Below are 70990 nucleotides of genomic sequence, written 5' to 3' on the forward strand. Positions count from 1 at the left end.
GTGCAAAATTCAGTAAATTAAAAAAAACCACACACGGTCCTTGGGGAAAACCTGGAATTGTACTTCCATAATACAGGCCTTTCCCAGAAAAGCCAGGCATGGGTCATCATGAAATGCAACACCACACATCTGTGAAGGAGTCTGCCTGGTTCCTTCCAGCCTTTCCCATTTCCATCATTTGCCATTACTTGAAACCTTCTGCCCTAGCAACTTGAAACCACAGCCAAGCTCTTGCTGGGTGGGAGCTCTGGGAAACTGGGGCTGCCTAGAGGGAGGAGGAGGAAGGCCCAAGTAATGCATCATGTCCTGAAGGCCCAGTGGGAGAAGTTACCTCACCTCTGCTCGTGGGGAAGGGTGAAAGCATGAAACTGGCTGTAATGAAACCTCATTTTTCCCTTCCATTTGTTCCAAGAGGCAAAACTAGTGCCTCTTGGCAGTGCCTCAGGCTCTAAACACTGACCTGTCTTCATGGTCTTTAGCCAGCGGTGACACTGACTCATTGTCTTCACCAGCTTCAAGTGACATCACTTGATCTTCTTCCCAAGGGCTGGTAGCCAAGCAAGGTGACACCTTTGTGGCACGGGCATGATTTGACGTGACCACTGCTTCACCCTGGAAGAGTGAAGCAGTGCATGTGTGAACGCCTTTCTGCAGCCCTTTTCAAAATATTTGTGCAGGAACAGCCATAAACCAGGCTGTATTGACCCAAAGATGCAATCCAAGTTGTTTGAGTCTAGGCCTTATCTACATCATATTATCAGGACCGAGAGCACAGATGCACCCCGGGAAGGGAGGGGACTGAGCGCGAGAGAAGGAAAGGCTTCGTCCCTTCTCTCCTGGCACGGGGAGGGGACTGCGGGCAGAGCTGGGTAATGATTTGTCAGTGCAAAGGCTGGGGTGTCTCTTTGCGGAGGAAAAACTTGGCCGTGATTGACAGCAGGGCTGTTTTTGCCGCTTCCCTTGCAGTTGACAAGTAATAATGAAGCTTTGTCAGTCCATCATGGACATGGATATGCCAGATTACGTCGACTCCTTGGACTCCTCTTATACCATGCTAGAATTTGAAAACCTTCGGGTGCTTCCGAACAACACTGGTGAGATTTCTGTTTGCTTCCTCTTGAATAACCTCTATTACCTTTGTTAAAAAGCTGTACACCTAGGAAAGACAGGTAGGAAGTGTGGGGCAAAGGGTGGAAGGGGTAATATTTAAGCAGCTGATCTGCCAACCTCTGTTGCATCTGCAGTTAGATTTGGGCTGAAATGGGTCCCCTTCACTTCCTGGTCCTTTTTAGGTTATTCCTTTCCTTGGTGTGCGGAGCATCATGTCCTGAAGAGCCAACAAGGTATTGCAAATGTTGGCGGAGCTCTCAATGGCACACCACGCATTTGTCTCCCTGTATGAGTTATGTGAGGAGCTATTATTAATATTTCTGTCTTAAAATTTATATTTTTTTCCCCTATATAACTTAGGTTCATATTTAATCCTTGGAAAAAAACGCCTCCTGCATTGTTACTCACACAATGCACCATGTGTCTAATGTAAGTTCTTCCTAGGTACATAGATAGAGAAGTGATATACAAGTGATCACTTGCCTTTTTATTATTATTATTATTATTATTATTCCTTGCTACCAAGATTGTTCATCAGCCCTTAGGCCATATAAAGAACTTGGCTAGGAGTCATGAAGTTTTATATAGAAAGACTTCCGCTTGTTCACAGAAATAAAGCGTGTTGTGTGATATTCGGAATTTGAATAGTCAAAGGTATTCTAACTTAAAGCAAACACTTTTATGGGACATTAACTGTTCACTGCCTGAAATATAAAGGACACTTTAGCCATATAACATAGAACCAATCATATAACTGAACGAAATCCCAATGTTAGCAATGCCTCTGAAGAGTTTTGGCAACATTTCATTTAATTTGTTAAGAAGCTTAGTGAAATTGAGATGGGATTTTCAGTTTCACATTTTCTGATTAGATGTCTCATCAAAACAAATCGGAGTTTCAGAAGGGCTATAGCCTGTAACATAAAATGTTTAGACTTATTATTGTTGGATATGGACTATGTCAGGAGACAAGTAAAGTTATAAAAGGCCTGAGGAAATTAAAATTTAAAGTTGACTTCAGGAAAAGCTCTCTCTGCCCTTAAATAAAGGATTTTTTTTTTTTCTCCAGATCCAGATAGGCTTGATCTTATTTCTTATTTTTGAAGAAAGTTTTCCATCCACCACTCTACTCCAGAAATGTTATTTAACACAAATATTTCACTCACTGCTGAAAAACTAGATACTTTTTACTTTTTGGAGTGGTACAGATTTTCTCCAAATTCAATACAATTTTTCAAATTCAGTACCAAAACCTGTTTGGAGCTCTTTACGTATTTTTTTTTTTCATTCAGTGGAACTGACAGGTTGAGTTTTTCTGAAGTTTATCTAGATCAGTCTTGGGTTATTTGTCTAACTGTTAATGAGTAACTGGTTCTCTCAGGAACTAGCTGTTTTGAAATTAGCTTGTTTGTCTTGGGTAAGTGTCCTACAGTTTGTAAAAATAACTTTAAAAAAGACCTCAAATGTCCATGCATTGAAATACATTTCTAACCAGCCAAGTCATCTCCTGTAGGTAACCTTAAATAGCAGTTCACAGAAACTCTGTAGTTTCAGAAATATTTTTAAATTGTTTGAAAACAATTTTAGTCATATTTTTAAAAAATATATTGGTTTGTTTTAAACCATATCTTTCCTCTGAAAGATATCTTTATTTGTGAGAGATTATTCTATATTTCCCTGTTTAAATCTAGTGGTAGTTTTGCTGTGTACGTAAAAACGAACAGGATGTATTTTAATAGTATTGAAACTGTTTCTTACATGCTAAGCAATGTTAAAGTGAACATATTTTCAAATAAGGAAATACTTCATTAAAAACAACTCTTTCCTTCTTTGGAACATTATTTCATCAAAATTTTGAGGTTGATTAATGATGTGGAACAATTCTGGTGCTAAATTTTCTGCTTCAGGAAGCTGCTATAGTTTTGAGATTTGCCTAGGTATATATTTTGTATTTTCCACCTCTAATGTACTCATAATTTGCCAAACATTTTGAGCCTAACTAATTCAAAATGAAGAATAGAGTCTTTTGTGAGAGCAGAGGGGGAGTTTAAAAAGCTGTTTTATATAGAAAGAAGGCAAAAGGAAATGAATGAAAATCAATGCTAATCCTTTTTTTTTTTTTTTTTTTTTTTTTTTTTTCTTTTATAAAACATGTGTTGTAACTGCAGAAATTTTCCCATTTTGTACAAAGTTGTTTCCTTTACCTTGGCTGGCATTACAAGCTGTATTCTCACTTTGTTTTTATGTGCTGTTAATACCCATTTCCTTGCGCTCTTGTCAGAGTTGTCATCTTGCTTAAAATATGAAGCAATATTAAAATATTGCACTAATTCTTTAGTCAAGTGTCAGCGAACACTTTCTCCCATGGTTGTGCACGTTTTCCTTTCTCAGCACTCAAGCACCATGCTAATCCCTGAGAATTTGGCACAAAGTTGGCAAAAAAAAACATTCCCAACTCCACTGCAACCTGGCTCAGCTCAAACTGTGAAAAAAAAAAAGTCAAAGGTATTTTGCCCATTGGAGTGTGCAAATTATGTGCATCCAAGACTTGAGCCAAGACTCGCTTGGATTTCTGTGTGCATATAAGCAAAATCTGGAAAGTACAGCAAGGTAATTCTCCTTCACAGTGTGCATTCAGAAGAGATAGGCATTTCCTTGAAGAGCTTAATAGCCAGTAACATAACTGAAAGGAAAAGCAGCAAACAGCTCTGAGGAGTCAGGTATCATGCAGAGCTCCAACTCTGAATTAAAGCCAGATATCATTCCCCAGCAGCATGAGACCATCCTCACTGTTATTTCTTATCGTTCTGAACCTTGGCATCATCATTTCAACCCTGGTTTGGTAATGACCTACATACTGAGGCAGTATGTAACAAAAAATTTTATATATTCTGTTTGCAAGCTTGGTTGCCCCCGAAGGTGATGAAGCCACTGGGATACTCTCATCATGTCTAGAATGATAGGTAGAATCACAGAATGGTTTAGGTTGGAAAGGACCCTTAAGATCATCAAGTCTAACCATCCAGGCAGGCTGTGGTTCCTGCACTGCACATTGTTTATATGTAGCTCACAAAAGACATGTACTTGAAACCCCAAGTTTTAATGCCAGCAAACATCAGGGAAATTCCAAGTGAGGAGTCTGGCCACAACCACAGGTCTTTATCTCAGCTCAGGATTCAAACCATGTTGAGATGAGCATCTGCTGGGGGAACATCATCAGTTGCGCCTCTCCAGCAGAAATTTCAGAGATACTGTGTTGGCATGGATTAGTTGTTGTTCTGTAATGCCACGGTGATGAACAGCTGTAACTGATATGTCTCTGAGCATCTCTCTCCTGGGTGGCAAGGACAGTCATGAGCTTGTTTCATTTGTGAGCCAGCTGTACTCTGACCAGATTCATCTGAATATCTCAGTGTGATGCTGAGCTCCAGGCAGCAACCCCTCTAGAGAGGCACAATGTGTTAAATAACATTGAGCAGGTTATTGGCTTGTGTCAGGCAGGGCTGAAATAAATGGTCTGCAGTTTTCAGCTGATTTCACAGGCACACAACAGTGCCAGCAGGGGTCTTGGCTTTCCTCTGCCTTTCTTAGTAGTGATCAGTCCAGGAAAAAGCCAGACATTCCCCAAATACTGGGTAGGTTTGAAAGCCCCACCAAAAATCAACCGATGCATACAATCTTGTTTGTGCCTTTTCTTCAGAGCTAATTCTCATTTGGAACTCATCATTAGCTGGTGACAGGATTTTGTAATTAACATTAATCATCATAAATAACATGTGCATGCTGGCTTAAGGCTTTCCTTTATCTTTAAAAATTTTTATTCTTGTCCAATTCAGCTGAACAGCACATGTGGCTACCTAACACAGACTGAACTATTATTATGGGCCTGTTTGTTATTTCATGGGTAAAAGTGAGGGCAAAATCTGGTTTGATAACTTCCATGGGCCCTCACGTGCTCAGATCCGATGGTCTTGCCTCCTGTAATACTTGGTTTAAAGCTAGAGTATGAATGTCTTACTTGCATTAACAAATAGTTCCTCTCATGTCTTACGTAAGGGGGAAAAAAACAAAACAAAACAAAAAAACTCTTCTCTGCTGAGTAAATGCTTTCCAGCATCAGGGAACATTTTGCAATCTGGACCCAGCTGAAGAATGAAGAGTCCATTGGAGACCCAAATTGTGTGACCTTGGCTTGATTCTGAAGTCAGAAGAGAAAGCATGGGTGGAGCAAGGATACAATTGGCTTTCTTATCATCATTTTTGTTGTGCAATTTTTTAACGGAATCCAGCACATTCAGTGCATTTGTTTGTGTTCGTATGTTCCTTCAAAAAAATAGATGGAGCAACAGATGCAAAAATGTTTAGCAGCACAGTTACCCTTGAAGGAGTATCCTAGTACAGTCTATTTAATAAAAAGTTATCAAATCGACATAAAAATTAAAATCAATAAAAAAAATCAATTTGAATTGCCAATAAGCATCTCTGACACAGACTATTTTTGCAAAGGACCCAAGTGCCACTTACCTACTGACAAAAGTCAGAGCTGGAGCATCTTACAAGGATTTTGGGAGCAGGTGAATCACAACTTCTGTCATTACAACCTAAGAATTATTTCGGTACTGTCATTTTTTATTCTCATGATGCTCCCATCGCACTACAACCTACTTACTTACTCATCCCTATGTTAGAAGGTGAAATATAGATGAGAAGTGTCTTTTTGAGGGAGCAAAAGGAGACTTGACCTTCACATTTGTCAAGTCTTAGCTAAAAATATCTCCATCTTAGCCATAGCTAACAAACTTTGCAGTTTTTAAAAAGCTAAAGCTTTATTGGCTTTTTTTTTTTTTTTTTTTTTTTTGGCTTTTGATTACAATTTTCATTGCATAGCAAATATTTTCCCTATAAATTGTTTGATGTGTGTTCACATACAAAAATAACGTTCTCTCTGTGTGTATATAGAAGTGTTGTGTGAGGATGACCCAAAGCTATTTTTATGCATTATGCAGTAGAAAACCTTCCTGAGACTACCCAGATTAGGTGCCAGTTCCTCCCGTTTGAGCAATTTTCTCATTTTCTCATTGCTCAATACAACACCAGCTGAGCTGTTCCCATTTCTACCCAGCTCTCCTGTGAGACGGGACATGTCTCATCCTTTGCCTAGGTCACTGTAGCACGAGATTGGCCCCTCCGGAGTGAAGAACATGCTCCCAGAGGAGCGATAAATTCATAAATCATCCTGCAGCGAATGCCCAGGTCAGGACAGACTCCACAAACATTCCTTCTCTCAGCAAGATGTAAACACTGTCATCTGCGCCTTCTCATGTGTCCTTTTTTTTTTTTTTTTTTTTTTTCCCCAAGCTGTGCCTCAAATTAGGAGGATTAAGAGAGCAGCAAGGCTGGTGGTTAAGGCCAAGGGAGAAGTTTAAAGGGGAGTTTTCAGCGGTGTATACACGTGGCCCAGGCAGAGCTATTCCTGCCCCAAATGAGTTGCTGCAAACAGGGGACATGACAGTGGGCATTCATGCGACCTAATTTTAGGTGCCTAATTTAGAAGGCAGATCTTCCTGCACCCCTCTGTAACCAGAGAAAAGCAATGGCACCCTTCAGAGGGCAAATCAGAGAAGGAACCAAACTCAGGAGAACCCAAGTGCCCCTTGTAGGAGCTGCTGTCTCTCTTGAGGTGGTCTCAAGAGGAGGTTTCAAGGTGTTTTTCATCTCTGTCACTTGTGTGTATGAAGTTGTTCATCCTTTCTGTCTCTTCTCTGCTTTCTATTTATTCAAGTTAATGATTTTTTTTTTTTTCACTATATTTTATGATACTCTGCACTTGTCAAGAAAAAAGTAGTAGTAATCGTTCAGTTCTTGTGAGTGAGCTGGGTTAGGTGCATTAAAATCTCTCTGTTCACAGAGGTGAAGGAAAACACTAGTGTAAGAAGCAAAGCCAAGGGAGCTGTGCTCAGTTGAGGCAGAGAACAGCAGGACTGTGATCTGGAGGCTTTACCAGCAGCACAACATGTGCACATATGTGGGGAGGGCAGGCTCAGTGCATGATCTGCTTGAAAAAAACAACCTGCTATCACCTCCTTCTGGTCTCCACCACAGAGACGTCTAATGGGCCCTGTTCTCTGCCCGCAGAGACCATCCCGGCCGAATCAGCAAACACCAACGTGCTCGCCAATGGCATTGGCTCCCTCTGCTCCATCTGCGGGGACCGGGCGACTGGCAAACACTACGGGGCGTCCAGCTGCGATGGCTGCAAAGGCTTCTTCAGGAGGAGCGTCCGCAAGAACCACGTCTATTCCTGCAGGTACCTGCCCCTTCTGTGATAAATAACAGCAATTTATTGACACCGTAAAGAAATTGGGGTGAAGATCAGGTTGTACAATGGGGCTCCTGTCTCAGAAGCTGAATCACCATGGCATGAATGCAAACAATAATACTGCAGCTTAGCCTTTGGCCAGAAGACAGGGAGCTAAGCCCGGTCACATTGTGAATGCTGACACCTTTTGTGACTCTGTACTATACATTTTGTGAGCTCACATTCACTGCTTTTCTCGTGCTATGAATCAGAGGAAACATAGTCCTGAGGTTTAACTGGTGTGTGTAAAACCCAGATACAGCTTCCAGGTGTGGAGTGACACCGCAACCTCGTCACAGCCCAGCAAGGGAAAGACATCCTGGCAAAGGACCAAAACTTGGGAGATTTCTTCTCAAAATGGTTTTGATTTTCCTAGTGATGCTCAAAATGAAAGCAAGAAATATCTTAGAACGTGTCACTCCCAGAGCCGCTACCACCCCCACAGCTTCTCCATTTTTTATTTCAAACACATTAAACTATGTACACCGACATATCACTGATTAATTTACAATCATTCTGAGAATGTAGCAGGGACCAGAGATGATACACAGCCACTTTGGCACACAGGTATACATTTGAGTGACTTCTTTTTTTATACAGAGGACATGATAAATTATAATTTTTTAAATCTAAAATTTTATCTTGGTTGACCTTAGAAAAATGATGTTTATTTTAACAGAGGATAAGGGAAAAAAAAAATCCACCCTCAACCTTTTCATCTCTAATTAAAACCTGGAAGTTTTCTTTCTGTTCCAGAGTTCTTCCTCCCAGGCATTCCAAATTTTTGCAATGCGAGTCACCCTCCTTGTTCTAAATGCTCCTGGGGTACTTATCACTCTTGGACACACCAGCCACAAAAGACACCCAGTCTGATATCAGTGTCCACCTGCACAGTGCCCATCCCAGGCTCTGTGGGATCCCAGCAGGAGGAGGCAACAGCTACTACCGATTTCTTTGAAATTTTGGCTCTTATTCTCCTGGGAGCAGAGTTGTTGTCCCTCCCCAGGAATTGATGAATCACTGTGATATTTGGCAGTTTTGGGAGGATATGCAGGGTCGAAGCCAAGCGAACGGTAAATGCTTGCCTGTCTGTAAATCCTTATTTGGTGAGCTGCGCTCTATTTAGCGCAGCTCAGAGCTCTGTTGTTTATCGCAGACATGAATTCCTTGGAAAGTCTTCGGGCCTTTCTACCTTTGGCTTTTTACCAGCCTGGGGAAGTGCCTCAGCTTTTACAGCCTACCAATGGTCCCAGAGCAACCTGCATTGTCTCCTCTCTGCCTAGGAGATTCCTCTTTTATCCTTTCACCCGCTGTCATGAGAGCTGCCCAATCTACATGGGCCAGCCCTTGAACAGCAAGTAGGTTCCTAAATTTCCTGTTGAAATTAATAGGAATTGGGAAGCCACTTGCTTCAAAATTAGGCTATAGACACAAAAGGGCTTGTGGGCCATAGTGCAGTTATTCTACACAAAGTAAGACTGTTAACAAGAGGGACTGACCAGCCTCAACAGAAAACACCCCAAAATAATCTGAAAGTAGGAGATGTCATCCTTGCACCACCAGGCTCCAGCACAACTTGAGTCACAGTCACGCTTTCACAGCCAAGATCCTCACAGTCCTCACGGGGTGGGTGGTCTGAGATTGCTGCTCTCCCAGATGGAGGTGGGGAGGATGAGGAAGTGGGCCAAGCCAACGCTGATTCAATTCATTCTTTGCAAACCCTTTGGCTCTGCCCTGGGATTGAGCATTGTATAGCCTAGTGAGGACTGGGAAGGTATTTGGGGCTGCTCGGGGGGAGCAGGGTTCCAGCCAGCCTGGTTGCTCCATCTTTTCTCATCTCTCCCCAGGTTCAGCCGACAGTGTGTGATAGACAAAGACAAGAGGAACCAGTGCAGGTACTGCAGGCTGAAGAAGTGCTTCAGAGCTGGGATGAAGAAGGAAGGTAGGTGCAAAGAGGCCATTCAAAACTGCCTGCTGCTGTTTCTGGCCCTACGCCCACTGCGGAGGATAGCAGCAGCAGCCCTGGCCCACAGTGGTGCTTGTGTGTCTTAGTGAGAGATATCTTCGTGTTGCAGCTGAAAACCCCATTTCCCATCTCTTCAGATTGGAATTTCAGCTACGGCTCTGTGCCAATATTCACACATCCTGGGAGGCTTCAGGATATTTTAATTCTGGGAAAGGGATTGTCTTCTTCAGGGAATACTTCAGGGCACCTAAAAACAGATTCTGGCTCTGAACTCCCTGTAGGAGGCATTTCTCAACTAGATGAATCTAGAGATCTAGCTCGGTGCAACCACTAGAATGAGGTTTAGCCCAAACATGATGCTTTGCAGCTCCAGAGCTGCTCCTCCATGGCACAGGGCACGCAGGCAGCACTCCTGGAGGCAGCTGACTCCTGTGTCCACCCGAGATGGGACCTGAGCCAGAGTCAACCCCTTCGGTAGCTCTGTCCTCATGGTGTCTATGGCATGACTACAGGGCCAAGTAGTGCCGGTACAGATGGTCCAGCCCAGTATTGTCTGGTGCCTTTTGGTGAAATTCACACTGGCTGTAGTAAGAGTTAGGTGGAGTGTTGTTGAACATCTGGATATACCAGTGACCATCAGGAAATGTCTTTCCAATGCACTAAAGGAAATACTAGATGTTATAGTGCCTAATGCTTAAGTGAGGGGAAAAACCTTTCAGTTAACCTATTCCTTAGCTCTCTGCAGCCAACTTTCCTGGAAAAGTTTGGGACATGTCATAGCACTTCTGATTTCTGGTCATATGGTGTTTGCACAGAGGGAGAGAATGGGTGATACTATTTTATTTACTCCAAGCTTCCTAGGCAGAGACTCACGTACTATTGCAGATGGGATATCCCCCCACCAACATGCAGGTAGTTGAGTTATGATTACAATTCACTCTTCACTTGAGCAGTTTTCCAGCCCATCAACAGTGTAAGAATTAGGGAGCTAGGAAGAAACTAGACAGTAAAAATCCATACCACCTAGTTAAATAACCCTCGCCTAAGGGGTGAAATCACAATTCCACTGAAATCAGGGAGAAATTTGTCACTTATTTCTGGTAATTCATAAGATTTCATGAATGATGAAAAGAATCTCTTTCCAAACCTCTGAACATATGTTTTTCTGGAGAACAGGGTGTCTTGCAGTTTGGCATAGGTCACGAATGTAGCAAAAATGTCTGTTGGTTTAATTTAGGAGAAATGGAGTAAATTCAATATCAGGGAAAAAACGTAACCGTCACAGTAAAATTAACAAACCAAAGCCGATCTGTTCAGTTCCAGGTGGAGACAAAACCAATTGCCAATGCGGTAAGCTTGGAAAAGCTGAAATCTGGTTATCAGCTCCTTTCTTTCAGCTGAAGCATGATTTTTATTGGTTTTATGGTAAAAGTTATAAAACCTTGGCTCGTTCCTTCATTATTGATTGCAGCTTGATGGAAGATGACTCATTTCAAGTTCCACATAGCCACATTCTTTGCAACGTTTTTATGAGTGCATGGTCAGGTTGTGTGCTCCCAAACTGCTCATGTGTTTGGTACAGAAGATTTTAAGGCACCTTGAGCAACTGCTTTGCAGAAATTAGCTTAGCTGACCGAAGCTGTATCCAAAACATATGTGCAGAACTGTGAAAAAAAAATATTTCTTGCACAATTGTGTGCACAAAAAGAACACAGTTATTTGCTTTAGGGTGGTTCTAGATTAATATTAAACAGTATTGCAAAGCACTGGGGGAAAAAAAGAGAAGCCACGTCTTAGGATAGAGCAGAATAAGGATGATACAAATGTTTGTACATAATCTTTTTTCAGTGCTGTTCACCGATTTATGTCAGAGTTGTGACATCCACACTCAGGTTGTTATGTCAGGTTGTCCCAGCACTGGCACACAGCACCTTGAAACTTTTTCTCTGTCGCATCGTTTTTCAACCAGCCCATATAATAGCAATCAGACTTTCCAGGGTGTGGTAACAACAGTGTTTATTCACCGTAGAGGGGAAGAAGCTGGAAATGATCATTTTCCTGGCCTATGCGTGACAATACACCTGGGGTGGGGCCAGTGGGGTTGTGTCACCCTCACCCCTTCCCACCACCAGCACCCTGCTGACCCACTGTTCAATGGTTTTATGTGCAATGTTGGAAAACTTGCTGCTCCCCAGATGTTCTCATCCTGGAAAAAATAACTGATAAGATGGAGATCTGGATTCAGAGATTTTTATTTTTTATTTTTTCCCAATTTTCCTGTGTTGTAAGACATGATGTGACACATTTGGATCTTTCTTTCTCTTTGTTCCCCTGCTGGAAACTTCTCTTCTGGATATGAGAAGGAGAGGGACTATATTAACCAGCCTGGCAGAATGGAAATTTCTGCCTAAAGAAAAAGCTGTGTGATGCAAAAACATGAACTAGCTTTAGACTGGCTGTCTGTAGGGGCAATTGTGTAGGTGCATGGCTAAGGGTATCACTGTGGGCTGGTACTGGCAGCATGGTATTTCCAGGCTGTATGTTCAGCATAAGTTTGGGGCAGCTGGGCAGAGTTCACTGAGAAAAGCATCAGTAGAGTTCTTTAGATTGTCTTGGTTGTATGCTCTGGATTTGATTCTGCTTTTGGAAAGGACCAGGAATGTCCCACATGAACCCTATGCCTCCAGAGAGAAATCTTGGAGAAGGAATGTCCAAAGCATCCAGCTACTGCTTGGGCCAGAAGGGATCCAGGTCCCATTGGAGCCAGCAGGAACAAAAAGGGCCAAAATTTGAGACTTGTGGAAAATCCCGTCTCTAGATTTCCTAGAAATTATGTTATTCAGAAACACTCCTATCGCAATTACATTTTTGATATCAATAATTCAGTTTAATAAATAACCAATCATTAAAATTGAAACAAATGAGGAGGAAAAGACTTATGACTATGACTACGGTTAAGGGTTTCTGCAGGAGATTCATTCCCTTCATCTCATTTTGTGATTAGGGCTGGGACAGTTCCACAGGATGGTCCATGTGTAACAATGGCATAGCTGTTTTTGTTTGTTTGTTTGTTTGTTTGTTTTCTTCTTTTTTTTTTTTTTTTTTTTTTTCCTTTTTTGTCTGTTCTCTCTACTTTTCTCTCTTTGCACAGGAGAGAGTTTGATTTCTGTTGATTTGCACAACGATACTGGACAGGTTTCTGGTCACTACAGTGTCAGTGAATGAGGAGTGCATCTGATATCTAACCACTCCTCAAAAAAAAAAAAAAAATACAGTAAGAGACTATTTTTAACATCTTATTGAGATCATGTTTAACCTTGAATAAATTAGCAGGGTGTGAGTTTTCCAATGATCCAGGCTACCAGCTCACATGGAGCTGGACACCTAATAACCTTGAAGCCTTTTGAAATGTCCAACACTGTACTGTCAGGACTCAGTTTACTGGTGAAGAAAGACAGGTTAATATTTAAGCTCTCAGCCCTTTAAAGTAATTTATGAATGTACATGAAATCCTTTAGATCTATGCAGAAGTCAAAAGAATTATTGTATCACTGCCACATCACAGTAGGAGGACTCGAGGCTATTATTCATTTATTCTTGTTAAATTGGATAGGTTTATAGGATGGTTTTATTAGTGTTTCACAGGGCCTCTATCTTGTTTCATCCCTTTTGTTTGCGAATCTCTTCTGTCAGCTTGCAGCAGTGTGGGACCACAGTTTATTGCAAAGGGAGATGGACGAGTTGAAGGATCTTCCCCAGTTTGCGATAGTCATAAATCAGCCCACTGCACGTGAAAGGATTAAATGTGCATGTACCATTGGGTTTTACGTGCAAATAAAATGTACCACACCTACAAAATCAAAGATAGCCTAGGGAAAGAAAATATACTTGTGCATATAAATTAACTCAGCAGCAAGAAGGAGTAAATCTGTCAGTGGAGATGGAAGCACTGTGAGTGCCAGCACCACACTGGGGCACTGCACCTTCCTCCTCCTGCTCTCCATTTGTGCACACACACATCCACATCTCATTTAATACACTTCCAATCCCATCAACATTGAATGAGGATTTTTTTTAGTGGATTTATAATAGAAATAGTACCTCCCATGTAGGCAGGTGGCAAAGGAGGGTTTTAACCTCAGCAGTTACCATGGAAAGTTACTGGTTTGGTGCTGTTCCCATCAAATCAATGCCTCTGTTCGTATTTATTGGATTCCCCGGAGGTTCCTTGTCACATGCTCTGCACCGATGTGCCAAGGTAACAAGGACAAAATGTTTGGGAAACGCGGGCTTGTTGCAATCCCACAAACATACCGCTGTTTACTCAAGAGCTGCAGCGAGCTCCACAGCCCACCCGCTGTCACCCTTGATGCGCTCATGGCAAAAGGGCCTGGACTTGATCTGAATATTAAAATGTCAGATGGAGGAGATGTTTGTTTTCCCGTTTGCTTCCCACAGCCGAGACGTGTCAAATTCCCTGGAGGGAGATGTGGGCATCGTCCTGCCTTCCCTACAAATTCCCTGGGGGAAAAGTCTGGGCTGGGGACATGCTGTCTCTGGCCAGCAGTATCACAAAGACATTTTTCTGCTGACGTCCCCTTGCATGGGGCTGCAGTGGCCCTTCCCATCCCTGGCACCCATCTGCATGGCTCTGGGCTCCTTGCAGGGCCTCCGAGCTATTTTGGGTTGGGGCCCAGAGCCACACACACCACAGACATCACTGCCCCTCCGCTGGGAGCCTGACCGTGACCCTCGGATGTGCTGGCTTGGGAAACCAGGGCACTGGGCAAAGGATGGGAAGAGAGAAAAAAGATGAGGGAGCAAAGCTTCTTCTGGAAACAGTGGGAGACAGCACTGGGATTTTAGTCCTTCCTGCATGTTTGCTTAAAGTTATTCACTGAACAGCCACGATCACGTCTGAGCCTGAGCGCCCTCAGCACCAGTGATACCTCACCATGGATGACCTACTCCTTCCTTTTTACAAGCACAATAAATATAGCAATATAATTACCCCACAGCAACAGATTAATTTTTGTGGCAGGTAAAATATTAACTCCCTCTTGTATCTAATTCCACAGCACCTTGGGTACTTTCAGTGATAACACCCAAATCACCTTGAGAAAGTCGGCCGGTGCCATCCACTTACACTTGAAGATTGGGCTTATCAGGGCATGAGGGAAGCATTCAAATACGTGCCATAAAAGCACCCAGGAGAAAAACAGGCTGCAGGCTCTTAAAGGAGTCTGCCATCAGGGCCCAGGGCTGGTCTGGGGGACCCATGTAATGTGCGTTGCTTGATTAGAAAGGCAGAATTGGTAACTTTTCTTGGAATTACATAAAAGAGCCCATTTGCCCCAGAGAGCATCTGCTACTAAGCCAGCCGTGAAAGGCTGGGCAGGGACTTTCCAAGGATGGCAGCGATGCCATATGTGCGGGCGGGCCGGCTTCTGGTCAAGGCTGGATGCTTTCTGGTGGACAGAGAAAAGCAGTGAAGGATTAATCTGTGCTGAATATTAATCATAGGTAATGTGTGTATTTCCTATAACCACCCTCAGACTTGGGGGGAGCCCTGCCCGAGTGCCTTCTTCCACCACCCCCATGCACAGGGTAACACATGCCGATATCTCAGGTCAGTTAGTGGAGTCTCCTACCTTAACCTACGTTTTTTTTTGTTTGTTTAAATCAATATTTCATTGCCTCCAGAAAGTATCTTTAGACTGAAAAGGCTCCATTGCTACACAATTGTGCATCGCACCTCTTCCAAATCGATGTACCGATCATTCAGGCTTTCATGGAGGGGGTGAAAAAAACAAAAGTGGCTTTGGTTTTTGATCCCGGCAGCCCCGTGCCCAGCACGCTCTGTTCAGCTGCCAGAAGGCCCTGGCTGCCAGCAAGGCTGTGTCCCAAATCCTGGAAAACAAACACCACACTTCTGCCAATAATGGGAAATATTGATCTCGTCGCTGTTGCCTGTTTTCTGCCCTTTCACTTTGTTGGCCTCTCATCAGAGGCCAGTTGGGAAAAGAGATAAGAGGTTTGACCTGAGCTGGCAAAAGAAGCCCATAAAACCAGCCACTTTCCCACCCTGTGTGAGAAATGGTGCCCACATCTCCTTTGAGAACTCTGAGAAATGAAGGGTTCTCGCTCTGCAGCAAGGCCCAGCATCGAGACAAATTCTTGAAAAAAGAGTGGGCAAACGGGACAGATTTTGCTGAATCTGAAAACAAATAAACAAAACAAAATCTTTGCTGGAAAAATCTGCAGCCATGTTGAGACAAATGCTGCACTGGTTAGTTTCCGAGGAGTTAAAGCCCTGTAAGGAGTGCTGTGACAGCTCAGCCTGAGTCATTCCCCCAGAAAAAAAAAAAAAAAAAAAAAAAAAAAAAAAAAAAAAAAAGCAGCCTGGAACTGCTGGAGGAAGAAGGAGGGCTGTGCTCTATTAGCACCACATGCTCAATCTTCCTGCTCCCTCTGCCCTGATGGCAGTTGCCTTTTGGAGCTGTACGTGGCTGAGATGGAGGAGCTGTCAGGAAAACACCAAGCCCAGGTCCTGGCTCCATTCTCCAGCCCCTGGGGGCTTGTTTGCTGCTGGACGGAGGCAATAGGGCTCAGGAGAGAAACTAACACTGAAGCCATGGCTGCTTTAAGTCTAAACCCTGCATTTTCCCTTGCTGCTGCTTTACTCGGTGGCTGCAGCCGAGGTGAAGCAGTTGCATGGTGCAAAAAGAAGCTGCTGACGTGCAGTGCATCCCTGATATCCCCCATGTAGGGCTGAGAGCAAGACTCTGGATGTAGCTTGTGTTTATGGGAAAGGGTGGTTTAAAGGGTAGAACAATCCTAAACCCCAAATCAGCCTATTTTCTAATTCAGCATGGCACAGCCCTACCTTTCTGTTTGCAAAACCCTGGGGCTGATCTTTGCTCTGCAGGGTCACTGTAAAGTGTCCAAAACCTCACTGCATCACTGTCAGTAAGGCACAGGCTGCTTGGGGAGCTCAGGAACAAGGGATGGTGCAAGGGGGGATCAGTGGACTGAAACTTCCTTTCTTTTAAGCTGCTTTAATGACGTGACTCCATGTGAGCAGCGGCAACGTCCCCTAAGGACCCCCACCTGTGAAGCCTCAGGGATGGGGGACATGCAGGCTGTGAGGTGGGATCAGAGAACAGCTTTTCCAATGCCGTGAGACGAGATGAAGCTTGGGAGCAGATATCCCAAAGCCCCAGCTTGCCCTGAGCCCCATGAACCCTGCGGTCAGTCGTGTGCGGTCTCCCAGCTAACAGCAGTGCTGTGCGCTCTCGTTTCAGCTGTGCAGAATGAGCGGGACAGGATCAGCATCCGCCGGAGCAGCTACGAGGACAACGGCTCACTGTCCATCAACGTGCTCACCCAGGCCGAGGCCATGGCACAGCAGGTATGAAACGTGGGTGCAGCCCCTTAGATAAGTATATGGCCTTCAGCTACTCCTCCCGGGTTAGGGACTCGCTGAACCCACCAGGTTTTCCTCCTTTGGCTCTCTCAGAGCCAGACGGAAGAAAATGCTTTAAAGATACCCAAAAGCAAGCAGTAAAAATCCTCAGTGCTTTCTCAAGACAGCATATCCTGCAAGAAGCAGGTGGAGCCTTTGGGGTATGAGATGCAGAACTGAAATTCCAAGGGCTGAGGGGTGCTGCAGAGCCCAGGTCCCCCCTGCCCCCCACCTAAAGTATTACCACCCCCCTTAAAACTCCCCATATCCTGTGCAGAAGTTTAACCCGCCTCACGTGCCCTGGTCTGAACACAACATTCCCATCATGGTCTGTTATATCTTTCATTTTTTTTTTTTTTTTTTCCAGGACAACAATTTTAGGGGAGAAAAACAAAGCTAATAAAACCGCTGGGCTTAAACTAACACCGATAGCTTTCTTATTTCACGTTCCACAATGAATCTCACCCTGCGTGTCCTTTAAATTCCTGTGCAAATAGCCTTTCTCCACAGAGACATATGGTCCAGATGTTGCATATTACATGCAACAATACGTCCGCTTCCTTTGCAAAAATTATATTTTAACCCTGTCCCCTCCTTGCAGCTCTTTAGAGAGCAAAATGGGCATTTTGTGTCCCAGACAGCCACCTGGGGGGGAAAGCTGGATGCATTTCATGCATTTTGCTGGCTTGCAGTGAAGCTCAGCCCCATTTTTGCTGGCTGCTGTGGGAACATGAAGCAAATTTTGTCCTGAGGCTGCCAGGGGGAAGGAGGCGGAGGAGGGCGGGTGTCTGCTGGGACCGAGCACCACCTCGTGGAGGCTTCGCCCTGGTCTGGGGAATAAGTGATTAGCCCCAGCTGCAAGCCTTTGGTCAAAAGCCTGATGAGATTTTTGTCCAGGAATGTTCAGCACGTTACCCGTGGATGGCTGCTGTTGAGGAACGATGTGGTTAAGAGCATGGGAATGGATGCTCGGTTGGGAAAATCGCACTGATCGTGGTCCCAGTGCTAAGCGGGGTCGCTTCTCTTTCAGTACGCGTCGCTGAGCCCGGTGCACAGCGCGGACATTGCCATGAAGAAGGTTGCGACAATCAACGACGTGTGCGAGTCCATGAAACAGCAGCTCCTGGTGCTAGTGGAGTGGGCAAAATACATCCCGGCGTTTTGTGAGCTGCCGCTGGACGACCAGGTGACGTGCAAATGCCTTGCCCCCGCACATCTATTGCCTCCCACACACATTCCCAGCCCTACCTTCCAACGGGGACATTAATATAGAGATCACCCTGCAGAGAGCAATAAAATTGCAGGACAATAATAATAATAATGGACAAGGGAGTGATTAACAATGAATCCAGTAGCCAAAATGCCCCAGAATATGGAGCTGATCACTCCAGGATGCACAAGGACCCAAGCAAAAAGGTGTTCCTTTTATTGAAACCTGGTGGATGGATATAAAAAAACATTTATTTCAGAATAACTCCAATAAACCAAAGCCTTATTTGCCCTTTCAGATGAAAACTTTTATTTGTTGTGAACATAGCACTTCTGAAAAGTGAAAATATCCTAGTAAATTATAGCACTTCTGGACAGTGAAGATTTCCTAATAATTTCTAGCTCTTAATAGTACTTAATCTGTAGATCTGACAGATCTAAACAAACACTGAATTTGGCTGAATCTAACCAGCAACAGCTCACCATTCTGCTCTGCTTTGAAAACTTAATGCCATTTCTGTCTTCTGTGCCACCTCCAGGTCGCCTTGCTCAGAGCCCACGCAGGGGAACACCTGCTCCTGGGGGTAGCCAAGCGATCCATACCGTACACTGATTTTCTATTACTAGGTAAAGTAGTGAAAGCATTCCTGCTTTTATAATTTGCACACATGAAATTGTGGCAGAGAGAACCCCAATATTAAGTGGGATCTCAAACTGTTTTGCCTTTTTTTTTTTTTTTTTAACTAATTGCCAGATCCAGGCAGTGAGCTATTTGGGTATTGGTGCTGAAAAATTTAGCACACAGGCCTATTAAAAATGATAGTGTGAATAAGTAGCCTTTTCATGTAACTCTCTGCCACCAAAAATACAGATGGGATTATTCTTGGGAAAAGGAGAATACTGCCCTTGACAGCAACGTGTTAACGCAAGAGTGGGAGGGAGAATATTGTTTAAAAAAATGCACCAAAAATAAAGATACAACACCACTTCCAAACAGATGCTAGGTATAACAGAGGGTAAATCAGAGCAGAAGATGGAGCAGGCTTTGTGTATGGTGTGACTGCACCAACATGTGCAAAATAGATAATTAAGGACCAAAGAAGCACATCCATGGCTTGCTTCTCCATCAATCTGAGCATGAAGCTGCATACTGGAAATCTGCTGTGCGTGGGCAGTGGGACTACCTGGCAATAGGGGTCTGGATGGCTTCTGGGTGAGGCCGTGTCTGCAAAGCTGGAGCAAGTGTCCAAATCTGGATTTCTCATCTCCCCAGGGAATGACTTCATCATCCCCATGCACTGCCCGGAGCTGGAAATTGCTCGTGTGGCCACCAGGATCTTGGACGAGCTGGTCAAGCCCTTGCGGGACATCCAGATTGATGACAATGAGTACGCTTGCCTTAAAGCCATAATCTTCTTTGACCCAGGTGAGCTTCATCCTGCTTGCTGGGGCAAGCTTGGGGCTCGAGAAAGGGTTGGTGTGTTACAAAAGGCTATGGGAAATGGGGCAACAGGTGGGGAAATGCAGCTCTTCCTCCTGCTTTTGCAATTCTAAATGTAATGTCTAACTTCAGAGTCACATCAAGGTTAGTGAGCTGTTCAGCAGAGTAAAGAAAAATTTCTGGACTGCTTTCTTGCCTCATGGGTGAAGCAGGAGCTCTACAGAGCTTCACCCCATGGGTATGAGCGTGATGGGTGCCACAGACACAGTGCAGGGAGTTACTGTTGCACCTGTCAGTGTGGAGCATATATGGGCAGGGAAACATCTTTCAGGACATCTCTAGAAAACACTGATGTTGATTCTGAGCTACTTTCCTTTCTCCCTCAGAGTGTCCTGAAAAGCACACTTGCAAAGAAAGTAATATTAGGAGGCAACAGAAGTAGTGGGGAAAGCAGCCAGAGATGCAGGCTGTGAAGCCCAGCGAGGCTGAGGACACTCTAACCAGGAAAACCCCTTGGCAGCAGCTCTCTGTATTTCACTCTGTCTCTGCTGTGATGAGCAATATTTAGCAGTGCAGCGAGGACATGTTGGAAATGGCCTCTTCCCGAACACTTTGCTATTTAGGACGTAGTAACACCAGCCAGACCAATGTGCAAGTCTCAGCAGACCTTAGAGGAGTTTTTCTGCTACTGCAGGGTGGCTTCAAGAAAGCCCATCAGTCTGAAATGAAAGAGATGCCTACTGAGGATATATGTGCTTATACTGAATTATGCATAAGCTAAGCGAATCAATTGAGCAGCAGCTTGAAGCATCCATGAGTTCAGAAAGGAGTTTTAAAAACCACAGGCAGCTGGACTGTTCGGGGTATTGAGTACCCAGAAATATCAAGGATGTTTGTTAATGGAGCTTGCTGGCAGCCAGTCCTGGCTGAGGGCAGCTCAGGGTGGAGAGGAGAGCAGGGAAACACACAAAGGAAAATAAAAGTTTGCTTTGAACCTTTGCTACATTCTTGTTCCTCAAACATGGGGGTTTTCATTCCAGCTCAGGTACGATGCCCTTGGTACTGCATTTGAACCACTTTATTGTGTATTGCCTTGTAGCTTGGAGAAGAGATGGGAAACAATACCAAGTTGAGAACAACGCCCTTTTGTCGTTGGCATCTATTAGCATGGAAAATTAGCATATCATCTCCCATTAATCATTTTTTTGCTGTGTTCTCTGATTTAAAATCGAGATACAGGAGTTTTACAAACATCATGAACTTTGGCTTGCCAAAGAGCCTGCCACAAACCTGTGTAAGGATGGTGTAATCAAAAGCAGTCTGCAAATTACCTTCTCAGCTGATTGGTATCTCAATGAAGCTTTAGATTGTTGCAACAATGAGTTGTGATTTCATCTGAAAGGAAAAAGTGCAAAGTTCCACAGAAGTGAAATTCATTCATGCTAACAAGTAGGCTTGTCCATGGAGTTACACATTGACATACAATAACGTGCTAACTACTCTATTTAATCTCTTGGCATGATGATCCCTAAAATGTATTGCTTGGCAGTTCTTTGTAGACTGAAGGAAACAGTCCAGCGAGCCAGAAATCTCAATTTTAGATAGCAGGAAAAGCAGGAGTGGAGAGCTGTAAATCCTGACACTTCAGCCTACCCTTGAAAATTTACTTGATTAAGCAAAACTGGACTGGTAGTGCATGGAAAATGGATCGACTGCAGGTCAAAGACAGGAAATCCAGACAAGAATCTGATGCTAGAGCTCATGTGTTTACAACAGATAAACTCTAAACCTGTGTGGATTTAGTGGCAGTAGTTGGGACTCAAAACTTTCAGGCGAAAATCCCAGGCTGTTTACTTGGACAAATACAGTTCCGCTTTTAAATCCTTCCTCTTCGCTTACGGCTGTAGCCAGATATATCCATCTGAATCAAGCTCTTACTATTTCCCCTCAAATATCTTACTCCATCTAAGATATGAAGTAGTGACAACCTGATGTAAATCTATCAGATAAACTTGTACACTCAGAGAGAGCCAGTGGAGTCACTTGGGTCTCAGCCTTTTTCCTCCACAGAGCCTGACTGCCAGAGTAACACTTTTTGGCTGCAAAGGCCATCAATTAATTTTATTTCTTCCTCCCCTCCCCAGACTGCAAAGGCCTGAGTGAGCCCGGGAAGGTGAAGAACATGCGATTCCAGGTCCAAGTCAACCTGGAAGACTACATCAACGACCGCCAGTATGACTCCCGGGGCCGGTTCAGTGACATCCTCCTCCTGCTGCCCCCACTGCAGAGCATCACCTGGCAGATGATAGAGCAGGTCCAGTTCGTGAAGCTTTTTGGCGTGGCGAGGATTGACAGCTTGCTGCAGGAGATGCTGCTGGGAGGTACGAACCCTGCTGAGGAAGGATGGCAGAGCTGTTCTATTTCAAAGCCATTATGGGGCTTCTTGCCAGGGTTTTTGTCCTCTGGCAGATGTATGGTAGGGAGAACCTGGTCCTGGGAGGAGGGGAAGTGAAGGCTCAGTTTGAATTTTAGCTCAAACATGGGGTCTTCTCACTCAAGTCCAATCCCTGAGCTGTTCTATCTCTGAGCCAGTCTATCTCTGAAAATCTGATCTTTGGACAATTTAGAAGTGGGTACATCCTGTGTGCTTCACGCCACTGGGAGCTTGACTTTTTGTCAACCTACGAAACTGATGCAGTTTGCAGAGAGATAACACATCTTTGCTAGCACTATGCAAAAGTCATAACTTTATGGGAAACCCTGATATGAGCGGTAATTGCAAAGTACACACAGAGATGAACAGCACGGTTGGTTATTAGCTGAAACCACAGCCATCTGGGAGGGCTGTCTCTGGACATTGAAAGGGCTGAGAGCAGGAAGGAAGCAAAGAGGAGCCAAGATATTAACCCCCACCCACAGAGGTCTCCCACATTCCCTGAAAAAAGATGCTTGTGCCAGAGCATCTGGCTTCTCGGTGACTATGCAAAGAACAATGTCCTTATCCAATTCCTCTGCAGGATCCACCATCGACCTCCAATACCAGTCCGGACCTCCCAACCTCAACCTGGAACAGCTGCCAGGACACGTCCTCCCAAGCAACATGAGCTCTGTGATTCACACCGTCCCAGACCGTATGTGTCCATTTTTGTGCTACTAGTGTCAGGTTATTGAAGGGACTGGATAGGAGAATTGGTTAAGAAAATCAAGTTTAAGTTTATTTTTTAATTTTTTATTATTTTTTTTTATTTATATATTTAAGCATTACACTTAGATCTGAGTTCACATCTCCCCCCTTGCTGACTTCCTTTAGCATGAAGTCTGGAAACACGCTCCACAGAGAAGCTGAGATTTTCAGTTAATAGCATGAGCCAAAGGGATTTTGAGATGCTACTAAACATCCCAAGAATAAATAAATAAATAAATAAATGAATGAATGAATAAATAAATAAATAAAATCAAGAGTGGTGACGGTGAGTGTCTATTAATGTAGACAGCACTGGGGAATACCACAATGGTGCACAGACAGTTAGTGGCAAGAGTTTCCTTAAGTAAAGCATTCTGGTTGCTGTCAGCCAGAACACCATCCAATCTGAACAACTGACCATCTTCAACCACTCCAGACACTGCTGCCAGGCAATTGCTATTTGTTAAGGCATTTATCCACTGTAGTAGCAAACAGATTATGCTATTTAGAAAAAAAAAAAAAAAAAGAAAAGAAAAAAAAAAAAAGCAGAGCATGATTTGCAATTTCACAATTACTGCCGCCTCGTAATCACAATGCCTTACACAGCTTCCTCTTGCAAGTTTTGCTCATACACCTCTAATAGTGTGTTTTCCTGTTTCTTGACCATATTAATGTAGGTATCTTGTTTTAGGTTTCTGTCTCTTTTTTCTTTTAAAGCCACCTTGCAGCAAGGGAAATTAAGAGAGATGCTGATGTAGACACTGAGTTCTGTAAATGAAGTCTAGTTGCCAGCAGGTTGAGCTTTCTTCTGATTAAGAGAGTAAGGAATAAAAAGCAACTGGGCACAAGCATTTCCCAAGGGCAAAATACTGGGAAGAGCTGGTGTGTACCTATCAGCCCCTCCTAGGCCTCATTACAACCCAGGAAGGAAGAACATGCCTGAACTGGGGCTGGATTCCCCCCACCACCACTCCAAAGCTCCTGCTCCTTGGTTCGTAGGATGGTTTGCTGATTTTATTTGGACACTGCTCTATTGACCAGCAGCAAAGGCCATTCTAATTCTGTTTCTTTTCTCTCCCACAGCATCTCCTGAACCATCCCTTCCATCTCCTTCTACAAGCACAGGCAGTGAAGACTATAAACTAGGCCCTAGCGCAGGCCCCAGCGCTGTAGCGCAGCTCTTGCCTCAGACAGTTATACCCAAGCAGGAGATTTTATAGGGAGAGTGGAAGGAGAAGCTGGGAGCAATGTGGAAACCGTGCTGAAAGTGAATCGGGCCCTTTCTTTTTGCAGAGGCAAAGCACGGCAATACCCTGCCTGTCACCGGACCTGTCGGTCACACACTTTCCTGTCCGTGAGTAAAGCACCAGACACCAGACTGCAGCAGGAGCCTCGCCATGGGTCATCCCGCCGCCGTCACCCTCATTTGTCACCCCCAGTTCACAAGGGATTGCGGTTAATGCTCTTTTCAGTAGGACCAAGACTGTAAGCTCTTCGGAGCAGGGCTTTTGACTGCACATATTGTCATCTAACTCAGTGTGATCACCACCCTTTTGAAGCCTTTTGCGCCTTTTTGAAGCCTTTTGCTATTTTATGGAAACAAACGCCTTACACAGCTCCTGTTAATTGTTAATGAATACATTCTGTCTTGAATTGGCAGTATAGAAAGGTCTATCCCCATTAAAAAATTAATTACATTCCCATTTCTCTTGCTGCAAGTTAAGCTTTAGGATGACTACCTTCATAATCCTTACAGGCTTTCTTATGTCACACAGCTGTAATACTTCTTCCATGTAGACCAGCCAACTTTAATGCTGGTTGTTATGTTGTTGTATTCCATGATTTCCAATGTGTATGGAGTCCATTTGTTGCATCTAACACTGCTGCAAGATGGCAGCAAGACCTCTGCATTGGTCTATGGCTGCCTGGTCTGGAAAAACCCACAACTGGCAGCAAGCTCAAGAAGCTGTTGACTTACCAAATCATTTCTTTGCCTTTCCTGCAAACTTTTACTGCAACCATATTTGGAAGAAGCAACAGTCCTGGCGAAAATGCAAAAAAGAAAAAGCTTTTCCCGCTACATAGGTGTGATTTTGCTGCAGTTTTTCTAAATCTTTGTAATGTCTGTAACCTAAAAGTTATAGCTCTGAATTTGTCAGATAAGGAGGAGGCAGGTCTTTTGTGATCCATGTATTTAAAAATGTTTGTATTTAAAACATACAGTCTTTCTGAATTTAGTGTACATCTCAGTCAGCAGTGACCAGTTATTAACGATGCTACAGCTACTGAAAATAATCTCTATAAAATCTCTAAAGTTCCTCAGGCGCTCTCACTATGGTACAGCATTTATTCACATGAATTAACCGTCATTAGAAAGCCAACTGCTGGATTTCTACATTTGTGCAAAAGTCCAATGACCTCCATTGGGCAGCTCTCAAGGCATTAAGGATGGTCTCACACTGAATCTAGGACACAACGGAGAATTCTTTGTTCTGTCACGTTGCACGTATCTGCCACCCCACAAGCACCATCCCTGCTCACCACAAAGATGAAATGACGGTGCCCAGCCATAGCTTATTTCACTGACGCTTGTGAAGCACTTTGAGATCCTCAGACAGAGGACACTATGACAATGCAATCTGACTGAGTGAAAGAGGAGCTGGGAAGAGCATCCAAACCCACATCAAAAGGGGAACACTTTGTACTCAGGTCATTTCAGTGGCTCGGGAAGATATTTTAAAGTTGCCATTCTACAGTGTAAGAGTTGAAAACCATTGAGGACTGGGTTGAATTTCACCTAACATCACAATGTTTTATTTTTCTACTGTCTATGATGAATTTGATCTGATATAAATGCTGATAACTTTGATTTGAAACAGCTATACCAGGAAAACAAGTCCTACTGCAAGCATTCCTGCTGCATCTGTACTTGTGTAACATTGCTTCCAGTTCCTCCATCATGTAGATTACTTTTCTAGAAATTAAATGTACATTTATACTCATCAATGGTAAGAAAATAAATCTAGTGGAAATAAATTCCATATGGTCCACAGTTCTCAGAAAGAAAGCTTGATTTTTTTTTTTTTTAATTCAAAACAAAGTTTTCAAGTTCCTTTGTTGATTTCTCCATCGCAAATATCCTAGGGATTTTCACCTGTTTAATAAAAAAAGAGAATAATATGTGGTTGCAAAGCCCTGATTTTACTTGATATTTTATAACTAACTCACAACAGGCCTACATTTAGGGCCAGAATTGATTCATAGCAAAAATCTCTTCCTGGCTTTCCTGTCAAATCCCACTCTAAATTAAATCAATGTTCTTGGAAGTCAGTACTTCATTAGTTTCTGCTTTATTGGACTAATAATTTTTCGTAATGAAAAGTTCAAAACCATAATTTAAAAATATTTTAGTAGTGGGGTAAGATGCCAACTGTTTGTCAGAAAACATGCACCATGCATCTCAGGTAATGAAGTCTAACCTATTGCTCTGTAAGTGATGCACTTCCTTGCCAGCTGTAACATTGGGCTCTGTTTGTATCTCAAACCATAGAACTAGGGGAAAAAGTCAGCATTTGGGTAGAGAAACTAGAGCCCAAACCTGTTTTACATAAATACCTTGAAGTATGAAAGCCGTTTGTCCTGTAAAGTGTCTTCAAACAGAAAGCATTCACTGCATGTTTATCACACTTCCCTTAGACAAGCAGGTACTAGTAAGATAAGGAGTTACTCCAGAGGATGCAGCTAAGTAGTTAACATAGCTTAAAATCCTTACTAAGCAGAGTAGCATCCTTAATTTGTAAATAGTATCTACTGTTAGTTGGTAGATTACAAGCCAAAGAACATGAGACCATAACCTGCAGGTGCTGACATGTAAATATACGTGAATATGGATGTATATGTGCAAAAACGCAACATATACAGAACATAAGTTAATCGACTAAGTCTTCATTACTTTATTTTTTTTTACATTAAAAAATTACAACGTAACAAGTGTTTGAAAAGCCAAGTAAACCTGATTTCACACACGCACACACTTGCTAAGTCACAGAGTTCATTCACTTGAAGTGATATTTTCTGATTTTCATCAGGATATTTTATTAAACAATATACACATTAAGAGCCTCATGACAAAGCCAGACACATTTTTTTTTCCCAGTCTTTAAGATGTGCAACTGAATATGCAAAGATTCTCGTGGAAGTTCCAACATTCCCCTGACTTAGATGAGAGATACTTTTGTTCATTCGGCTGCAATTCCATTGGACGTGTCCACCTCCAAATTCTCCAGCCTTACACACACCATCCCTCCCAGGCAAAGTGAACCTACTATGTAGTATTGCACGGTTCTGTTTGCAGGGTCATAGATAATAAATGGACCCCTTAGTAAGTTCACCCACCTAATGGTGTAAAACCTGATGAAGCAGGGACCAAGATGCCACAAACAGTTACAAAGAAATGGAGAAGCAGGTAAGTGAAAAAAAGAAGGTATAACTTCTGTAGTAAGTAAACTTACTAAATGCAAGGTTCTTCAGCACATTGAACTGCTTGAGGTGGGACAGATCATCAGTGCAACTCGCAAAGCAAAAGCAAGAACAGGACAATTTTAAGGCAAGTCCCAGAACAGGGAGCTATTTACTTTCTAGGCACGATTTCAAGCTATGCATCAAGGCTCCTGTTTTATCCTTTATATTGTCAGTAATTTATAGAACAAATTAACAATACAAAAAAATAGTCTAAATGTAATTTTTCAAGAATCCACTGTTAGTTGAATTTCATTACTTGCAGTTTGCATTTAATTACTTGCAGATTTACAAACATTTAAACATTTCTTAGCACTACTGTTGTTTGTCAGGCCCACATAAAGCAGTTCTAGATCTTTTCTTGAAAGTAGTTTTGGTTGGAAAATGATGAAATTAAAAATAATTCATTTTATTGCAGATTCTTCTATGTTTAAAATCCTTGAGAAAGAGGCAAGTTCTGTCAGTACTAGAGGAACTTTCCTTGTTCTTCCAATCTCTTTGTTCATGGGATCACTGAGTCAATAGCTTTCCATCTATGAAAAGCCCCTGCAGTGAAAAAAAAAAAAAGGCAGAACAAGATCTTATAGACAAGTGTTTTCAGTCGATTAACTCTAATCTCCAGTAATTTCATTTTAATCCCACATAGGGGGATATAGCCACTGGTCCCACTTAGCCCTGCTCAGAGGACAAGATACAATCCTCAAACACGTACACTTAAGTTCCTCTAGAATCAATGCATTAAGAATTGGAGATGCATATCTGAAGGCAGAACTTGGCCTGCAGTTGTTAGTTAAAAGTGTTGTTTACTGAGGATTTAGAACTTACCTAAATGCCACATGAGATTAAAACTGCCAAACACAGGACATGCTTTTGTGAGCCTGGGAAGACATTTGGCAGGGGTGTAATAGTGCCTCTGACGTGTTATGCTGTCGTGTGCACAAGTCCCTTGAATCACTTGCATATGAGGAATGTGTGTCTGAAGTGGGACACAAGTACAGCTCTGTTTATTAGGACAAGCTGAAATAGAAATAAAAACTGAACAAACCACTATTCCCTGAAAACTGGATTTAGAAGGCTAGGTCTCATTTGAGATCAACTTTCACCATAATGCTCCTCCTTGATTGACAACTGCACCTAAGTACATAATTTTTTATAAAAACACACCGGTAATTACCCAAACATTTGTCAAATAAGAAGGGTTTAACAAAAATGCATAATTAATCTCATAAAATAAATTACAGTAGCATGACAACATTTGGCTTCTTTAGTGTGACCACGTGCTTTTCCTTTGTTATCTTGCTGTTAAGACCATTACAGATCCAGTTTGTGTCTCTGAAAGTTAATGAGATGTCTGTGACGATAAACGTATAAAACTCTGCTTGCTACAAGCAAATGTCTGATATCAGTTTCACCTGGTCACAGATTATATGTAGACAGCCTTTTCTGGCCCCAAATAAATATTATATAGTATTCTTGCAAGTTCCAGCATAACTAGACTCAAACAGAAAACTCAGGTCCTCCTTTCTTTGTTCTCAGTAGAATTCGCCTGATTCGAAATCCTGCAAAAGGATTGATCCACAGGAGTGAAGGCTGACCCCCAAAAACAGATTTCATTCCTTCCCAGCGTAGTCTCCGCTCCCATGTTGGCTTTTCACTCTTCAGTCTTTCAATCTCCTGTATGTAAACAGACACACAGTGAAACACTGAAGTCCAAAGTTTAATGACATCTAATAGGAATTATCAAAATTGATGACAATTTCACATTTTGATTTATGACTATGAGCCGACTAGTTTCTTACTGTTATTTATTCAGTAAGGAAGAAATAAGAATGGGGCTGATTTAACCTTGAGGGTACGAGGCAGACGACTTAGAACATACAGTGTATACAGGACAGCTTGGTCTACCCCTACCTGTTCCCCCAGCCTCCCAAACTGAAAGACAAAATGAGCAGAAAAGCTGATATGGAAACCAGAACATCTGCACACAAGACATGTACACTAAAAGTTGTTTACTCATTTAATGAAACCATGTAATAAGGCTTCCAAGACAACTTTGTACTCTAATTACTGAAGCTAGGCTTACTTTCCCAAATGCATTATTTTAATTATTATTATTTTTTTAATCTTTCCCCTAATGAAGGCTGGATATTTACCAATTGTTTTTCACTTCTGTAACACACAAAGATCTTCTGTACAGAGTACACTTTTAAACAGCCCCAGATGAGAAAATTCTGAACAGCCACAATATTCAAATTTCTTACGTTTCCAGTCAATTATCTCACGCAAAACATCCTCTCAAGGCTTAACACTGCAGATCTCAGGGCAAGGGAGCCAAATGTCCTAACTATGGTTATATTCTAATAAAATATATCAAAGTAGGAAAGGGTGAAGAGTTGAAACAAGATAGCTAGTTTAGGCAAACAGCTGAAGAAAACAGTCATTTCTCATGACATTTTAGGAGTTTGTGATTATTGAGAAGTGGAAGTCCAAACTGAAGTTGTGCAGCACGTGTAACTGAAAACCTAAGTACAGAATTTGTCAGAAGAGCAAACAATATGAGAATGTCTGTTACAAAGCAAATACCAAAGACGTCTCACCATTTTACAACTGTAGAAAATAAAAATCTATATTTCAAATTATTTTTTCCCTACAAAATAAGAATTTTCCCTCATGTAAATAAATCTCTATATAATTGCATTTTCCCAGTAGAATTTTTATAGTTTATAGAAGTAGAGGTCTTTACCGTTTCATCATTGCATATTGAGTGGATTTGGGTGCCAAACATGACTGCAGTGAAAGTGAGAAACAGAAAACCCTCAAGGCACAAGAAGATCATCAGGATCACAGTTACAGGTGGGGAGAAGTCACTGCATTCTGTGAAAACAACATATGTACTTATAAAAAAAAAATAGATCTATAGATTACGTTCATGCTAAGACATCTCTTCAACAAACAGGAATAAAAGCTAGCTATTTGACGCTTGAAGCAACATGTCACAATTTTAAGAAACTTAAAAGGTATCAAAATGTTTTTAGAACCTCACTTGAAGTACCATAATACATCATATGTGGGACTGAAATAAGTGGAAAATGACGACTTTTACTTAGTATCTGCTAGATTAAGATAGTGAAAATTAAGTAATTGCTTACCAGTCCACTGCCCTCGGACACAGGAGAAAAACTGAAACCCACACAGTATGAGTGCATGAGCTGAAATTAGGGCTATATACATCTGGAAATGAGAGAGAGAGAGATTAATTTTTTACTGCTGCCAGGAAACAAACTGGACATTCTTTTCAGCCAGCCTTCACCACTGCACAACGAACATACTTCCCCACTTCAATTTTTTAACCCAATCATTTTACAATGATGTAAAAGTAATTTTTAATTAAGTCTGAATCTAAAAACACAGGCAATGATCAAAGTGTATAAAAATCAGCTCCCTAAATCACACTCTAAATTCACTGATTTTTACTATACAACTGCAAAATCATGACGACTTAAAACAGTACTTTACAAAACATACTAAAATGAATATGGGTAGAAATATCTTCCCACCTGGAGGATATCTTGGGTAGAAGGAGAAAAGCAAACAACATAACGCAGTTGTGCCCTTAAGCCATTGCTCTCTAATAAGCATAGTCAAAATAGTTATAAACAAGGCAGGTTCAAACCGAGATCATGCTGCTGTTGACTTCCACTTACCGTAAACAGAACAAAAAATCTCTGATTTTTCTCCCCCACACAATTATTCACCCATGGGCAGTGGTGATCCATCTTTCGAATACATCGTTTGCAAATACTAAGGGAAAAGAAAAGAGACATTTGTTGAGAAACGATTTAGATTTTGAAATAGAAATCCAGTTGCCAAAAGACAACAAGCTGAATTATATTTTCCTGACAAACTGAAAACAGTGATTCCATTACCAGTTTCTTTAAAGTAATGCAAATAAAATATTTGGTCACTTTTACCTGTTTTAAAACTGACCATATAGGTTAAGACTGACCATATAGGTTGTCTCTTCACTTGAGATAAATAGTATATGTGCTCTTACTTTAGAGAATCATTGCAGACAAACACACAACCGAGTGAATCCAGTACTTTGTTTTAGACACTTGTGGCACTGAATGAACAAACCCTCAGTATATTCTAGATTCAAGATTATATATATATTTTTAAGACGAAATCATTATTTCCAGTCTATAGGGTTACAAGCTGTAAGAGTAGTTTCTGAATCTGGAAAATGATTTTACACAAAAATTGTTGCTCAAGGTATCAACTGGCCATACAACTCCAAACACATACAACCAAAATCACAAACAAACAACGGCTTACCATGTCACCCTTCACTTCTTCAACATAAAACAAGAATTGAAACTATACACAGCACACATTCTTTGCCTACTTATTAATGGATACTTAAACACTAATGTTCTTTGTTAGATCTGTAACTAATTGCTTAGTTTCTGCTCAGTTCTGAGTCATGGCTAATTCCAGAAAAAGTCAAATATTTCAATAACTCCATTTTACATCTGCTAGGCCATAAGGCACTGGAGGGCTCATTTCTCTTATATTCAGGCCTGTCTATGACCAAATGTGAACAGTTATGCAAGAAAAACAGAACAGCTGCAATGTGTTGAACTTCTTCTTTGTATCATCAATAGCTTAAATAACGCTAATATTTCATTTGCCTAGCTTTGTACTTCAGATAGGCACAGACTCAAAGCATTTCATATTTCCCTGCAAGGCATCCAAAACTGTTACGCATTTTCATTTCAGCAAACAGAGCCAAATAAGCCTCACAAATCCAGACACCGTTATTCAAAACCCTTTGTTTTTATTGTTTATTTATGTATAATATCTATGAGTGCTGCACCAACAAGCCACAAAGCAAGGCTAGATGATCGTCACTAGAGTGAGGAAAGGTGGAAAAAAATAAATCAGTGTTCTCACACATAAAATCATTTTTAAGTCATTGCATGTGCATGACTACAAAGTAATTCAGCAAGAAAGAGAACGTGCTCCTGTGCAGGTAATAGCAGGGAAACCCAAATCTCACACTGCTCTTCCAAAGCTCCCTTCACTCTGGGCTATCATGACCCAGTCCCTGTGTTCCTGCTGCCTCTTGGTTTATCGGCACTGAAGACGGTAACTCCACTGATGCAATTTGCTTTTCAAATGATGCCAGTCACACATGGAAAACCAATGCCACAAGCAAACACCGCAACCATTCTCTAGTGTGGAAGAAGCAGGTATCATTCAAGAGGAGGCATTCAGAAGGCTCTCCAGAAGATTCTCCTTTCACAGTATGAGCCTGTAAGTCAGCCTCTCGTTACCACCCGCGAGGCTGGGGAAGGTGAGCTAACGCCAGCAGAGCCATGCAAGCCTTCTGATGTAACACAGAAGATAAACTGTCACCCTACAGAGACTATTAAGGTAAAGTACTGAATAAAATCATACCCGGATTCAAATCAAGCCAAATATGAAGGATGCGAAGTGGGCCGGACTCACTTTTGCTCATTCAGTATTTCTCACAAGCCTACTCAGCTCTTCCAAGACATCAGATGTCTGGAACCCTGCCTTCATTTCTCATTTAACACCACGATTCAGCCAACGCTTCCAGCCAACAAACAAACTGGCAGTGATGCTGCAGACGTTGGGCAGCTTGTTTCCTACCCCAGTATCCTGCTCCTTCCCTTCTCCCAGCACAGATGTTCGTGCAGCAGAGAGTTTGGGGAATTCGCTCCCTTAGCTGCAAGCTGGGTCATTTCACTGAGCAGCTGCATGAACACTCACGCCTATTCAGGAGGAAGGAGCAGTATGGCAGTGAGAAAACGCAGCTGTGGATAAAGGAAGGTCTCCACCAGCTCGGTGCTGCTGCTGAACGCATTCAGGCAACTGCAAGTGCAACTATACTTGAATGCAGAAGATACCTTTCAGAAAGACACAGCAAGTGGCTGCAGAGGACCTGGTTTGGGTGACAGAAATTCACAGAAAAACTCATGCAAACATCTCAGTGACCTGATTCTGAACAGCTCCCCATACACACACACAGGCTGGAGATAATGACAGCTGTGCTCCTTCGGTGAAACTGATAAAACATTCACATTGGCTAAGCCTCCTCCTTATGCTGAAAATATTAACTACTCAGTGCAATCTTAGTTTCAAGTATTTTATGGAGGCTACTTAGCTGTAAAGAAAGGTTTCTTTCCTGTTTTCCCATCACTAATGTGCATCATGAAACTATTTTTCTTCCTCAAAAGAACTTCTGCAGCATTGCACAACAGTTTTGATAACAACAGCATAAGAGCCTCTTCTGTTAATAATTTACTACTCAAAACCTGCGCTGTGGCTTTAAGTGTAACTATTTCCCAACAGGAACCAACTTCAATTTCCATTTTCAACTCTCTTCTAACAGCAAATTGCCACTTTGACTATTTGGGACTAGACCGTCTTTTTAATATCCTTGGAATGGGTTTGTAAGCCAATAAAAAGCTGGCAGTGTAATCAAGCAAACCTTTTTTGCTATCTGGGACACTTCTGCAGTGCTAAATATACAGCAAAGAAGCAGATTCTGGTAAGTGATTTCCAGCTAGTTTGTCTGTCTTTGCATCACGTATCCAACCTTCAAGAAACTACATGAAAAATCCCTTGTTTTACTTTAGAGGAGTTAACTGACATTACTAGCAGCATGGTACGGGTAACAAATAAGTAGAGTTAACCCAGATATCCAGCTCCTGAGGAAAACGCGACAGGCTTACAAAGGATCACATGTGCACTTCCAGGCACAAGCCTTCCCAAGGAAATGTTGCTTGAATTCTTGCTATCAATAATGTATAAGAAGTCCTTCCTTAGCGTTTTATTCTTTTTCCATGAAGAAATACTAATTTTTAAATCAACGTTGCCTTCTCTGGGATCACAGGCTACTGCAACACCCAACAAAATAGCACCTGAGAATGACAGACCAGATGTAGCCCAGGGATTCTGCAGCACTCTCCTGAAGCCTCTGTAGCTGTTAGCTGCACATCCACCACACAAGCAGAGCCTTGCAGCTGTACAGGCTCTAGGCTCTCCAGTCCTCCAGCTTCTTTATTCCTATGCAGCATTCAACACAAAATGTCTTCATTTAGGGTTATTTGCAAATTAGCCAATTCTATAGGGAACAAAGATGTGGGAAACACTTCACAAAGATACCTGCAAAGTCCCTGTGGAAGCCGGCCTACATCTACACTGAGCAAATCAACAAGATCCAACCTACACGCAGCAGAGCCTCTATCTCTTTACTGCATCCCGTGAACACAACGCTCAGACATCTGAGCAGATTGCACAAAGCTATTCTTCATCCCCAGAGGGTGATGGCTTATTTTCTGCCACAAGAAAGCAGCTGCCCTGCTCCTGCCCCCGAGCCTGCCCAGCGAGCAGTACAGCTGTGCTCACACAATGCTCTGCTGGAGCTAATCAAAGCAGCTCACTGCACACGAAGCCAGGCCTGGTATCTGCATCCATGCCGCAGCTAACCTGAAACACAGATAAATTAACTGAAGAGCATTTTCTACTTGGCTATATATGAAACTTCTCCCTTCACACTCCAGACACACAAACCCACTCACATCTGAGATAAGGACAAGATTTCAGTGCCAAGGCAGAATATTTATAGTGGAAATGGATGCTCAGCCGTAACTTTCACACAGATAAGTGACATACACTGAGACTTTTAATTTAGAAACCACACATTTCCAGAATATTTGAGAGCCCTGACAAGACTTCTGTTCTTTTGACGGCTACTAACTCAGAAACTTAAATTGAATACACGACACAATTCAATACACATCACCCTTCACAACTAGGAAGGGCCACTAGAATATTTACATATTTATGTAAGCCTTAATTATGCAGGCATATCTATTTTCAACTCTCACACAATAAATATTACAAATGCATATCCACAGCGCCTGAAAACTCAAAAGATTGAGAATTAATTAACAATGGATGTATTTACTATCTCTTGCATAGCACACTAAGTTCAAATTATCATCACTTCTGTCCTAATGAAGATGAAATCTTCAACAAGCAGATGCACATTTAACTGATTTTTCATGCAACTTTTGGAAAATAACCAAGCAATTTGCAGATAGTTTCAAATGAAGCAGTAAAAAGACAAGAAGAATACAAACTAAAGTGATAGTTAAAAACACATCTGTATCTTTTTTAATTTAGGATTGCAGGAGTCTTCTTTAATCAGCTTCTATCTGAAAATTCCTTGACATTCTTTCCTTTGCCCTATATTATCACAAGTGTGCCATGATAATTAGAATGATGTACAAGAAATATGCACAGATCAATACTGGATATTGAAATAAATTTGTGGGAAAAAAATATCATGCAAAACAGGAACATTATTCCTAGATTCAATATGAGTAATTGCTTAAAAAACAATTATGGCATACCTGCAATGGTGCGCACGTTCAGGTTTGATACTACAGCACTTTGGACATTTGTAGATCACTTCCCCTGGTTTTAGTTGCAAATTATCCATGTATTCTTTAGTGGCATTTCCTTTGGGTACAGCCCCCTGAAATCATTTCAATTAAAAGAGAAAGAGCTGCTTAAATGGTATGAGAGCGTTTAAAAATACATTTTACAGACTTCAGACCAGTAATCTCCAGATAACTGCTGAAATAAGTTAATTTACTTTAAGTTAGTCTGCCATAAGCCAGAATCACTTCCAAATGATTAAGCTACCTCTTGCTTGACCCCAAGTTCAGTTTCATTTCAGTGAGTCTCACCTGTGGCCAAGTATTAGCATAATTCTGATGGAATCTGTAGTCACTTAAATGGAATGAAGATGAAGACATCTTTACATGCAGACAGAGGCATGACAGGTACACTATTTGCTTATAAGTTACTCCAAGCGAGCACTACTCAGCACTATGATTTCTCATGTTAATTGTGACTTTCCGTTATTAGGCCAAGCCATCCACAGGTTAGCTCAGCCAGAACTACTTAAAAGATTTCACTTAAACTCTCCAATTCCATGATTTTTCCTCCTGTCCCATGTACACAAGTTTTCTAGAATCACAAATCACCGTTATTTTCCCCCTTTACACTCAAACTTTTGACCTGCACACTGTCTTGTACCACCATCAGCTTCTTCAGCCTGCCCCTAGCATTTCCTTCTGCCTTTTGCTACTGTGAAAGTTTGTGTATATGCGTGGCAAACACGCTGAAGGAACTGATCCAGAAGAAAAAGAACCCAACAGGAAAAGAATTTGTTTTTTAGGTTACTAATTCTACAAATTTTAATGACAGAGCTGCATTAGCAGCTGCTCTGACACAGAGAATGATGATGAGCAGCCAGGGAGAGGCAGGAATTGCTTCTTCCAGTAACAAAATTAGTCTATAGCCCCAAGATATCAGAATATAATTTTGCATTATTTTCTCCCTACTAATGCAAAGTACCATTGTCACTTTGCTTATTTATGGAGTTAAACGCTTATCTGTGACAGGAAGTGATTTTGAAATAAAGCACAATGTGAAATGAAAGTGCTACGGCTTCTCTGCACCAACTCCTCCAAGCCATCGCTTACTTCACACAGGGATAACTTCTTCCAGGTTGGCTTAAATCAACTGCAAATAATTGTCTCTTGGTAGAAAAAAAAGCCCACTGGCAACATCATCACTTATGTACAAACCTTAAGTTTTTGGGACAGGATTAACAAAACAGCAGGCACTTCACATTCAACTGTAAAATAACTTTAGACTTGGGCAGATTCTTCACTTGTTTTTGTAGCCCATGGCCTGGAGTAACAACCTCGCATTTATCCTGCTTGAGAGGCAGTGCAAGACCTGCCCCAGATGGACTCTGCACCACAACAGCACTCTTTGGCTAAATGGTGCTTCAAACTTGAGCCAGCTGTCTTTGAAGGGGTACAAAAGAGAGAGCTTCCAAACACCATGGTGTGTTGCTTTTGTGTTTTGTTTTTCAGTATGAATGTTCACATTTAAGTTAGTTCACCATGTCTACAGTAAAGTAGTTTCCTATCTCAAAGACAGAGAAAATTTCTAAATGCATAAACTTATCTTCTTCTGGATAAATTCAGCCTTATAAAACATCTCTCAAATTCACCTATTCACTTGTCAATAAGGACTGCATCCTCAGGTCACACCTTTAGCATTTTGATGATAAAATACACTCTATTTCCATAATATCTTTTCTGCTCTGACTGTTGTTAATTCTTTTCAATTACAAATATATATTTATGAGAGTATGTTATAATTCACATGTTTTTACAGGTGGTTTATTCCTCTTTCCTTCAATCTTAGTATCTATCACGTAGTCATGTCTTCCATTCTGGGAGACAGAAGGAGAGGAGTGAAGAAAAAAAAAAAGGGGTGAATCATCTCAGTTTCAATCATGTTTTATCCATAAAGAACAACGTGAGTCTAGAAAGACATACAGTATAACAGTACATATTTTTAAGTAACCTAACCTTAAACTATTAAGTTTCTTAGCTGTCACAGTCCGCAGAAGTCATAACATTTTCATCACTGGGTGTGGACTCAGAAATAAATCAACTCTCTAGTAAATCATTAGCTGTAACACCCTGCTGTTTATTTGGACCACTCCCTAATTTTTATATACTCTTACTGTCTCAAAATCACGGAGAAAATTTTTTCTTTCCCTCAATCCTCTCTCCACAGATTTCTTTCCTAAAAGAGTGATAGATTTTTGTACAACATAAACAATTTAACTTCTTGAATTCCTGGATTTAGAAGTCCTAAGAAATGAATGCTTCTAAGACCGCTCAGATCTATTCTTACAACCGCATGCTTGTTAAACTTAAATCTTGCTTCCCAATGACTCCACATATCTAAATGAGATAACACAAGTGACGTAGTACAGTACTTGTGACTTTATGTGGGTATGTGACAGAGAATTTTCAGCATGTTTATGTCTAAAAGTTCCTCCACTTGTCATAAAAGGAAGACATTTCAAATGATCAACAGGATGTAACTACAGCTTTTTATGAAGTTTTGAAAATAAATCTGGGGGAAAAAAGGAGAAGTGAGGATAAAAAAAAAAAAAAAGCCTAAAGCTTTATCAGCGCCTTTATCAGTGTCTTCAGAAAACTGGGTTAATATTTAACAAATGAAATATATTTCTTGTGAGCCTACCTCTCCCTTATAATTCATTTTACGCTGACTGCTCCTCAAGTCAAAGCTTATTTGTAGTTTCATTGACAGAACAATATGCAAAGCACAGATATGGTCCCTCCAACTCGAGGAGTTTGCATCTAACACTACTTTCCCTGGCAGGAATGCACAGATACCACATTTCCAAATCTGTCTGCAGCCGATGAGCTATATGAAAGAGTACTCCAACACCAAGGAGTGATCGCATACTTACTGGATCTGTTAGCATAGTTCTCAGATGCGATGACAAAGCTAGCACTGCCAAGCAGTTAAAGAGAACACCGTTGATCACAGAGTACCAAAAGTCTTTGGAAGGCAGCAGCATGACAAAAGTCACTACGAAGTCTGCATAGACAACCAGAAGCCATGTCATTATAGCACAGACCATACCACAGCCATCTCGGATGAACCAAACCCTCTCTGCCATGTCGGCCTCTGAGGAAGAGGAATCGTAGCTGTCATTTTCGGCAAGAAGCGGGTGGTGCTCAACATCACGGAATCTGTGCCCTGATGACTGCATGGTTTTCCGGACTTGCCCTGTGGGAAGCAAATATACCATTATTACGTGTGAGGAAACCAGGACTAGGGGCGCTCTCCTTTCCTATTTTTGTAAGACAGCTTCAAAATAATTAATGGGATTTTTTTTTTTTTGATCAAAAACTGAACAATTCTGTGACAACATAAGAATAAAATATTTCCGTCATCAGAAGAAAAAAAAATGTTATCAGAAGAGACTCATTTACAAAGTTTCAACAAAGTTTCTGTAAGCTATTCGCTGAGTGTTATAATCCCATAACTATATTTTTTCTTATGCTACTTCAATGCCCGAATCATTTTATTTTCACTTTGCTATGCCTGTAAACCATTCTCCTTATAGTAAAAATACAACCTCTTTCTTTTATCTCGGACTACTCCAAATGGCAAACTCTTCCCAAAATTACAGTTTATGTCTCTCAGAAAACAGCAAACTATGGCACCAGCCTGTTGAGATTTTGTACTGCTTCTGCAACCCAGGGAAAAGCAGAAGGAAAAAACAGAATGGAAACAAAGCTGTTCCAGTACACTGTTAATGGAAAACAGAGCAAGTTAGAAAGTAAGTTTGTTGACAGAAGTGCTATTGTGTTTAAAGAAGAAAAAAAAAAAAAGACAACAAGACAGTTACAAAAATACATCGGATAACTGACAAAAGGATTTTACATCAAACCAGACTTAAGGGAAACAAATGGCAGTGGCTAAATTAGCGTGGCAGCAGATTATATGAATCAGATTTTCAAATAACATATTAATTAATTTAATTTCATGAAAACGCTTTTAGGGCTTTGTTGTTGTTCCAATGTGGAACAAAAATATGACTTGAAACCTTAAGAGCCTTCAGGAAAACAGAATTATTTTCCAGACGTCTCTAACAAGCAAAGACACAGAATAGTAGAACTGAAGTGCTACCAACAAACTGGAGACAAAGCTTAAACGTTATGCATCAAGATTAGACTGCTATCTTAGAAGTATGCTGTGCTCTAAAAATTATATTGATTCATGCTATTAAAGTCCATATCAGAGGGAAACTTGAAAGCATTATATTGATTGATGACAGCTACACAAAAGTCTCAGGTCTTTCCCCATAATAACAGTAGCTTATATTGAGACTTCAAGTTATATCCCAAGACCTTGAATACAGGATCACTTTGTTAGTCTAAACTGGTCAAAGTGACCATCCCCAGGACTCACATTTGACACAGATTGCAGATGAAGCTATGTGGTTTTAGACCCTTTAAAAAAAAACTCTGTCTCATCTATGGGAATCAAGTCAGATAAACATATTCTGCCTAGCAAATCTTTCTGATCCTTCAGGTTTAATGGCTAGAATTAGGCTGGAAAAAGGCTGGAAAAATCTTAAAGACTAGAAATGACAGCAAATATATGCAGATTGCAGCGTAGAGATTCAAACACAACATTTAAAATTGTTATTCCTCCAAGACCTCTTGCTGTATAGATGCTTTGAAGCGTTTTAGAGGAATCAATGAACCAAAAAAAAAAAAAAAAAAAAGCTCCTAATCTGAAGCCTCATACACAACACAAATTTGGAATTCCATCCACCTAGGGTGAGGTATCTCAGCAGAAGAAATATACAATTATTTTTCAATCAAGGCAAGTTTTCAGTTGCTCAAACCAACAAGTTACCATAAATAGGGACATCGAGACTCTGAAAAGACATAAATCAATAGTTCTGTATGTCATGACGTGAATTTTTGATTAATTCTGCAAACAACTACTGCAGCATGCAAATGGAATGACACTAAATTACTGTGTTCATTTTAACTGCATAAAAGGCAAACGAAGTTTTTAACACAACAGGAAAAAAAAACCTGCATACCTCACAAATGTTTTGTATGTTATTCTGACATCATGTCCTTCCTTCGGGCTATACTAGGCTATTCACATAGTCGTATTTGATGTAATCTGAAAAGACATCATCAAAAAACTCATTAGTAAAGGACTCTTGCTTCATCAGGAAAATGTCAAGCACAAATAACGCATGGTGATAGGAGCACTTTGAAATATGCTGCATATAATTACAGCAAACAAGCTTCTGACCACAGGAAGAAACTTTTACACTGCTTAAGCTATCATAAACAACGTTCTGAAAAAGTCTAAAGAGTGTTTCAAGTAACACTGAACAAGATCTATCCCATTCATACTTTGTTTAAGATGAGTTGGGTATCCAGATTTTAACATTACAAATTAATGTACCCAAGAAGTTTTTCCTGTTTGCTGTTCCCCTATGGTTAAGAGTTAAAGGATACCGAAAAATCCCAAACTTTGAGTGACTTCATTGCTTACAGCAAGCTTTTTTTTTCTTGTAACAAGCATGAATAGCACTATTTTTGTAATTTCAACATAAACTATGAAAGTTTGTTTTAAACAATTATTAGACCTAGCTATGACCATTTTAAAATAAAGAAGCTACTCCTTCCAGAACCTGTATATAAAAGAAAATGGCCCACAATTACGCCAATGGAAATATGCACTTAGAAAGTTCTCCTTGCTGGAATTCCACCAAAGAGGCAAATAATTACCATGAGACCTATGCTACACAGGGCAGTATACGGACTGAAATGCTGGCAGGAGCTGTTCTAACCATGCTGATTTCACAATACGAACGTTTCACAAACTTGAATCACATTCCTTCCTTTTTACAAGGATGCAATACTCAAGCCCAACACACAGCCCGTGTGAAGTGGCAGCATTTTTTAAGCAGTCTAAAGGTTTACTTTCTTCATCATGAAAGAAGAAGAGAAGCATTTTATTTAGAGAGCCAGGTACTTCAAAGCTTGAAAAATTCAGCGGTTAAAGTTTGGAAATCACCAGTGGCATTTGAAGCAGGACTGCAGAATAAAACCCCAAGCTAGCTGTATAGTTGGGGAAGAGAAGAGCGGGGATCTGAGTTTCTGACTGGCAGAGTTAGCAAGCACATGAATGCTCACCAAGTGTTGCTGTTCCCAAAAACTAAGTTGGGATCCCTGCAAACAAACATCTGTCTTGCAATTAAATCTCCCATATGCAATCAAGGAAGACTTTCTTCCTTTGTTTTATATAATAAAAGGGTGAGATGACCAGCTTGTAGAAGGAATTTCAAATTTGTGCCTAACCATGGATGAGGACGTACCTAGGTTTGTTTCCTCAGTTGTTTTACTTTAAAGTAATTAAAATAAGCTCTGTGAAGCTTCACTCTTACATGGAAAGTTCATTTAAATTAAGGCATTTTGAGAGTAATGTAAGGATTCTGGCATTTAACAGCTAAAGCAAATATGAAGCCACTTTAAACGGAAAGCTTCTGAAAATAGTTGGCTATTTCAAATGCAACACTACTGATGGAATTTTTCAGTGTATGTGTTCATTTTTTTCCACTTCAATGGAAGTTACACCAAGACAGAAATCCCCTGGAAATTAGAAGACTCATGTCTTGTTTAAACAAACTTGTAAAATCTATAGAAGCCTAAAAGGTAAGGAAGTGCTTTTTATGCACGTATAACTAAGCGAAGCTCCTGACTGCTTTCTGTTTTGCTTTATAAATAACCTTTTATATTTTTGTTAAACAAGTTTTCACAATGTTGTGAAACCCACAGTCATTAAACTGTCATTGACGTGGCATTTTGTGGAAGCAGAGCAGAAACTCACAAAAAGAAGACACGCTGAGTGTATATCACATTCATTTGCAGCATCACCCACCCGCTCTCCGAGCTGAGGATGACAAGCAATAGAAGATGACACGCTAAGCCTCTGCAGGTGAAATATTGAAGTCAGAGTAATCATTTGAAATTACGAGCAGTGAACTCATTGACAAGACAGGGACGTGATTTGTTTGGTCAGTTCCCTAATCATCTGTCCAGATCTGTGCAAAGTGTCAGGGATCCTTGTAGCATCCCCACGACTGGTTTACATGGAAATGCCATCAAGGTCCAGCTTGTGCAAGAACAGGTTTATTCTCATTTGATCCCTCCCTCCACATCCACTTTCCCTGCTCCTGCACGTTGTTCTCCTCTCTAGCTGCCTCCACCATTACCCCCCACCTCCGTCCCCCTTCAAGGGGAAGGGGATCAATGTCTGAAAAGCACATACACTTCACAAAGAGCTTTGTACCCCCACTGAGGTGCTCACAGCTTTCCCGTAGACTGCTAATTTATTTGCTGCCTGTCCTAACCAAAATTTACATTGCATCTTTGTTACACATTTGAAGTCCAAATCTCCAGGCATAGCGTGATACTTTAAACCCTAATACTCCAAGCAGCAGTTTTTAATTTGACCTTTTACAAGTCGTTAGCTGGCACTGGAAGATAACACTGAATTATTCAACGTTTCATGCAAAATGTCATCTATTTGCACAGGTGATTATATTAAATCTAATCTGATACAGCTCCCCTCTTAAGTGTTATTTGAAATTCTCAGGTTAAGTATGTCTTATCTGACCTGCTCTCATTGTTAATGAAACACAGGACCAACAGCAGAGAGATCATTGCAATAACAGTAAGAAGTGACAAGCGGACTGCTTAGAAAGCACGTGGCAATATATAAAAATAAATAAATTTGATGTTACATTACAAACTCGAGATCACTGGAAAGATGGTCTTGTAAAGTGACTGGGCCTAACGTGCTTGCAGTTCCAGAAAAAACACACTTTTTTTAAAACAGATATATAGATAATAATTGACGTACAGGTTTAAAATCTAGTCATTAAAACCCAAATCTTGTTGGGTCACTTTTTCTTTCTAGTTACACAAGGCAGTTCTTACAATTCTTCATACTTCAGTTTCAATAAAGCAACGAGAATGCTTTTATTTCAACTTTGCTGACTAAGTACAGATAAGTGAGAAGTCGTAGGGATGCTGTCTGATACCACACACTAGGGCAATAACCGTGCAGCGTTCACATATGACTGATTTAAATCCTACACAGCAAACACAGCACTGGTAGCAAATCACGATTACAGAAATGTAGTCTCATTAAAATAAAATAGCTTAAACATTAACTTTGATAAAAACTGCAAAATTTAAAAGTAAACCATGTGGGCAAACCTATTACTGTATCTGAAACCATCAGCAATTTGGACCGCTCACTGCTGACAGATAAATAAATATCCATCAGCCAGCATCTAGACATAATCACGCCTGATTTGGGTAACTTACTTTTCATTACAGATACATACAACCCCAACTGCAAAGCCACTTAATAAGTAAACTGTGGCTCATTTCAAGTCCTGCTCAGTGACTTATCTGGCAAACAACTTCCTGGCAAACAAATAAAACTACTCCAATAACTACATTGACCATTAACTGTACTGAAAAGCCTTTAGGTCAGCCCCAGCAACAGCCTAGCTCTGCAGCAGGAAGCTCTGCAGCAGGGAACTCTGTCTGCTCGGTACTACGACTTCAAGGTTAAGCTTTCTCAGCAACCATAAAATGTGCAAGAACTGCTTTGAGCAGCTGGCACTCAGCAGGACCAGTCCAGCAACTACAATCCAAATAAATCCATCAACTACAACCCCGATACTGTCCCGTGGCCTCGGTGACATGGCTCATCACTTCTCTAAAAACCTTCTTGCTTTTGCTCTAACATATTTTGTACTGTATTTATCTAGGGAATTCCTCGTTTATACCTTTTAGCCCTTCCTTTTACTGAACTCCACCTGCTCTGCTGCAGGCACACTGACAATTTGCAGTGGAAACACATCACCAACATGATGCTGTCTACGTGCACACATCCATGGATGAATTCAAGAGATGATCTTCAGTAAATTACATATTTAACAGGCAAGTTTAAAACTATTGTAATGGTTCTCCTTATGCCAGTCTCGACAGCAAGTCGAAAGCCACAGAAAACACTGGAACAGTTTCTTTTCAGCTCTGAAAAGGGGATGTGCTACATGACCTCAGAGAAAAGGAATACAGTAACTCAGCATTAAGTATGGATGTCTTACAGGCAAGCTGCTCATCTAATTGCTCATGTCTTTATGCTGCTAGCATCTTTATAAGCATCCACAAAAAAACAGGAACTGGCACCCTGGGTAAAACAAAAATGAAAAATACAAAATGAAAGAAAAAACTCTGCAGGCCTTCAGAACACACATCTATAAAATGTATTAAAGCGTTTTGCTTGTCAGCAACAAACCTGATAAATCTGCAGTACCGATTCACTTTCCCATATTCAGCAAAATACCAAAAAGCTTCTAAGATGCTAGGTATCTTTTTTTTCCCTCCATAAATATGGAAATCAGGGGGAACCTATTTCATGACTTCAGAGCCCACGAAAGATGCACATGATCCGATACACGATGAGCTCACTTCTGGATTAGTGAACAACCTTTACTTGAGAAAGGACACAAGCACGATATGTGTGAGCTACGGCTGGGCTTTACATCTTACCTCTTCTGGAACAGGACCACAGGCTCAAGTTCAGATTGGACTCCAGAAAGCTTAAACAAATATCACATCGCTATGTGGCAACTGGAAGTTTTACTCCTTTGCCAATGGCAACTGCCTCATGTTCTGTAGAGTTGTTTGTTTTGTTTTGTTTTTTTCTTACTGTGGTTTTTACACTGATAAATTTATTCCACATCCTCACATTCACTTGAGGATGAGCCTGAGTATCTCATTCAGTGAGTGCACTGCAGTATCCGGGTGGCAGTACCAGGCACTGCCACTTATCGTATCCATATCCACATACAATTTCTCCTTCAAGGTTACAGAAAGTAACGTCACAGATCAAAGCTAAAATATTTGCGCTGGTGATTTTCAACATCGATTAAGAGAGTGCTAAAGCCTTTGTTTTCAACGGTTCCTCACAGCAATTAAAAATAAACTCTCACATTTCCTTTCCATTCTTCGTCTTCAGCCTTCCTACTGCTGCAGTATGCTACCAATTTGCTTCCCCATGCTTTCAGAAAAGGCATAAACAGGGAATTTATCAGAAAAGTACGGTACAAAATGTATTAAGTTAGGACAAAAGCAAGAGAAGTTTAAAGACAGATAAGAAGCGTTATCTTTTTTTTTTTGGACACCACGAGCTTTCAGTCATTAAAATCTTCCCTAAAACCCTCAAGTTCTTATTTCATTTACTAAATAATCATCAGAGCTCTGCTTTATCAGCACATTTTCGAAGCAGGAGAGCGTCAGCTCCCAAAGACCTCCTCTAACCCCGTTATGGTGAGCAGCCACCGTGCCCCCAACCCCATCACACCCCCAGCGAGGCTCTCAGCCACATCCCCGTGCCCACGACCCAGTGGTGCGAGCCCCGCACGGCCCCCCCGGTGCCTCCCAGGCCCCCCCTCAGGGCCCGGTTCCCCCCTCGCAGCGCTGCGGGGCTCGACCCCCTCCTCCCCACAGGGCTCGACCCTTCTCCTTTCCAGCACTGACCTTCCCGGCTCCTCACTGACCTTCCCGGCTCCTCCTCCAGCGGTCTCCTGGGGCGGAGCCCCGCCGCTGCTGCAGGGCCGGGCCGGGCAGGGCCGGGGCCGCCGCCGTGCCCGGGGCCGGGGCCGGGCGCTCGGCGGAGCCGACGACTCCCGGAAGCGGCCGGGGCGGCGCCGGCGGGAGGCGGAAGCCCGGAGCCCCCCCTCCCGGCCTGAGCTGCGCATGCGTTGGTTAGCGATTGGGTGCGTGCGCATGCGCGCGACGCCGGCGGGGCGGATTTGATGCCCGTGTGGGCGGGGCTTCGCCTCAGTGTGTGGGGAGGAGGGGCTCTGAGAGTGAGGCATTATTAGGCGCTTTGCTCTGCGTGGGTCCAGACTCTTGGCGTGGTACGCCGCAAATGTTCAATAAAATCATCATATTGGGTTAAAAGTGTGTTTACAGCTTCTAAAGTGATATCTCTGTGTGGCATTACAGTCCCACAGCATCACATCTACCTGTCCCACAGCACCACATCTACCTGACCCTGTGATAACTGGCTGCAGATCCCTGGGGTTTTACCTCAGGATGGCCACCAAGGGTTATTTTCGTGATGTCCCATGCTCGATGTCGAGTGTTTCTTCGTGACTCTTATTTAGTTCATGAAGTCTTGTTTCTTCGTGGCTCTGTAGCTCAAGGAGTCTCAGGAGAAGGATATGAGGCACCTATGGTAGCAGCTTGGTGTTTTACCCTGCAAATGTTCAATAAAATCATCATTTTGGGTTAAAAGTGTGTTCACAACTTCTAAAGTGATACTTCTGTGTGGAGTTACAGTCCCGCAGCACCACATCTACCTGCCCCTGTGATAACTGGCTGCAGATCCCTGGGGTTTTACCTCAGGATGGCCACCAAGGGTTATTTTTGTGATGTCCCACGTTCGATGTCGCAGTGGTATTGCTTCATGGCTCCAGTTCAGGGAATCTTGTTTCTTTGTGGCTCTTCAATTCAAGGAATTTCAGGAGAAGGATTTGAGGCACCTAAGTTAGTAGCTTGGCGTTTTACCCTGCAAATGTTCAATAAAATCATCGCTTTGGGTTAAAAGTGTGTTCACAGCTTCTAAAGTGATACCTCCGTGTGGCGTTATAGTCCCGCAGCACCACATCTACCTGCCCCTGTGATAACTGGCTGCAGATCCCTGGGGTTTTACCTCAGGATGGCCACCAAGGGTTATTTTTGTGATGTCCCACACTCAGTGTTACTTCGTGGCTCCTCTTTAGTTCAGGGAGTCTTGTTTCTTCATGGCTTTTTAGTTCAGGGAGTCTCAGGAGAAGGATTTCAGGCACCTAAGTTAGCAGCTTTTTCAGTTCCCGTTTACTAAATTTTGTGAACTGATTTGGTTTAGGCTCAACATCTGTAGTTAAATTAGGTGAAATGTTTCATGTGGAAATACTAGCACATGACTATCATTCAGTATTTTCCACAGCGTATTAGGAAAAGTAGATACCCAGTAGCCTTGAAAATGAGATGCAAAATAGCAATCTTGGCAGTGTGTGAGCTGAAGATGCATTTTAAAACACAGTAAAAAAAATGCTGAAGGATGACATTATCACAGCTTGGGTACACTTTTCCATACTCATTTTTTTCTTCTCGTAGCATGAACACCATCTAGTGGGACATCGGCAGCAAGTGCATAACGAGTTCTGCATGCTGATAAGTGCAATAAAATACAGCTGCCTACATGTCTGTTTTTTTTTTTTTTTGTTTTGTTTTTTGTTTTTTGTTTTTTTTTTGTTTTTTCTTTCTTTTTTCTTTTTTCTTTTCTTTTTCTTCTGTTTCTGTCCTGGACCATTGGATTTCAGGAGAACTTGCTTTTGTGTGTAGTCTTCTATTTCCCAACAGCTGGGCTTTAGCTGGAAGAAATTACCCTATTGCCAAACTCTGCTATTGAAATGACAGTATGCAAACATGTATGCACATAAAATCATAGGAGTTGACCTTTTCCTAAAACTTCCTTCTCTCTCCATATTCTCCCTTAATATAACTAACATGTCATTTACCCATACAAAAATGAAGCAAACCACATTGTCTTGGGTATATACTTATGATGATACAGTGCTTAATGAGCTTACCCTTCAAGAAAACTGAAGCATACTGCCTTGCTTGTGCTTCTATGTTAGGGTGGCTGATACACAGGCTGATACACAACAGTCACCCAGAATATACAAAAAAAAAATTGAGTTCTCTGTTGTTGTTGTTGTTTTTTTGTTTTGTTTTGTTTTTGGTTTTGGTTTTTTTTTTTTTTTTTTTTGATTTAGCAGTTTTGATGAGACAGGACTCTGCGTGTTGTTGTGCCCAAAAGGTTGGATACTTGCTCCAGCAGCTCCTGCATGTGCTTTACCAGGAAGAACTTCTACATCAGTGCAAATGTTGCAATCCATTTCAGTGGAACTGATGTTTAATAAGTTGTCACTGCAGTGTCCCATCTTGTCACTCACTGCTTTTGTCCACTGGATGGTGCCTCACTTCTGCATCTGTAGGGCATCTTAAAATGTGTTAGTCATACTGGCCGTGCTGCATTGGCAGTGTACACTTCTCCAGATGCAAATTGAAGGAGAAAAGGTGTAAAGACGAAGTAGTTGTTTGACAATTAAAAAAAATAATAAAATTATACAATGTCATGTCACATAAAGTTAGACTGAAACTAGGGCATTCTCTCCCAGATCTGAGCCTTCTCAAAGTTCAGTCACATCTGGATCTTGTACTATACACGTTACACTAGCCATTATTTGTGGATGTAGTTCTGAAAACCAGCTTTCATTTGAAGCTCTCTAAGGATTAGAGACCAGGAAGGATTTTTTTTTTTTAAGTTAGTTTTGATTTCTGCTCAAACACTGCTAGAGAGATTGGATAGCTTCACACAGCAAATACAGTCTGTGCTCACTACAGGGCAAAGATCTTGAGAACCAGTTTGGACCTCAGAGCTTCCTTGAGGGACTCAGTCTGATATTGCAAAATTTTTAACCTCGATTTCTGAGGGTGCTGAGGCATTTTGATAGAATATAACTGTGCTGTACCAATTTCTTTTGCCAGTCAGATGGTTTTAAAAGGTGCAGTGTTCACTATGTTCACTACACAATGGGAGTTTTCACGGTCAATATGGCAGATGCTTAAGGGCAAGTCAGCAAATTTATGCTAACCAGAAATTCTTAAATTCATCTTGCTTTGTTCTCTGTATTTTTAGCACTGTGCAGGTTTCTCATTTCCTCCTGAACTCAAAAACAAACAAATCAGTCAAATATTTTCCTCCCTGCATTTTTGCTAAGTGCAGAGCAGAGCTTAGGCAGGCTCGTTTTAATATGCACTGTGTTGTTTTTGCCATGCGAAAAGCATTACCAGACATGTCAGGACTAAGGTTCTTCTGCAAGTCCTGCTGTTTTGGAACCCAGTTCCACAGCAAACAATGCTGCCAAGATAAATTGTTTGCCAGAGATAACTTCAAGTCCTCAAACAAATTACCTAAGAAATGTTGAAACATAACGCTGTACGAAGCAAATTGTTTCCATGCTTCCTGTCCTCGTAGGAAGGAACGGGGCTTATCTCTGTTACAGATTCCACAGAGACAGCCACAATACCTTAACCAACGTGTTGTTTAAATTGTGGGACTTTTTGAATACTTCACATATCGGAGGAACATATGAAATATGCATGCCCCGTTGTTCCTGCCCTTAGAAATGCAAATACTGAAATTCAAATGATTTGTATAAGGACTCCAACGGTTTGGCAAAGAGCAGTAAAGCTGCTCACAGATTGCATTAGAAAAAAATAAAGCATTTACAGGAATATGTCGTTTGCCATAGGCCCTTACAGCTCAAGCCGACTAGCGCTGTTGAAGGTTTAATTATGCATGTTTGCAAGGTGCCAAACATTTGTCATTTGTGTGGATGCTTCCCCATTAAACAGTGCTTTGTGTCAATGTTTTATTTACATTTTAACTAAAAATAAAAGCTGTTTTTCATAATCCGTTCCCTTGCAGCCTTTCTCTGTTCTGAACCATAATGCGCTCTGTTGCAGGTGCAGAGTGATAACATTGTGACACATCTATTTTGTGACGGTTTTCCATCCCTCTGTGGCACAATCTGAAGCAAGAATATATATACATATATTTCTCTCTGGCTCTCTGCCTATTGTATGTGGTTAACTTTAATACTTGCTCCTTGAATATTAACTGAAGCAATGGCGATATACTGAAATAAATTTCTGAACCTTGTTGTCTGTGGTACCTTCTGCTTTTTAGATCCTGCCCTTCTACTCTTGATGCCCGATGACAGCAATAAAACAATAATTTGCTATTGTGCCCAGTCTCAGAAAAAGGAAACTGCGTAAAAGCTAGGAAGCTTTTTAAGAAAAATGAAACATTAAGCCACTAAAGACTTTTGAAGGATAGATAGAAACATGAAGATAAGGGCAGAGCAAATGTCCCCTAAAAGACGCTATAATCCCAATGAGAAATTGTAGGACTGTCAGCGGCCAGGCACTCAGAAAATGAAAGTGTGGAAGCAGAGAGCCCCAAAGCAAGAGCATCGGCACTTCAACCTTTCCTTAGAGACTGGATTTAATCTAGAGCAGGGAAATGAGATGAGGAATAAAGGGACCTATTGTGCAGCCTGCTAAAAGCCCTCAAAAACACGGCTTCCAGAAACGGCACCTGCGAAGGAGGCTGCCAGGCTGCCCGCTGCCAGTCTTGCTGCTGGCTTGTCCAAAGAGCGCTGCCAAGCCCTTTCCATGCCCATCGCCTGGAGCTGGCAATGAACACCCACAGAAGCCGAAAGCCGAGCGAAACCGGGCCAAAAACCCTAAACCAGCCACTGATATCCCGAGGGACATCAGGGAACGGCCTCAACCTCCACCCGCAGAGCCGAGCCGCCCAAAGCGCCCTCAGCGCCGGCTCCGAGGCGGGGTTTGGCGGCGGCCGGAGCCGGCGCTGCCCCTGCGGGCGAGGCCCTGCTGCGGCTCCCAGCCCGGCTCCGAGCACCCCGGGCCGGCTCCAAGACCTTTATCCCGGCTCTGAGGCCCCTATCCCGGCTCCGGGACTCCCTGGCCCGGCTCGGGATCCCCCCCAGGCCGGCCCCGCGATGCCGGTGCTGCTGGCGCTGCTGGCGGCCGCGCTGCTGGCGCTTCTCGGGGCGCTGAGGGCGGCCGGTCCCGGAGCTCGGGTCCCGCTGAAGCGCTGGGCTCTGGCCGGGCTCCTGCTCTTCCACGGAGCCTGGCGGCACAGGGTGGTCGCCGGAGGGACCGAGGAGCCCCGCAGGCCGCGCCTGATCTGGCCCGACCCCCATGTGAGTGTCCTGCAGCGTCCCTGGCACTCCTTTCACCAGCACCCCCTTCCCTGGCACCCCTTTCCTTGGCACCCCTTTCCCTGACACCCCTTTCCCTGGCACCCTTTTCCCTGGCACCCCTTTCCTTGGCACCCCTTTCCTTGGCACCCCTTTCCTTGGCACTCCTTTCCTTGGCACCCCCTTTTCTTCGCACCCCATCTCCCCAGCACCCCTGTCCCGCTGTGACCCCATCCCCAGCACCACCATCCCCTCCATCCCCTGGGATGCACATGCCCACAGGACTCCCATTCCCCCTGGACACAGACCCCCAGGACCTCCATGTGCAGGACCCACACCCCTCTGCATCCCCTGCACCCCAGCACCTCCAGGACCTGCATCCCCAGGAGCCCCCAGCCCCTGCATCCTGATGCTGGGCATCCCTCACCGCCTGACCCACATCCTTCTTCTCTGCTCAACACATCCCTGGGCGGGCACCTTGACTGTCCTTTGCTGTTTTTTTCCAAAAGGAAACCTTCCAGAAGGAAGTTTTTTCCAGATCACTTTTTGACCTGGAGCAGCAGTTACAAAACAGGTCAAAAATGATCTGGAAAAACTTCCCAGAAATGATCCATGTGGCATCCAGTAGGCTCACTCTGTGAGTCTGTATCCATCTTACGATGGATAAAGTTTTGGAACCAGAACTTTATCCATGCCCAAACATGCATACAGAAATCTTAATTTCCACGTTCTAGCTTGGGAAAGTTAACTTTGTGTTCCGCACATACACGTGAAAGTACACATCTGAATTTGAAGTTGTGGACTTCTGTCCCTAGCCCAACTGTTCATCATGGCAGTGAAGTGCTAGGTTTTTTATGGCTTGCTCTCTTTTTCTTTCTTTTCATTGTCAGTTCTGTGTTTCTTGTAAATATAAGTTGTCCTGTATTCAATTTGGAGCTAGATGGGGGAGCAGCATATTTGGGGCTAAATTCCTTTTACACAGATAGTCTTTTTTAAGACACATTTTGTAAGGATTTTGGTCAAAGGAACATCCCATTGCAAAATAGTCATCTTGCTTCTTGGAAATAGTTCTCCTTGTCTGTGGCTATCATGCGATAATTATGGTCCCTCTCTAAAACTGCTTCTCACCTGCTCTCTCTCTGCTTTCTGAGTTGGTCCTGATGAGGAAATGGGTAAAGAAGAACGGGATAAAGCTTTCGGGTCAACGAACGGTGTGGTATTAAATACAGAAAGTGAAAGTAAAACTGAGCTCCCCAAAAGAAACATGGAAAACAAAGAATTACTCGTCTTCTCCCCCTCCCTTCCTGCCTCCAGCTGGAGCTGAAATCTGTTTCCTTTTCCTAGGCATTCGATTCAGTTTACTTCACGGGCTTTGTGGAGACCAACAAGACCTTTGTGATTGCTCGCCTTGCCAAACGCCCTCACGGGATCTGTGAGATGTGGCTCTTCCTGAGGGTGGATGGGATAGGAGAGTTTGAAGTAAGTGGTGGAGTGGGCTGACATTCAAGAGCAGTGCTTAACTCGCATCTTGAACCTGCGTTAGGAGCCCAGTCAAAAATTAATGTGCTCTGCATCTTCGCTACATTAACGTCCTAGCAGTAAAACATTGGTGCTGTGACTAAAGGCACTGATGTTACAAGTGATGCTTGGTCTTGTCTTCCTTCTTAAAGGCTGTCTCTGGAGTTCTCTTCCAGTGATAACAGCAGCACTCAGTGGCAGAAAAACAGGCCCTGCGCTCTGAATCTGCTTGGCTGTAAGTTTGACAGAGTCACTAGCATAAGGAGCTGGGCTTTTACAGTCACCTAGTCACCTCCCTTCACACAAGTAATTCAATTGTATCATTTGAAGCAATAACACGCTATCTGATAACTCTGGTGTTTTAGATGGAATTTTCCTTTTCCAATATGTGGCTACCAGAAAGCAGGCAGAACTGAAAAGCCAATTCAATCATATGTTCCTCCTGCAGAGGACTATCAGTGAGGAACTGACCAGTGTTGCATCCCCAGATAAGACTTACACAAGTGTTTTCCTGAAATGTCTTTTTAGCACCCACAACATCCAAACATGATGGTGAGTGACGAATCTGAAGAGATTTGGAGTGGAGGAGGGCTCACTATTGAGTACTTAGAGCTCCAAGCACGCTGGAAAATAAGCTTCGATGGATTACTTAGGTACTACAGCACTTTATCGTTTCATACACAGAAGACCAAGGCTTTTGGATCACTACCTGAAAATTTAATTAACCAACTTGAACCAAATGCTACTTGGTAACAATAGCACACGATGCTTGCTAAGTAATGAAAATACAGCTGGTAATATCTACAACCAGTGCTGGGTTGTAATAGAGGATTACTCTTCTACCTTAGCACACAATAACGCCATTCTTCTGCAGTGTCTCCTGTTGGTTCCATTATCAAATGTGTAAGGAACATTTTGCTGTTTGTTTAGGGATGTTACAAGTGCTTTGTCTTACAGAAAAGGTCCCTTCCGACAGCAGTGGAGTGAAGAAGAAGGAGAACTTGTACCAGTTAAATTCTCTCTTCAGTAAGAGCATTTCACTTTGATTTGGGATGTATAGGAGGTTTGTGGTTAGAGGTTTGGTTCTTCAGGAAATGAAACCAAACTGACTGCAAAGTGGTAACCTCACTATTTGTTATTTAGGAAGTTATCACACCAAAGACTTCAATGTCTGGTGTATTTTTATTTGGAGAAACTGCTTTAAAAGGATTTTGGAGCTTCTACAGAGTGCTATAATCTCAAAATACATTGCTGCTGGCATTGTTTCCTGCATTTTTCCTATTAATAGTAGAAATAAAGCCTGAACAATTAACAGTCATGGAATGATTCTAGCATATATTTCCATAGGAGCTCTGCTCACACAACTAGGAAACAGACTAAGAGCTCCAAACCACGTTCTTTTTTCAGAAATATTTATTTGTGGTTTTGTTTTTCTTTTCCACATAGTTACTGTTTTCAAAGGGGCATGTGCACAAAGTAAACCCTTGCCTCTGCTTTCTTGTTCTGCCATCACTTCCCAGCAATGCAAATTCTACCTGGTTTATGGACTCTAGTTGCCTGATTAAAAATGATTTGCTGTCGAAGTAGCACAGCATTTCTGGCAGAGTGCTGCATTTGTACCTCTGAACAGACCACATGAGACAAAGCAGCATCCTTATCCTTTTGCTTGAAGCTCTGCCCCTCCAGCTTCCCTTCCTTGTTAATCTGTGGACCCTTGCTGTGCTTTTCTACAGGCCGTCATTTCCATTCTCTGTTTCCTTTGAAAAGTAATAACATGACAAAAATGACAAAAATCAGAAATTTCCTAACACAATAACATTCAGTGGTCACCGTGGTCAGAGTAGCAAGTGCCCAACTTGGCCTTGTGCGACCTGCAAGCTAATGATGCCTTTTGGTTTTCCCTTCTCTTCCTAGCTGGGAGAACTTCACAGAAGTCTTCAACTTCAGTGTCGACAGTCACCCCAGCACATTTGCCCGTGCTTTTGCCCAGGAACCATGGACCATCGAGTTCTTCCAAAGGGTCAAAAAGTGAGAGGCAAGAGTAAGGTCTTCTGGGGTTAATAGTAATTATTCTACAGACCTCTTGAAGGTCTGGCCTGTGTTGTTACACGTAACAAGCATTTTGTACTATAACTGGGAAATGTGAAAGTGTTTGCTAATGTGTAGAATCTGGTGTAGCTGTGAGCCAGATGCTCTTGAAATCTCTCCTTTGTTTTGGGATGTTAATCCATCAGATCAGCACTGTGGCCTCCTTACCAGCAGCTTTATTAATTTTGCCTGTGTCGATTCACTCTTTTCTTTCTTCTAGACAAAGGGAACAACATTTCCGACATGAGCAGTGGGGCCAGTCTGTTGGAGAAATTGAAATAGAAAATCATGAGAAAACTGAACTTTCCCTCAAAGGCATTCGGAGCCACTCTTATGGTAACAGCAGCAGAAACAATTCCCTTGCTCAGCAGCCTTTACTGCTGTTACTGCTAGGACAGTCAGGCTAAAAGATTGTCTTTAGAAATAGCTGGTTTCACAAAGGGCCATAAGTAAAGACATTTCACAGGAAAGTCCATTTTTCTGGCTAAATGTCATTTGTCAGCTGGGTCAGATGAACGTAGAGATTTGCGATGGAGGGAATTTGGTCCATTCAAGCCTCCTGAGCTTCTGCAAAGGCACTGACATGCTTCGAGATACTAAAATATTTTTGGTGACATTTTCCTAGTTTTGTCCAATATATAAACCTGTTGTCAGTCTGACTTGGCATGTTACTCTGCTCCCCTTTCAATTCTAGTGACCTTGAATTAAGGGAAAAAGAGGAACAATTCCATTGCCATTTTGGGGATGTGTGTATGCTTAAACATGTTATCAGCTAGTGGAGGACTTCTTTATCCAAAGTTAATGTTAATTCAGTTATATTGCTTCATGTTTTCCAGCAATGGCAAACTTTAGGGTGGGTGACTTTGTTCATTGCAGGTGTCCGGAACTGGTCTGAGATTTACCGTTACGTTATGATTTTGGCACGTTTTGAGGTAGGTATTAACATGCCAATATGCTATTTAACCATGGCATTGGAGGTGTCTCTGAATGTATCAGTCATATTTGAGTATCTGGACATAATGCTTTGGGATCAACCACGGTGTGTGATCAGCAGTGCTAACCGGTGCTGTCATTAGCACGTATCAATGCTTCAAGCACCTCTCAAAAGCAGAGCCATGTGTGTAAAAACTGAGATTTTGCTACATGGTTTGAACCAACAATTGTTTTGGCAATTTGAAACTCTTTGTTTTGGCTTTAAAAATAAATAAATAAATAAAAATAAATAGGCAGCTTTACAGGACAGATTCTCTCCTGCTGCAGATACCCAGGGCTCAGTGGAGGTGATGCATTGCTGAGCCTGACATATTTGTAGGCATCTTAAGCCTTTATGACAACAGTCAGCAAATATTTCTGCCTGTGCTCAGCTCTAATTCCCTGCTTTGCTGTTGTGGCTGTGCTGGAGCGTTGTTGCTGGGAGCACAGCCTGGGGAAATTCTGAACCCTGTCAATATAAGCTGGCATGCAACCCGAGCAGATGCTTCTGAAAAGGCATTTCCTTCACCAGTGCAGGCGTAAAGAAGTCTAAACTCACTGTTAGAGGCAGCATTACAGGAGTTAAGACCAAAGGCAGAAGAAAAATTCTTTCCTGGGTATATGTTGGCCAAGAGAAAAACACACCTTGGAAAATCCCACATACAGTATCCCATAATCCAGTCACTGATGTGATTGACCGTATGCCTGTCTACCTTGTAATAAGACTCTGGATTTGTGCTGTGGTGTGCTTAATCAGTCATTAATCTCTCCTTTTTCTTTATAGTTATTCAGGACTTAAGATGGCTGCTGCTCTTCCCCTCTTAATTAAAAGCTAGCTGACTGTTTGTTAAAAAGGAATTAATCACGGATTGAAGTTTGGAGTATGTGTACATTTATAACATGGCAGCATAGACTTAGACTTGCCTTTAAGCAGCTCAAACAGAGCATGGAGGGATTCAGACTCAAGGACGGAATAGAAATGAATAAAACCATGAGATTCCAGCTTCTTCTTCTTTAACTTTTTTCCCTGCATACTGCTCTCAGGCATAGAATAGTAAGGTTAGAAGAGATGTCTGGTCAAAGCAGGGCCAATTTTGAGAGGCTGCCCAGCGGTTTTGAACACAGCTAGCTGAGATCTCTGCACGTATTGTTTCCCTCCTTTTATGTCTGCTTTCTGTGGACTTTTAATTGCATTACTGTCCTTAATTTGTCCATAATGTGTCTGGTTTATATTCCTGGACTTTCATTTGCAGCCAGATTTTCATGGAAGATGTACTGAGAAGATTTAAAAGTATCAAGTAATAGCACCCTGCGTAATCTGAGTTGTATCCAGTGTCTTCTTGGTCAAGCCAGCATATGATCCACACAAATCGGGCTGCTTTTTCTTTATTGCTGTCTTTCAGGATGGGACTGCAGCGCATTTAACAGTTATAAATATGCCAGCTACCACGACTAAGTAAGTAACCAAGGAAGTTTACACAGATGAAAACATGCATCTCAAAGGTGACAGAAGTTGCTCTGCAAGATAACTTTATGCATTCTTGCTTTAAATCCGCATAGCCAGATTTCCATCCACACCCTTTTTTTCATGCTTTCCACTCCCTCTGCCGAGTTTTCCATTTGCAATTAGTTAGAAGGACAGCTTTTACCTCTGATTGCTTCCTTTCCACTCAATTATTGTTTGGCTGATGCAGCTGTCTGTCTTACTGTCTAGATGATTTAGAAATACAAATAGAGCACTTCCAGCTATTTTTCAGCCTAATGTTGTGCTTCTGGGGAGGGTGGGGAGCTTAAATCCCTGCATTCTTGGCCCTTCAGCTCTGTGACCAAGTGGGACCAAGTGACCAGCCTGTCTGTCCTCACTTCACAATCAGCCCTGCACTCCTCATCTCCTTTCCTGCATGCATGGCACCCCCTGCTCAGCGTTCACAAGATCCCCAAATATAACCATTTCTATGTATTCCTGCTGCTGGCCAGGGTGGAGGCCATGCTTGATGTTGAGCTCCTCTGGAAGGCCAGCATGCTGGTCCATCTGAGCTGTGGTTGCACTTTAGCTCTGCTCCATTTCTTTCCCCTTCAGCCTCACTGTAGGTTATGTTTTTTTCCCTGATGGGAAGAAGGCTGGGATTGAGTGGTCCAACGCCTCGCTGGCTGAGATGGCTGATGATGGTATTATCAGGGATGAATACGGAGTCAGTTTTACTGCTGGTAAGCTAAACACAGTTCTGAAAATATGCGTTGGCCAACGATGTTAGGCAATTTACAAAGCAGAGAGCTTTTTATTGCTCTTTACAAAAGCATAAGAAGAGAACCATAAGTAAAAATAGTAGAGCTTGTAATTTTTATAGATTAAATATGATTGAAGACTGGAGGCATTCTTCCTTTTTTACTTTTACCACAGGTGGCAAATACTTTGATGTTTCTGCGAGGCTGGATAAGCAAGCTTGCCCTGTGGTGTATAATGGCCTGACTGGAAGTGGCGTTTTCCATGAGTGCATTGCAGATTTCCAGCTGAATGGGTTAACACAAGGCTGGGGCTTGGCTGAATTTTATTACAGGTAAAATAATGGTGGGCAAGAAGAGGTAGAGAATTCCCATTCTCTTCTGTTGACCCATGTGGCTACAGCTCCACACATAGCTGAAGTGTAAATGCACAGATTTTTTATTTTGTGTAAAGAAATGTTGTTCATTTAATGCTTAATAAGTTTATTACTTTGAATACATGTCATTTGAAAAAGAACAAACAAACCTTAGGCATTTGTTCAGTTGTTAGTTATACAGATTTATGTAGGTATTTATATAGGTCTCCATATAGGTTTATATGTCAGTGGAGGTTTTACTCTGGAGAGCACCTTTTTTAGGCACTCTTTCACATTTTAAATAGAATGAGTTCTCTACCCAAAACAGCAGGCTAACCATTTACGGAATGAAATTTGCTCACACAACTATGTGTCAGACTAGAGAAAAACACAGATAAATGTTCAGAAAATCAATACAGGAATGCCTCTTCTAGGCGAAAGGGTTATATCGACAAAATACATGCTTTTCAGTCAGTTGCTGTTTCTCCTGCCACAATTACCTCCATTTTTTACTGGAGCCTTTTCCCTGTTGAGTCTTTTCTCTCATAAAAAAGACAAGTTTGCTTGTTTACATTTAGATTGCCTTTTAAAATAAACACTGATAATTGGCTGTCAGAGCAGATGCCACGGATGACTTTCAGAAAATTGAGAGCTCAGCTCCTTCTGAAGAGCAGACACTTCTAAAGCATATGAAATAGGTCACTAAGCCCCAAAATGCACACTGAACTTGAAAAACTTGGCCTGTAGCTGCTGCCAGATACCTGTTTTACTCCCTTCATGGGCTGTTAAACTCTGCATTGTGGAGGAGATGACCCTGCATGGAAAGCCTCAGGTACAACTCAAACAAGGCATGCTCTGTAATTCCAGACTGTCCTGGAGATTTCTAGACCTACCCCAGGCAGGCTAAATTTGACAATTCTGACAAAATCTGCCTAGGTTCCCATCTCATATTTACTTCCCAATCAAAACCATGTCAGAAAATAAAAAGAGGGGGTCTGGTTCTTCCACCTTGCCACAGGAGGATGCCAGCTCAGCATCTCTGTTCTTCTTACAGGGATGAAGCCGCCCAGCTGGTTCCGAATTTGCAGCTTGGTTCCAAAGCCAACGGACCCAACCTTTCCTCCCAGCACCCTGTGAGCAACAGCTCTCCGCTGTGAGCTTTTGCAGGCTTGTCCCAGTGGTATTAACAGGCAGCAGCTTTCAAGAAATGCTATTTCCTGCAAAATGCACAGTGTTGAGTATGGAACTCAAAATCACAGGAGGTCAAGGGTGTGAAAGTATTTGGAGGAAAAGAATTTGTGAGAGGATTTGGAGAAAAATGAGATACATTTTTACTTGTATCTCTTTTTACTTTTTACTCTTAGTGGTTGCTAACCGTGGTGGTCTGGAGGCAATTTAGAGGAAATTTCTGAACAGCTGACTGCAGAAAGTTTGCACAAGGAAGGATTGCTCTACGCTCTGTCTTTTGGTATTTTTCCTGAACTGCCATCTGCTCCACACCGTGAAGACCAGGACATGGGGCTACATGGAACTCTCCCCCACATAAAAGTTCCTCTGTCCCTTCAGATTCGTTTTTGAAATAAAGCTCTATCTTTCTGAACTCTCTGGCTGTTATAGTCATTAAAACATGGGCATAAGTTGTTACAGGAAACTACACTGATTTGACAGTCTTGTCTGTAACTGCATGAGAAGTTGAAGAACTAGGAGAAAACGCATCTAAATGAGGTGTCCTCTAGGAAGAGCATTTATGTATAGGCTAATGAAATAAGTGATACAAACACATTTTCCCTTGTCTGAAGGGAAGCCAGGGTCTGGTAGTTCAATTACAATAACAAGCTGAATTTCTCATCATTCACTTGAGCTTAGATGCCGTATTCATCACAACATCCACGTTAGTCACTGGCCAAAGTAACCTACAGTCCATTCTCTACCCAGTTACATCTTGCCATTATTTACTAAAAATTAAGTTTACTTATAATACATCAAAACAAATAGTTACGTGGAAGATTATATATATATATAATATACATATACATTACATACATATTTTATTATCTGCTTCAGTTAACACTGAAGGAGAATTAAATAGATTTTAAGAAGACTTTCTCCTTTTCAAAAGAGTTTTTGCACTTATTACTACAGCAATGCTATAGCAGAAGAGGCATCCAGTGCTGGAATGTAAAATCATTGAGCCTATGTATACCACAGCAATGACTTAAAATTTGGGATGTGTTATTGAACAAAGGGTTGGAGGCAAATATGGCTTTTGTCATTTATTCAGCCCTCCAAGTTAGCAGTTTCTCAAGGTTGTGGTGCCATACTGGTGCAACTGGTGTCCGTGAGCTGCACCCCACACAGGTTTGGCCATGAAGCCCCTCCTTGGCCCCCCGAGGCATTGGCTGTGTGTATGAAGCAGCCTGTGCCTCTTTTGGGACAGGCATTGATTCAGAGCTTTGGATCTTAGCCGGACTTCTCCGATAAATACATCTCTGGTTACAGTGGTATTAAGAAACACATTCTTGGGAGTCTTGCACAAATTTAAAGGTGTCTTAAATCTGTCTGTGAGCTGGAAGCTTCATTGCACTGAAACAGAGAGGTTCTAAATTATTCGAGACAATGGTACTTTGACAGAAGCAAAGGCCTTATGCCTCTTTTTACACATAAGAAATCAGTCAAATAGGTAATTTTAGAAAGGTTAGAAAAATAACAATGTTATACATCACAATTTGTTCCTACTAAGTATGTGGCTTTGTTTTGCTATGATCTCAGGAACATTTGCTACTTTTTCTGTGGAACTTTTATCATCTCTCCTTTTTGCATTTTTTTTTTTCTTTTTAGAATAAATCTAAAAATCTTTGGAGGTGTGCTTCTCTTAGAGAATGTAGATAATGAGAAAAATTGTGAATTGTTACGCTGGAGTGAGAATTGGAGGAATTGATGTAAAAAAAATCCCCGTCCAAGTCAAAAACTTAAACTCTATCTCATCATGCAAGACATTGGCTGTTTCTAGCTGGCAGTAATTGGACTACACCTAGGAATACTGTGGGGGACACAGCAGTTATCTCCCCCAAAACATCATCCCTGAAGTTTCTGTTCCAGCAGTAGAGGAGGTAGAGGAGGATGAAGATGCCTTCACTCTTCTCCTTCCACGCTTTTTACTTGTTTCTTTTGGTACCAGTGGATGGAGAATTAGAGTACTCCTGAGTTCAGTTTAGAAAAGTTCAAGCAGGGTACAGAAAATGATTAATAAAGTTTTGAGCTGGCAGGTTTATTTGCCAGGTGATGAACTACTGGTAAGGTATTTCAGCTTGAAGGACTGAAAAATTGACTGTTGGGGGTTTTCTCCATGGATTTCAAATTAGTTTATAGTGAGCTTGTGTCCAGGACACATGGAAGAACTTATTTAATTTAAAATAAATCTACCAAGCCCCACGCTTTGACCGTATGAAGTGGTCCTTCTCTTGTGGCTCCTTTCTTGGTGGAAAAATCCATCTTGGGAAATGCTTCTGCAGCCCAAAAGCATTAATTTTGAGCAAAAAGCAGTAAATGGAGGAAAATCCTGGCCAGAAGTGAAATGTAGCATACGATCTGCTCTCGTCCGGCACAAAGGGGGGCAGCTGGAGCCTCGTCGGGATGAGCTGCTCTCCAGCATCTGCATTTTGCACATCTGGGAAGAACCAAGCACCTGTAATTCCTGCTGCTGTCAATGGGCCAGTGCCTGACACGGCAAAATCCTTGCACAAAACGCTTGCACGTCCCACTGGAGCTTATGTGCATGTTAAATTTCAAGACTGAGGCACTTGTAACAAGGTCATTTAGAGGCTGTCAGCCCCAAACTAAGCATTTCCCATCAATCTGGCCCTGGCTACTGATGTCTAGAACGGTAAATATTTTACTAGGCTTATTTATTCTTCTTCCTTTTTTGCAGCCTTTCATGTATGCATAGATATAAAAGCCATTTGCAGCAATGCTGTATTTCACTGGTAAAAAGAAAGAAGAAAAAAAGTCTTTTTTTTTTTTTTTTTTTTTGTTTGGATTTATGTCCTAGCTTTACAGTTGGTGAAGCAAGGTGACTGATTAACTGAAGCCCAGGGAGTTCCATAATTTATCAAAAAAAATGCATACTATGGCCAAATTATCTCCGCAAAGCAACCAATTATTTCAAAAGTAGACTTTTCCCTCCATAAAAATGAGCTCAGCAGCCAAATGACTCAAAGACATTCCAGACTAAGTGACTGATAACCACCCACTCCCTTCTTCTATTTACTGGAACCCTTGTGCTCCCTCTTGTTTACCATAAAAAGCCACATTAGTCTTTCTCCATCCAAAATTGCTCTTCCCTAAATTGTGGCTTTTTTTATTATTGCTGTTTTCCTAACATGCTTAGACTAAGAGCTCAGGTGTCCGAAGCAGGGCCTCCAAAGGCATCTGTTCTGGGGGGGAGTTGGGTCGTCCCCCCCTCCATTGGAGGGATTTTCCTTTCCTGGTTGAGGTTGTAATTAGTTACAGCATTGATTTTTGCTTTTATACAGCACAAAAACCTTCCTAAAAACACAGTGCAAGTGAAGTTCATTCTAATCTGGCCATAAAATTTTACGAGTGATGTAAATCAAAGGGAGGAGTGTCAGCTAATGCTCTGGAACAGTTGAGCCCTGTTCAGGCCTTCTCAATAGAGTTAAATCCCTCCAGGAGCAATTAGCCTAACAAGCTGTTTGGTCCACTTATAAATAACGTCACCGATGGAGACGTCTGGAGGTGTCTGCTCTGTGTACAAGAGACTTTCCAAATATGCTGAGCAGTGAATGGCTTTTTTTTTTTTTTTTCCTTAATCCGCAGCAGGGGGTGGAGATGCTTATCTGACATGTCCCAGCAGCTTCGCTCACATATTTATCGTGTTTTCCAGGAAAGATATTGAGTGGAAAGTAGGAGTGCTATGCTCTTCTGGAGTGTCCTCTTATATATTGCTCGGTAGCTGCATGTGGGACAGCACGTCTTGAGTCCTGACCCCAAACGCTTTGGTCAGAGCAACTCAGAAATGGTCCCGTGCAGGATAAACCTGGGGCTGGTTCATGGCTGAGGTTCTTGTCACATCCCCTGTGACATCTGAGCCTGGTGAGGGACTTCTGGAGCAAGGCCACCCAGTTGGGAGAAGTGTTAGAACTGGGTTTGCAGATGGGCGTTCATCGGATGTGATTTGAACAAGAGAATGTTGACAGAAGAGAAGGGCTGGTTGCAGCCCATGCTGTGCCAGCCCTGGGGGCTGGAGTGAAATTTTGCTTCTGCAGAACGACTCACCATATGGAGAGGCTCAAAAAGGTGGAGATTTCTTTTGCATGTGACCAAGTGACTTTGGTTTCCACATTCATAGGCATCTCCGGCATATCCGGGCTCCCTCACAATGACTGACTTTTTGCCCTCCTTTTTTCCTTCTGCTTGAGAGCTGACCTTAGTTTTCCCATCCAGCTTTTAGTCCTGAAAGCTTTTTTTAGTTTCTCTCTTATTTTTTATTCCTTTATTGTCATCTGTTTGTCTTTTATTTTTTTCTAAAATACATTGTAAATTTATAGCCTTTGTGGTCTCATGACTATGGAGGAACCTTCTGTGGCACACAGAGAGCTCACTCCATAAAACTGGCTTTATAAATTGTTAATTAGAAGTTTTCAATTGCAAGTATAAATAACTGCCCATATCCCTGTAAAGTTTGACTCTTCAAAAAAGGGCTGAAAGGGGATCTTGGCCAATCTTTGCCAAAGCAGGAACTCCAGCACTGGTGAAAAAACACCCACACAAGGAGAAGACAGCAGAAGATAATTACAGTAGTTTTAAGGTGGTGCCATTCACTACAAAAAATTGAGATTTTCAAATTCTTTTTTGTTTCTCGGAGTCTTGATCCTGTCTTTTAAGAAAAGACCAATTTAAACTCAGCAACCCAAACCATAATTTAAGGATTTTTAAGAAATTAACAAAATTATAAATGTTAAATTATACAGTAAAAAATAAAAATAAAAAAATCCCTGCTACTGCATGAGTGACCTGAATACCAATGAACACCATACAAATGAGTTTCTCCCAGACCTGGGATGAAGTGAGTGCTATAAAGAAGAGAACTATAATTTCCAAAACCTCTCAGTCTCAAATAGGAGGGAACATCACTTTTATAAGCAAATAAACCTCAGCCCAGACTCTGCTTTGGTTTCAACCCTCACGCGACTGTCACTTGAGCAAGCCCTGGTTCACCAAACCCAGCAAAATTTAATGTGTCAGGTGGCATGGAAGGATGAAGGGGATGGGAGAAGGATGAAAGCATTCGGTCTTATCCTGCTTGCACCTTGAAGGTCCAGAAACAACACATCTAGATAGGACTCTACAGCTCAGCTCAAGGAGGATGAAATATCCAGCTACCCAAAAAGCACAGGGCTGAGCAGCTGGGGCGGGAGCACCTGTGAACAATGTCACAGCTGAAGGCATGGTACCAAGCAAGGATATGATGATGTATTTTTATTTTCTGCAGTCAATAAAAGTTAAAACATTTAGGTGTTTTTTTGTTTCTTTGTTTTAAACATGGATGCGTTTAAGTGTGTGAACAGTTCTCTTCAGTCAACATCTGTTGCATTCAAAAAAATTAGGCATTAGATATTTGCTACTGGTTCTGCGAAACATTTTCCTTGGAAAAGATCCTTTTTTCCGTCTGCAAAATGGGCCAAATTATGCAAACTTAATACATTTTGATTAACTTTCTAACCCTTCCTTTGGGATGAAGCATGGGAAATTCCTCCAAGTAAAGGCTGGATAATCAGTTGATAAGCAATTCAAAAAAAAAAAAAAAAAAAAAAAAAAATTTGCGACCCCTAAATTTTAGGAATATTTAATCGTGTTTTGCAGAGATGAGGAGTGGGAAACGCTCTGAGGTTACACGATGTGCTGTGCTGCTGGTTGTCTTTACCAAAGCATCCAGAGCTCAATGTTTCCTTTCCCAGTCTTGTTTCTGCTGTTATTCTAAGGCATGTAGGCTTCTACCACATGTTTATAAGCTGATAAAACCATAATGCCAGGAATGTTTTCCTTCCTCTATTAGATTAACAAAATGAGTGACTTTTCAGATACAGCCTTGTTTACCACACTCTCCACACCAAAACAACAGTTGTGAATAAATGTCGTAACGCACAGAGAGGTGAGAAAATTGGAGTCGCTTGGCATCGATACAGTTGTAAGACTTATCTGTGCATCTCAGTGCTGATGAGAAATGTTCTGCTCTCCTGATGGTGTTCTCCTCGTGGGAGCCCCAGTATCGCCTCACTGCTTTTTGCTGGGCTGACAGAAGGGGTGACGCATTGCTTAGTCCAAATACCTAAGGATAAGTCCCATCAGACATGACTGGGTCCTTCTGCAGCTGTTTGTGGGTGATGTGGTCAATAGGACCAACAGCGTGATTTGCTGCCACGTGTTCATGGTGGAATTGCAGCAAGCCCGGCTGGGAAGAAATTTAGGCAGAAACTGAAAAAGGCATTTTTCTGAAGCTGGGACTGTGAAGGGTCTCACAACTCGCTGGTGAGCCTCTGTCTCTGGATATGGGGGACAGCCCAGTCCCTTTTATGAAGTACAGGAGTTCCTGGTACAGAGGCCCAGACCTAAGAAAATCCTCAGGTGAAAAATGCCTGACAACTACACACAGAGTCCATTTGTCACTTCCATGACAAGTTACTCTGGTGTTCATGTGGAGGTTGGCTAATTGTACATGTCAGGCAGCCTTGTGACTACATGGGGTTTGACTCGCATGAAGACAAGACAGCCACAGAAAACACTTTTCATAATATTTTAAATGATCTATAATGAGATTTTCCCAAAGCCATAAATACACTGCTCTTGATCTGGTGTGCACTTAGAGCAGCCATGTGCTGTGTGAGGCTTTCAGAACAAATACCGACACAAAGGAGTTTTGGGGATGAGGAAGAGCCTTGAGCCATCAGAGCCAATTACACTAACTCCCAAAATACATAAAGCATTTCATGAAAGGAGATCAAAGTGCCTTTCATGGGAAGGAAGAGCTATGGTCTGTGTTTTACCCACGGGAAAACTCTAGAGAAGAAACTGTCTAGCCAATTCTATAGCAGCATTCTTTAGAAGTTAACCCGAGAGTTTGCTTTCCTTTCGTCGCAGCTTCCCTGTGGGCCCTCATGGCCTCTGGTGAGCTGTGCCCAGACCTACAGCAGCCTTTACATGTTCTGGGGTGGGACATGTGTCACAATCAAGCTATTTTTGCAGAGGTTGTATTGCATGTCCTGGATGGGAAATTATCGCCTTGGACTGTGGAGATCCCAGTGGTTATGAATAATCCCCCATTTCAAATGTCCACTTTGAATACTCCCTGATGGTAATAGCAAGTTTTTTTTCTTCAAATCTCTACTGTCTTTGGGTTTCATAGTGATGATTGGATCAGCTCAAGCTGCAGTTGGCATTTTCTGGGTATTTAGTACAGCAACTTGCTCCTGGATGATTTGGTATTCTGGAAAGAATGGAGAAGCACTGAGTGATGATTAGCTCAATTATCCCTCATCTTAATGAACTGTGGATAAAATGTTCCTTAAACATTATTTCCGTGTTGTTACACTTGCCTCAGAGAGAAAATATTCATCACATGCCCTGTAGGATAATTGAAGTGCTATCTATGTGCTGCTCTGCAAGGGTGATGTGCAATGCAGCACCGACAATTATACAGTATTTTTGGAAGGATTACAGCTCAATAGTAATGATATAAATGTTTCTTGATCATCACTAGCAGGACATAGTGGCAAAGGATGCAAAATGCAAAAGAAGCCCAGCTCTGCACACAAGCAGGCATGAGATGATGTTCACAGGAATACTTCAGCTCTGCATATACATTTATCATCTCTTCCTTCAAAACTTGGTGGTTTTCCATGGACAAGCCAAGTAAACAGCAAATGTTTCTGCTGTGACAGGGCAAGTGGATGCTAATTGGGTTCATGGACTTCATCAGACTGAAACATCTGGTTCTTCCATTGTTCCAGTTTGAGTTTCCTTCACCAGGACCAGTCTGGGCTGAACTCTTAGGACACTCATTTTGCTGTAAAAATACTCAGGAGTTACCAAGAGGAGCTTACCAAAACCCAGAGCTGTACTTTGCCCAGTCTCTGCTGACTAAGGGGACTGGAAGTAGGAAGTTCTGGAAGTGGGTTTTTCTCAATGAAAAGAATACCAAAGCATTATTTGGAGACTCTTTCTGATTTTTTATTTTATATTTTTTAATTTAAATAATTTCTTGCTCACATGTATATGTTACATTTGTTTAAGCACTGTTTGCTGTGATTGTTCAGCAGTTTCTCATGGTGTCTGTGGCACTTCATTAGCTCACACCGACTGAGGAGCAAGGACCTGGGACAATTTTGTACAAGTGAATGGACAAACTTGTAAAGGAGCAGGAAAGCACCCAGATGTGTTCATTGCCTTCCATGTCAGCAGTTGTCACCTCTGGCAATGCAGTCCCACAGAAAATCATTTCTTCAGGTTGCGACCTTCTCCTTCTATGAGTTCAGGATGGTTTTGCTGTCTCTCCCCCTTCGGCGTGCTGGGACCTGCACTTCCAATTTGTCTTTTCGAACAACTCCGGAGGGTGTTTCCGGTAGGGTCTTGTCTCTTGAATTTGTTTCCCCTGTCTGATTCACAGAGACCAAGCTTGTTTGATCTCCCAGGGCCAGCATTTTCAGCAGCTCCCTGGGGCTCCATGAAAGGGGAGAAAGAAAGAAGAGTTCACATATGCTACACAGAAATCTCCATATTTTAAAGGGTATCCTGTATCCCTGCTGGAACTCTTTTAATGGTCCACAAATCAGGAAAAAAAAAAAAAAAAAGGTCGAAAACCACACTTAAGGCATTCATTGTTCGAAGTCCAGATCTTTGGGGGGCCTCTGCCCTCATGAAGGCTCCACGGGGCCATGATCTGAGGAAGTTGGTGCTGAGCACTGAGCCCCGCGACACTGCTCCCCGGGGCCTGCGGGTGCCCCAAGCCCACGCTCTCACACACCGTGTTTATCTTTCAGGGATCTGTTTCCATTTTCGGTAAAGGAAGCGAGGGAAAAGATTTCCAGGGAAGAATATTCAAAGGTATTAGCTATGGAGATTTATGCCCTGCTTTACGACAGCCGACGGGGATTTGGTGAAATAAGCGTTACAGGAGGTAAAGGTTTATTTTATTCCTCTTTGAGATTCGTGGGGTGGAGTTCTGCTGTCCTCGTGGCATTGTCTGATGAAATTTAATGATTAAAAAGGCTGGCCAAAGGCAAAAATGGTTGCTGGGCCTTTCAAAAGGCCTTTGTCTTGGTCTGAGGTCTGTGGTGAGCAAAAGCTGAGCTCCTCCCCACCTTTTCTCTGGGTCTTTTGCAGGCAGTTCAAGTTTCAAACCATAGCCTAAACTCAGTTTGACACAGTCACCAATATCCATATTCCATCTATGATTACGTGGCTTTTTTAGAGATCACCTGCACTTGGTAAAACCAGTGCTAATTCAGCATATTGCAGCTCCTGTACCCCTTAAGGCCCTTGATTCTTACTCTCTGCGAATTGCAGTCACTGTGACTAACAGAGAAAGTGAAGAGCTGCAAAAATAGTTTTGCTCTGTTTTTAAAAATAAGTTATTTAATTTGTTTCTTCTGTTTTACTCTTTGTTCACAGGATGCTAGAAGGAACCTATAGGTGCTGAGAATGGGGGCTTTTCAGGACAGAGATATATTTTGTGGGAATCATATACATAGACTGGATTTTGTCCTTCCTTTTACTCAGAAGAGCAATTACTGAGGCTGAAGAAATAATATGCCTCAGGAGGTACATGATGGGACTGGCAAACAATATGGAACTTGAAGTTTAGGTAGACAGAAAGAAACACAATCATTTCTTGTGATGTTTTGAGAATAGATCCTCAAAATGTGCCCATTATCATGTATAAATACTTTCAGAACATGTTTGTTCTACAAACTCTTCTTGGATGGGGATTTACATATAATAACTTTTGTGTGGTAAACATTTAGGAACTCTGCCTCCTGCTCAGTAACTAATTAAAGCAGAAATATTTGGCGATTATAGAAACAAAACTTAATGCCATTTGATTTCTGAATGTTGCAAATCAAAATGTACCATATGTGACTATTCTGCAACATGTGTAAAAAACAAATGTTTGTAAGGAATTCAGTATTAATGTTTCAATAATAAAGTTTTGCAAACTCTTAAAAATGTTGACAGTCTTGAAAGGTCAACAGCTTCTAGGGAATTCCCATTATTTCAGCAGAGAAATTGCTAAAGTAATAGCTTATTTGCTAAGACAGCATTTTTTTTTTTTTTTGCAAACGTCCTGCAGCATATTAGAAGTCTCCAGTTAAAAACGATTAAAAAAAGGACTTGACACCTCCCCCAACTTGCAGTGCCACCATTGATTGACTAGTTACTTGATACTAGTTAAGATGATTTCACAAGGAAAAATAACTTTTCCCCTGGCTGGCTGTGAATGCCTCGGGCAGCTTTCAGTGACCTGCTCCTTCAGGGTTGGCTTTATGATGTGCTGCTTTGTTCTGGTCCTAGAGAGCATCAAAACAAACCTTAAAGCTAATATTGCCTCTAAAGAAACTGCCCCAAAACTTGTAAAAATGTGTAATCAAGTGATGCATCCCAGAAACTGGGAATACTGAGTGATGTTTGCTCTCTTCCTTAGCTGCTTTCCTGAACCATGGGCTAATGTGTATTTTTCTGCCCTTGGATAGCATAGATGCAACTGCTTGCTGTCACAAATCATTTGTTTTTCCCCTTTGGAGTTATTTCCCCGTCCCTTCTTCATATGTCTCGTCCGTCCTCTTCCTCCCAGCTGAGGAAGGCCAAAACCAGCTTGCTCCATAGGGGGCCCACAGGGGGGTCACCATGAGCTGATAAGGGAGTGTGAGCATCCAACCCACCCTGGAAAAATCCTGGTGCAATGAACAGAGGCCCCATATTTTGCTGCTCCCTCTGCATCCCAGTGACAGTCTCAGGCTGTGGTGGGCTGACCGTGGTGTGTTCAGACCATGCCTGGCTCCATGCTATGCTACAGGTACATACATGGAGGAGGACTGATAATTAAACCATCACCGAGTCTGTGGTTGTGAGGATCTCTAATGCCTCTTGCTGTTCTCCCTCCA

General features: G+C 42.0%; 3 protein-coding genes across 9 annotated transcripts; 2 read left to right on the top strand and 1 right to left on the bottom strand.

The window, feature by feature from the left end:
- The first annotated feature begins 889 nt into the window (after window positions 1-889).
- On the top strand, window positions 890-25903 carry LOC309882551 (hepatocyte nuclear factor 4-beta-like). 3 transcript variants are annotated; one of them, XM_082769750.1, is made up of 10 exons: window positions 890-1094; window positions 7213-7417; window positions 9316-9410; window positions 16739-16845; window positions 17930-18085; window positions 18648-18735; window positions 19382-19534; window positions 21694-21930; window positions 22567-22680; window positions 23817-25903. In XM_082769750.1, the coding sequence occupies exons 1-10, from the start codon at window positions 980-982 to the stop codon at window positions 23951-23953; spliced, it is 1407 nt and encodes a 468-aa protein (XP_082625876.1). In that variant the 5' UTR covers window positions 890-979; the 3' UTR covers window positions 23954-25903. The 3 variants fall into 3 exon arrangements, with proteins under 3 accessions (XP_082625876.1, XP_082625877.1, XP_082625878.1); XM_082769751.1 differs by having other exon boundaries at window positions 892-1094; window positions 7246-7417; window positions 23817-25902; XM_082769752.1 differs by having other exon boundaries at window positions 893-1094; window positions 24027-25898.
- A 763-nt stretch (window positions 25904-26666) lies between these two features.
- Window positions 26667-46525, bottom strand: ZDHHC7 (zDHHC palmitoyltransferase 7). Of its 5 annotated transcripts, XR_014318343.1 has the most exons (9): window positions 46352-46525; window positions 40816-40901; window positions 38659-38981; window positions 35699-35823; window positions 30956-31052; window positions 30401-30482; window positions 29995-30125; window positions 28077-28925; window positions 26667-27797 (listed from the first exon to the last, which is right to left on the bottom strand). XR_014318343.1 is itself a non-coding variant. In XM_082770021.1 (8 exons), exons 3-8 carry the CDS (start codon window positions 38962-38964, stop codon window positions 28749-28751), a joined length of 918 nt encoding a protein of 305 aa, XP_082626147.1. In that variant the 5' UTR covers window positions 38965-38981; window positions 40816-40901; window positions 46352-46525; the 3' UTR covers window positions 26667-28748. The 5 variants fall into 5 exon arrangements, 4 of the variants coding, with proteins under 4 accessions (XP_082626147.1, XP_082626148.1, XP_082626149.1 ...); XM_082770021.1 differs by having other exon boundaries at window positions 26667-28925; XM_082770022.1 differs by having other exon boundaries at window positions 26667-28925; window positions 46372-46517.
- Window positions 46526-51283: 4758 nt separating this feature from the next.
- Window positions 51284-60408, top strand: LOC309882776 (uncharacterized protein). The gene is made up of 12 exons (XM_082770184.1): window positions 51284-51660; window positions 53002-53136; window positions 53704-53828; window positions 54133-54201; window positions 55090-55203; window positions 55484-55599; window positions 56140-56195; window positions 57639-57691; window positions 58316-58443; window positions 58637-58793; window positions 59869-59947; window positions 60179-60408. Exons 1-12 carry the CDS (start codon window positions 51457-51459, stop codon window positions 60224-60226), a joined length of 1284 nt encoding a protein of 427 aa, XP_082626310.1. The 5' UTR covers window positions 51284-51456; the 3' UTR covers window positions 60227-60408.
- Window positions 60409-70990: the final 10582 nt, after the last annotated feature.

This window comes from Aythya marila (assembly GCF_965140915.1).
Source record: "Aythya marila genome assembly, chromosome: 12".
Lineage (NCBI taxonomy): Eukaryota > Metazoa > Chordata > Aves > Anseriformes > Anatidae > Aythya > Aythya marila.

What these genes read in the sequence shown, in the direction of transcription:
- LOC309882776 (XM_082770184.1), top strand. Translation starts at nt 51,457, where the DNA reads ATGCCGGTGCTGCTGGCGCTGCTGGCGGCCGCGCTGCTGGCGCTTCTC. An exon ending in AGCTTCGATGGATTACTTAG is followed by an intron (nt 53,829 to 54,132) that starts GTACTACAGCAC and finishes TTTGTCTTACAG; the next exon opens with AAAAGGTCCCTTCCGACAGC. An exon ending in CGGAGTCAGTTTTACTGCTG is followed by an intron (nt 58,444 to 58,636) that starts GTAAGCTAAACA and finishes CTTTTACCACAG; the next exon opens with GTGGCAAATACTTTGATGTT.
- ZDHHC7 (XM_082770024.1), bottom strand. Translation starts at nt 38,964, where the DNA reads ATGCAGTCATCAGGGCACAGATTCCGTGATGTTGAGCACCACCCGCTT. An exon ending in GAACTATGCTAACAGATCCA is followed by an intron (nt 35,824 to 38,658) that starts GTAAGTATGCGA and finishes AAATGATTTCAG; the next exon opens with GGGGCTGTACCCAAAGGAAA. An exon ending in GAACGTGCGCACCATTGCAG is followed by an intron (nt 31,053 to 35,698) that starts GTATGCCATAAT and finishes CTTTTCCCTTAG; the next exon opens with TATTTGCAAACGATGTATTC.
- LOC309882551 (XM_082769750.1), top strand. Translation starts at nt 980, where the DNA reads ATGAAGCTTTGTCAGTCCATCATGGACATGGATATGCCAGATTACGTC. An exon ending in CATAATCTTCTTTGACCCAG is followed by an intron (nt 19,535 to 21,693) that starts GTGAGCTTCATC and finishes TCCCCTCCCCAG; the next exon opens with ACTGCAAAGGCCTGAGTGAG. An exon ending in GATTCACACCGTCCCAGACC is followed by an intron (nt 22,681 to 23,816) that starts GTATGTGTCCAT and finishes TCTCTCCCACAG; the next exon opens with CATCTCCTGAACCATCCCTT.